This window comes from Paramormyrops kingsleyae, chromosome 12 (genome assembly GCF_048594095.1).
Source record: "Paramormyrops kingsleyae isolate MSU_618 chromosome 12, PKINGS_0.4, whole genome shotgun sequence".
Taxonomy (NCBI): Eukaryota; Metazoa; Chordata; class Actinopteri; order Osteoglossiformes; family Mormyridae; genus Paramormyrops; species Paramormyrops kingsleyae.
In genome coordinates, this window is record NC_132808.1 from 5976304 (window position 1) to 6048392 (window position 72089).

The 72089-nt window shown below is 43.0% G+C and overlaps 3 protein-coding genes across 3 annotated transcripts; 2 read left to right on the forward strand and 1 right to left on the reverse strand.

Annotated features, from left to right (window-relative positions):
* Window positions 1-11938: 11938 nt before the first annotated feature.
* On the reverse strand, window positions 11939-21251 carry noto (notochord homeobox). The gene is made up of 4 exons (XM_023799930.1): window positions 21199-21251; window positions 12689-13054; window positions 12389-12570; window positions 11939-12173 (listed from the first exon to the last, which is right to left on the reverse strand). The coding sequence occupies exons 2-4, from the start codon at window positions 13044-13046 to the stop codon at window positions 11976-11978; spliced, it is 738 nt and encodes a 245-aa protein (XP_023655698.1). The 5' UTR covers window positions 13047-13054; window positions 21199-21251; the 3' UTR covers window positions 11939-11975.
* A 1804-nt stretch (window positions 21252-23055) lies between these two features.
* On the forward strand, window positions 23056-32551 carry smyd5 (SMYD family member 5). The gene is made up of 13 exons (XM_023799949.1): window positions 23056-23170; window positions 24263-24371; window positions 24474-24613; window positions 25309-25430; window positions 26160-26229; window positions 26481-26585; window positions 26842-26904; window positions 27164-27234; window positions 27350-27456; window positions 27993-28049; window positions 28997-29091; window positions 29487-29557; window positions 31365-32551. Exons 1-13 carry the CDS (start codon window positions 23078-23080, stop codon window positions 31507-31509), a joined length of 1248 nt encoding a protein of 415 aa, XP_023655717.1. The 5' UTR covers window positions 23056-23077; the 3' UTR covers window positions 31510-32551.
* A 14274-nt stretch (window positions 32552-46825) lies between these two features.
* cdc25b (cell division cycle 25B) lies at window positions 46826-54801 on the forward strand. The gene is made up of 15 exons (XM_023799935.2): window positions 46826-47491; window positions 47799-47881; window positions 48060-48111; window positions 49424-49465; window positions 49779-49815; window positions 50069-50170; window positions 50948-51067; window positions 51217-51351; window positions 51451-51534; window positions 51842-52012; window positions 52142-52240; window positions 52540-52602; window positions 52830-52928; window positions 53354-53599; window positions 53940-54801. The coding sequence occupies exons 1-15, from the start codon at window positions 47277-47279 to the stop codon at window positions 54078-54080; spliced, it is 1689 nt and encodes a 562-aa protein (XP_023655703.1). The 5' UTR covers window positions 46826-47276; the 3' UTR covers window positions 54081-54801.
* Window positions 54802-72089: the final 17288 nt, after the last annotated feature.

Consider the following 72089-nt stretch of genomic DNA (forward strand, 5'->3'; position numbering starts at 1 on the left):
GCTCCTTAAAATGACTAACAGGAGCAGCGAACAAACTATATAACGGCCATACCTGAAAATCAACAAGTTTACAAGCATTGGGCCACTGACTCTTTCACCCCTATTAATAGCAATTTCTACATCAGAACAGCTCCACAGCTCCGACACCACATTGCTTTTTTGCATTTGCATCCATCTTTTCTTGCCTTTTCTACCACCTGACATATACAGGTAAACTGAATTATTTTGGTACAGCCAGGGAAGTGAATTAACCTCAAAAAAGGCTAATAGGTAGTTGTGCTTTTAACATGTGGTTTTAAACTTAATGCGAGCGAAAATATGATTTTAGACATAATTTGCCCTGATAATATTGTATATTATTATGTGTATTATATTACATATCATTTTTGTACTCATTTCGTATTACATATCCTGGTTTGATATGCTGCGGTGTGTTGGCGCCCTGTACTCATTGGTTCCCGGCATAGGCTCCAGCCCCCCCCCAGCGACCCCAGTCGGGATTAAATGGTTACAATAATGGATGGATGGCTGGATGGATGGATAGTTTGATATGAATAGTCGGTAACACTTCAGGGCACAAGTAACTTAGTTACTATTCAACTACAAATCATGAACAAATATAGTATAGAATAATTAGTGATGAAAGAACATGTGGCAGTACTTAACTAATGTACGGTAATTAGGATGATTAAAAAAATCTTGAATATAATTGGATTGGTCTAGGTTGGGGGTCCAGTATGACGTAATTTTATGGCTCCCAAAATCTCTAGCGGCGCCATGGTCGCTTTTATATGCATGTTCGTTGTTTTTGACATTACTTAAACTCTCCACACGATGTCGCCATAGTTCCAGTAAAACTTAAATAGAATTTAATTTATGGTAATAGAAATACAAGTAGCTATTAATTCTCTGAGTCAGTCGTTTTCTGACAAATTATAGGCGTAAACCATATGTAAATTAGCTACATATAGGCTTAACGATGTGGTGTTATCGGTGTAGCAATTACACAAAGAAATGTACAAATTGGTTAAATACAAGACATGCAGAATTTCTAGAGCTAGCTTATTACATAGTTATTTGTCCAGAACAACCTATATGGCATTACAGTATTACAGCTAATAACAGTCCATCTGTGAGCTATATTACATTTATGTCAAAGGGCATCAAAAACTGCCACAAAATCAAGCACACGGTGTCTACCTCTCATCTGCAGCCCATGCGACGCTCTATTATAAACAGGTAAGTGATGTTTGGGCAACGTACACAACCAGAACAGCTTCACGTAAAAGTCTAGTCTGCTACGCAAGTAAAAGAAAGCAAAACGAAACTTAAGAGAACATAACTTCACGCTTAACTCTTGCCTCCTGACTTTTTCTTTAATTTGTATACTGCGTTTTCACAATATTACATTCGTCTCAAAGCGCCTTACAGCCCCCGGGGATCAGGGAAGATGCGACAGTGGCAAGGAAAAACTCCCTAGAAGGAAGAGAGGAAACCTTGTAAGGAAACATATATATATATATAATACGTATTCTGTATATAAAATACAGAATACGTAGGCTATAATAAGATTTGGTTTCTATACTTGTCATGGAAAACTGTCCTTTCAATGCACAGAGTTTGTCACTGAATCCTCGAATTTCTGTGTACTGTAATTTGTATATCAAATTATTTTTAAAAGGCATTAGCGTCATTAGCGAAAATGTGATTTATGTAGTCCAGGGTGTTTCGTATTTTTCTTGTTGCAGAGCTGTAGGTGAAAGGGAATCCAGCATTAAACAGGCAAGTGGAAAACGGTGTGTAATTGGGGTTTACTCTTCAAAGCTACAGAGAAAGTAAGAACAGTCAACAAACATGGAGATTAAGGACTTCACAAAGCAGACTTTGTTCCTTAGCCAGGTAACTTAAGCCAAATGTAAGGATTGACCATCAGAAATGTCACTTACCTCCCCTCAGGAGCACCATAAAGCGGGGGGTGGGGGGGTGGGGGGGGGAAGTTAGGATGATTCCTGGGGCTCTAAAAAAATTTGGAACATCACTGGGTTGGTGGCACCAATAACATGTTTTCATGGGTCTACAAAATCTCTAGCGACGCTCCTGCTTCCCCTCTGACTGGACAATTTTCATGATCTGGCATGAGCATCTACATCTGTCAGTGTCCGGGGTGTAAGCAGCATATCGGTGCTGAGGTGTACTGCTATGGCTCTGTGGGCCTTCACACGCTTCCTGTTTGCACAGCTAAGAATGACCGAACACCTGGGGGAATGTGTGCAAACAGAAAGTGGGGCTAGGTGCCTGAGATGACAGCTGGCCCAATGGCCCCCTGGGCACCTCACTTCATGGGAGCCTATCCCTGACTCCTCAGGACCTGTTCAGATGGGCGTTCAGGGGAAGGGGATGAGCAGGAATCGGTCCTGTATCTCCCCTCTTAGGGCACACAACCACAGCCTGTGCAGCTGTGGCCAAACTTGCTGACCTTTGATGGAGCGCCGTTAACGCGAAAGATGCTGCACTGCTTCCAGTCTCTGCTCTGAAGCTGTCCATAGTTTACGCTATAAAATGTAAGCTGCCATTTGAAGCTAAAAGGGTTTCTCTTTTAAGAATTAATGTTCATGCCCTCCTCTGACACCCCTGAGAGCCATAAAAATTCAATATTGGAAAGTGAACGAGGCACTCGCTTTTTATTGGGCAATAAGTGGTGATTAATAGGTTCATAATCCATTTCAATTGCAGTCCGAGGCATTTCTAGGTTCTGAAAACATTCAGGGCATATCCCATAATATCTAGGGCTTTTCTCTGACCCTCATACTGGAGTCCGAGATAGATCTACAAATCCCATATCGAAGCATTTTGAAAAGAATATTTACAGTCTATACCACTTACAAGTACCATATCAATAAAGAAATTGTAAACATTAGTCTCTCCTTGTCTCTCTCTCTCTAGCTCACTCACACACATACGATTGCATTCATATCTGTGCAGGGATTCCCCATTCATTTTTATGGGCATAACCCTTTTCCCACTTATGACAACCATAAGTAACCAAACAAAATATTTTTTTGGCATTTTTACTTTTTTGATTGCATTCACAGAGATTTATAAAATTGATTTTCCGCTTGTGGTAACCAAAAAAAATGTCCCCACAATGTCAAGTTAACAGGGTTTTATCACATTGTGGGGATATTTTTTCCCCCACAATGTAATATATACATGGCCACACACACACACACACATGCACAGTCGGGCATATCTATCTCTATGTGGACCGCTCATTGATTTCTATAGGAAAAATGCTAATGCTAACTATGATAACTTTAACTCCCACCCAGCCCTAACCATAACCATAAGTAACCAAACAAAATACAAGAGTTTTTGCATTTTTAGTTTTTTCGTAGGAGTCACCGATTTTTCTAAAACAGAGTTTTCCCTTATGAGGACCAGGAAACCGGTCCCCATGAGGAGAAAAAAACAGATATTTATTACATTATGGGGACATTGTGTCCATAAGGATACCCGCTCACACACGCACACACACACACACGCACACACACACACAGACACGCACACACACACAGACACGCACACACACACACACAGACACGCACACACACAGACACGCACACACACACACAGACATGCACGCACACACACGCACACACAGACACACGCACACACACAGACATGCACACACGCACACACACACACAGACACGCACACACAGACACGCTCACACACACAGACACGCACACACACACAGACACGCACACACACACAGACACGCACACACACAGACACGCACACACACACACAGACACGCACACACACAGACACGCACACACAGACACGCTCACACACACACAGACACGCACACACACACGCACACACACGCACACACACACACAGACACGCACACACACAGACACGCACACACAGACACGCTCACACACACACAGACACGCACACACACACGCACACACACAGACACGCACACACAGACACGCTCACACACACAGACACGCACACACACACACGCACACACACAGACACGCACACACACACACGCACACACACAGACACGCACACACACACACAGACACGCACACACACACGCACACACACGCACACACACACACAGACACGCACACACACACACACACACACACAGACACGCACACACACATTACCCTTTGCCACTGATCCTCCTGCCGGCTGTAGCTCTGCTTCACAATGTTCACTTTTACTTCCCTCCAGTAAATTGATGTATTAAAGCATCAAAATAACATACTCTGTCTCCTGTCACATGTATAAGCTGTATGATTAACTTTTGGACATTTCACCTTTCATGTATATCTATTTGTAATTTCACATTTCAACTGTGATCAACTAAATCATGAAAGTTATCGCAAAAACTGCTTTATTGTGGTTGAAATGATTTTACTGTAAAAGTTCTATTTTTCTGATCTTCTAACCCTAATCCTATTAATGTGAATTACAAAAGCAGCTTGTGATCGGCAGAGCCTGAGGAACTTTAAAAACCACCGTAAAACACTAACGCAACACACACCTCTGAGCTCCGGCAGCATATATCAACATGTTTAAAAATCAATGTTCATCAATCCAGGCTAATTTTACCCGTTTTTGCTTACTAAAATTGGACTTATATAGACACAAGCAATACCTTGTAATTCAAAATTGAGTGTTTTTAATAGAAGGGAGATATTATATCTGTGCTTGTAAATTATCGACATTTAGCCAGGAAAGAAAGTGAAGAAAACGAGAGAAGGCATGATATAAAATTATATTACTAGGATGGAGAAACATAGTTTTTGTTTAATAGCTGACAAGGCAGGCTCGTTCTTTGGCTGTCATATTGGTTGTGTTGCCTGAGCTCCTTGGCATCAAATAGGACTGTGTGTGCAGTAAAACTCTAGATATCTACGGTTCCGCTCTGCAGCAGTTAAACAAGATCTTCTATCACTGGATGACACAAAATTAACTTTCTGAGACAAAATATTTGGCTAAATATACTACTGAAAAGTACTGGGGCTCATGCCCTTAACGGTAGGCCCTAGTGACGCCACTGGCTGCAGTCATCTGCTGTTACTAATGTAGCTTAAGCAATAGCATCTGATACTTTAATATTTGCGTGAATACTACTACTACTACTACTACTACTTCATTATTATTATTATTATTAGTAGTAGTAGTAGTAGTAGTAGTAGTAGTATTGTTGTTGTTTTGTTGTTGTTAATAATAATAATAACAACAATAATATGCTTAATAAAAACAATAATGAATGAGTGAATTCAGCATATTTGGTGGTACATTATTGGAAGCGTGAAGAGTGGCCCTTTTGATTAATGTGAATATAAAGTAGCCTACAAGTAACAATGTGTGTGAAGTGCAACCCCCCCGCCACCCAAACATAAAGAACAAATTGCATTTAACCACGCAATTTAAATGGAGCATCAGATGTGTGCCGGTGTTTCCGACGAGCAGAATTTATTCAAAATGTTGCGGCAAATTCTTTATAATCTACTCAAAAATCACCATATCGACAGATACGTATGACACGGAAAAATGTATATCAAATAACACTTATAATTAACTGAACTAGATAGCCTATTGGTTTGTCTCGTGTAAAAGAAAAGCCTTAAAATACAGATGTTCAGCCCGTTTCAGCAATTCTACGACATGCTCAGTATGCGGCTACAAAATGAAACTCAAATATTTCATACATTCTATTTACTTAAAGCATGTGAATGATTTCGTAGGCTACTTAAGACATAATGCAGTTTACTGGGCTATGAGTAATTGCTGTGGTACACCAATTAATTACGAATATCCTTTGTTTCATAACCATTAGTTTTCATTTTTCATCCGCTTCACAAAAACTAACCAGAAAGTACAAAGAAAATAAAATCATCGTGCGGACTGAGACATAGGTGAGGATGCAGTTTTATGGGTAACGTTCGGGTGACATTCATAAATAAACTAATTGACTATTTTGTTTCTCGGGACGTAAGTGTGTTCAGCTAATCCTTTTCGCTTAAAAACCTGGAAGTTTTCACCCCATCAGAATGACATGGTGAAAGTAGCACTTTCCTGTTTTCACGCCAGCCGTGTGAGAATGAGGGACTTCTCACCATCACATCGCGAAGTTTAAATCCTTTTCTCTCATCACGTCAACGGAGTGATTTTGACGTCGGGCTGGCATATTTTGGGTTAGTTTACTAAGGTATTTGCACCATTTCCTTTGTGATTTGTGAATGTATGAGACGGCAGATGTGACTTGTTGTGGAGAAGTAAACAGCGAACAGTTCCTCCACTTGAAAATCCCCCTTAAAACTTCTGTTTACAGATGGCACTTGACTCGTATGGGTCCTTCAAATAAACTATCAGGTCCCTTTTGAATTCCCGAGGCAACAGGAACCGTCCTATTTCCTGAAAAACGCGTTAAAACGAATTGATTGGAATTCTCCATTACCATTGAGGGGCTATTCCACACGGTGGCCTCTGTGAGACTCGTTTTACTCATCGTGTCCTGGCGTCAGAAGTCATTGTATTTCATATTAAACCTTTTGCAAAGGGACAAAGGAGTTCCACCACTTCAAACGATTCTAATGGATGTTAATGACTATTAGATGAACTGCGGGCCCATGGACCACAAACAAAATGCACCAGGGGAATTTTACAATAGCCCACCCTAAAAAATCCCAAGACAAAATGACCCACATTTTCCCTAGTGGATTGCCCAACAGCTACCGTTGGACCACATGCAGTTTTTAAACATGTTAGCCCCATGTGAATTCTCACACCTAACCCCCAATTTCCATTTGATACGAGGCAGAATTTACGCTCTTTTTTCCCCAAAAGTTGAAGAAGATAGTAGCGGATGTGTCTTCTGTAGACTGGGGTTTAAAGTTTAAAATTGTATTGCCCCCTGTAACAGCAGGCAAGATGACGTGAAAACTACTAAATCTATTTAAAATATGATTGCCTCGATTGTTAAATAGTTCGTCGAATTGTTCCTGACGAACGTTAGTTGGGTTTTTTTTAATGAGCGGTTGCGTTTACACTAGAAAGAAGAAAACTTGTATAACTGTATTTAAAATGTTCTTAAAGTACAATAAGTGGTAAGTGGTTGTGATATATAATTAATTCAGAACATTTATCGCACCCAAGTATGCAATCCATGGTGATCAATCGATCCCTTGACTTTGTAAATCCTGATATGCGACACATCGGGAAAGGTGTGAGATTACAAAGAAGTAACATGAAGGGTGCCCCCCCAAATGAAGAAAAAGTAAAAATGGAAAAAACTGCAAATGAATTTGAACTAGCCTATTGCATCCAAATTCAGATGTGTATCGTGATATGATTGTACGCACTATATATTATATTAATATAGTGAGTATAGTATACTTATCTCAAATCCATTCCTAATATCGCCTTTGAACGGTAACTTTTTCACCCTGCCGATATGAGTTCATTAATATTAATGAGGGTAATTATGCCCCCCCCCCCAAAAAAAAAATAAAAATACGACGTGATATCCGCACAGAATGAGAGAACTCAAACATGCAATATTACTAAACAAACCTCAACGTTCTTTTACACTGCGGCAGTTAGTTGTATTTGGCTGAAATAGTGACAGTGTCATAATCATGCCCCAGAGAAGCTGGCTTAGTCCTCCAGGATTCCCCGTTCTGTACCTATCCCTTCCAGATACAGCTGGAGCCATCCCCTTATCCTGATGTGTCTGCAGACTGCACACCGGCTGCATTAGTGCCGGTGATCAAAGCCAGGCATTCCTGCGATGTGGCTGACTAATGAAGATGTAACGCTGGCCCAATGTGATTATGGTGCAGCCTAATTCATAGGCTGGGCTAAGCTGATGGAGACTCAGTATCTGCTCCCCTCTTACTAATTGGGGTGGACCTGGACGCACCCCCTGTGTTCCCAGTCTCTTCCCACAAACCTGCAGGGTACATGGCTCCACTCTACAATGGGATTATGGCTGGCCGGGGGAAAAGCCAGGCTGATCACATCAGAGTCGCCCTCTCAAGGGGGTTTGCTGCATCCCTTGTGCTAAAACCCAAAGCCTCTGTTTTAATTACCTGGCTAAACAATAGTGGAGACAGGCAAACATTTGGCTGTTTCCCTCTTCTTGAAAAATGAGTGATTTTGATACCATTCCAATGTATTTCAGACTTTCCCTATTCAGGGTCTCTGGGCATCTGGAGCCTGTCCTGGGGGCTACAGGAGCAAGGAAGGGAACAGCCCAGGACGGGGCACCAGCCTATAGCAGGGCACACTCACACTCACACACGCACACACCATTTACTCACACATGCACACTAACAACTGGGCGATTTGGTAACTCCAGTTAACCTTAACATGTTTTTGGACTGTGGGGGGAAACCGGCGTATCCAGAGGAAACCCCATGATGACACGTGGAGAACATGCAAACTCCACACACATGGAACCATGGTGGAGACCCAAACCCATCAGCACTAACCACAGCACCACCATGCAACCTCATAGATTTTATTTGCTTACTATAGTTTATGGTTGTTTTGGCCATGCATGCATGCAGCCTCTTTCAGGAACATACCATGTGGTATTCGCCCAGCCATTCCTTTTAAGATCAAATAAACATATAAATATGTTTTTGAGGTCAAAAGCTCCCATTTTACTTGGTGTCTGATTCCATGTCCCTGTCTCTGTCCTTAGTTGTACTTTATAACACAATAATTATAACGGGATTATTGTAATCCACCTTTTCAAATAGAAAATAATTATCCTCGAAACTCAATGAATGATGTAACTATGATTGCTACAGCATCGGATCCTCCTCAAAACAGGCAGAAACCAATTATGTGGTGAGGTGATGAAAAGTTAATCTTTTTCCTGTTAATTGATGGAAGCCGTGATGTTATTGAGACTCTGCTGGGTTCTCTGCTGGGTTCTCTGCCGGGTTCTCTGCTGGACCCCTGGCAGATTCCCCTGCTGACCGCAGCCCTGGGGCTCTCTGCCGTCGCTGTTCCCACTGCTGAGGAGGTTCACAGGCGGGATGCTCCTCCCTTCGCTTCTCCTACTGATATCAGATGGTCTCGCATGTTCTTAGTCCTTGAATCTCCCCCCGCCAATCCTCCCGCCCCCCCATTCAGCCCCCGTCTGCCAAGCCCCCAGGTGGCACATTGTTGCTGGAAAAGGACATTAGCTTTTAATATGTCAGCAGAGATCCCTGCCTTTCCTGCACAGAGATCAGATCAGCACTGAACCCGGAGTGGGCAGAGACACACGGATGGCCACTGTAACCACATTATACGCTGCTGCTCGGCCAGACATCTTTGGCTAAGAGTATCCCAGATAATCCATGGTAGCCCAGAGCAACACTGCCACCAGTGGTCTAAGCCAGTGGCTTTTGGTGGAGGGATATATCATGCTGTTTGACCAGTGATCATCCTTTTAACTTCAAACGCTATACAAGTGCAGGTGATTGTTTCAGATATCTCGTTGTCTTTTATTCCACAGACATAGCACATCTGCTGCCTCAGGCTGCCGCACTTTCTTTAGTTGTGCTATGTCCTGCGCTCATGATCGGAAGGTCATTCATTAGCAGAGTGATTGTACTGTTGGGCCCTTGAGCACGGCCATTAGCCTCAGCTTCTCCTGGGACTGGCTGGCCGGCCCTGCATTCTCAACTGCACGTCACTTCGGACTGAAGCATTTGCTCAAGAAATAAATGTTAATGTAAATGGTTTCAGCCTGTGCATGTCCCTGCTTTAAACAGCGTTTCATTTAGGCACCTGGATAGAAGGGTAACAGAAATCTGGGTATGTGGATAGTCAATTATAAAATAAATGAATCTCTGCCTGTTCAAGAGTTTCTAGAACCTTTCATAAAGTGATCCCATAAAGTAATTTGATACATAAAGTGATTCCATAAAGTGATTTGATAAAGTGATTACATAAAGTGATTACATAAAGGTATATCTATAAACTACCACATTTGTATCTAAGGTTTGTGGGACTCTTGCAAAAAGAGTGTCAGCCATTTTAGTTGTGTAGTTGAAATAAAAGCAATAACGAATTTTAGTTTTCACATCATAACAAGGAGTTTGTTGTATGGGAAGCACTAAAACAAATAGCCAGAAAAATGCTGGTAATAAAATAAACTGCAACACTGAAACAATAGGCCTAACTATAAGTAGAAAGACTGAGTGAGCATTTCTTACAAATTCAACTGAAACATAAAAATCTTAATAGAACAGTTTGCATTAAGATCACGAGTTAATTGTTTGTTAAATATTTGTCTGTGACTTTTAAGGTAGTTTGTCGAATAAAAGACAAACAGAAAAATAAAAAATGTATTGATGGATAATTACATTGCAATAATACTGCAGATTGCAGAAACGTGACTTACCTTCCGGTATCGATTTTATTATCCCCCGAAAGTATCGCAACCATGAAAGACTATTCTCTCTCGGATAAGAAATGAGACCACTGTTCGGGTTAATGAGGCGAATCAGGGACTAAATCGGATTAGTACTGCTGTGTTGAGGCGCATGTGATTGTTTTCCGAATTTTTGTTACCGTTTCTTTCTTCAAAAAGAACGTTTAAGTGGATTTATTGTCAAATAACACATTATAATCGTATGGTGGAAGATATTAAAACTGAATGATAGATCTTCCTTTGGGATTGTACGTATACATATTTTATTCTATCTCGATTCATTTAAGTCAAGTCAAATCTAGGCAAAACAGTCAACTTCCCAAGCATTGTCGTCTACTGTAATCAGGAAATAGATTACCGTAACATTGAAGTAGAAACTAAGTCTGAAGCCTTTGACACAAGGCCAAGTTGTTCGTTAATTATTACATCAGCTAATTGATAGCATAGTCCTGAAACAACCAGTCTCAGCTTTTTCATTTACTTTCAGTAATCACTAAAATCTCACCCGTGATGATTTGGTGATGATTTCGGTTAACTAAAAATTTGTCTTCGTTTTGTTTTAGTAGGTACTGTAACTGGAATCATCAAAATAAAATAGCTGATAGGAATGGATGGATGGTTAATGTGGAAAAATAACGAATAATGAAGAAAAAGTATACTAATCATATTTAAAAAAACTACCATTTTTCTAAAATTATGTCATTATGCAAGTCGTGGTAATGTCTTGCTTTAGTAGAAAATTCTCTTAAGCTACAGTGGCATTTGTCCGACACAGTTGAAAAGAGCTACCATTTTTTCTCATTTATATTATAACCTGGATAGGCAAAAAGTTCACGTTCCTTTTTTGACCTGCTTACGTTGATTACAGACAAAATGCTTTTAACGAATACATAGGGCCTAACTTTGGCTTTTTGTTTAAATAAAACCTATCTTCTGTAAATTACGGGACACGTGACATATTATTAAAGGCGAAATATTTTTTCATTGTTGTTCACAGTACCATGGCATTTTAATCAGAGACATTTTTCGTTATGTCCCGATGGAATATTTTAATTGCAAAAACTGCGAAGAATTTTTAGGCTAATTGGGATAATTCATTATAATGAACGTCATTCATTATAAATGCTGGTTTATTTAACATGAGACAGAAAGAATCAGTACCAATCACTATAATTAACAATCCTCATCCAAATTATTGGATGTTTGGTCACATGAATTATAGGCCCACTGTCAATAACAATGCGCTACGTGACGTTGTAATAAACAGGTATTATTCCACTGGTGAAATTCTATCGCCCCCACTTTGAACGCAAAAGTATATTTGGCTGCACAATTAATTGACGTTTTCAATAAAATTACAACGACAGAAATATTTAATTTGGTGAAAAATATATATTTATTTTTAAATATGAATACAAATAGAAATAGGTTACTATACAATAATTATGTACGATAGTCTATATACAGTTGCTCGTATTCAGTTAGGGGAGATTAAAGGTCTATATGGGCTGCTTCATAGATCAGATCCCTCAATGTCCACGTCAGATTCCTCGGAAAATCTGACTTCCTCTTCTTCACCCTCTTCCTCACGATTTTGGGAGTTCTTGCTACTCTGCGGGGCCGCCAGACCCAGCTTGGCAAGTTTCGCATGCTGCTGATCCAAACTCTGCTTCCGGAACTTGATGCGTCTGTTTTGAAACCAAACTTTAACCTGCAATGGAAACAAATGGTATAAACATCCGACGTATAAACGGGTTCATCTTTTCCAATTAAAGGTTGTTTAATTGGAATCAGAAACGTTCATGCAATTTAGAAATATTTATAGGTAAAGCCATTTCACACATCTATATTTATGTATCCATAGGGAACGTTAACGATAACTAAGAGATTCTAGGTGTTTGCCAAACATAATATCAAGATGTTTACCTGAGCCTCGGTAAGCTGCAGCGACGAAGCTAGAACGAATCTTTCCGATCCCACCATGTACTGCTGACGGGCGAACTCCTTCTCCAGACGGGAGAGCTGCTCGTTGGTAAAGCTGGTGCGCATCCTTTTCGACTTCCCTCCTCTGTGCTTAAGGGGCTGCAGGCTGTTCTTCGATGGAGTTTCTGAGGAGAGAATAGAAAATCATCCAGCTTATACAAATGATGATAGTAAGTGAACAATAATGGGGCAGTATTCCCAGTGAAGTAAAAAGAGACAAAATAATCAAGATAACATGTATACCTTGGGGGTAAAGACCTCCGCGAAAAGCTTGGTATTGGAATGGCGAGCAGTAAGCAGGATAGCCGGGCTGAGAGTGCACGATGTGTGGCGTGTAGACGTAGTGTGCCAGCGGTGAACACATCTGTCCTGAAAGCGCCAAAGGAGAAGCAGCAGACGGATGTCCTCCGCTGCGCAACGGGTTCGTCTGTTCATTTGCGGGTTGCACGGGCTTCCCAAGGATAGCGTCGATGGTGAAGGATTTCCCGCTGCTTGGCTTGATGGGCGCAGCGCACTGTCTGCTGGCGCAGTCTGGGTAGAGGGCGCCGTAGGGGCGCCAGCTGTAGCCATAACTTCCAAAGGAGCTGGTGGAGATTTCCATGTCTTCTACTGTAGAAGAACCAATGCGTCACAAAAGTCTTCAGAAAGAGGCGTATTATCTGAAGGATTTCAGGTGTTCCCCCACTGCAAGGAAACTGAGACTAGTTCTCTGCCAAGACCGGTGCCCCATTTTATACTCAGACTCAGTTCAGAGGTGTCAAACCACCCCCGCTGCGCCTTTGTCTTCCTAAGTAGCCGATGAGGAAAACGACCGGCCCAACAAGGGATCCAATTAATTGATTGACTAGTGACACGCTGGGCTTGTCAATGTTCTAATGGCCCTTTCCATGACAAGTTACTAGAGGAAGCTAAGACGCAGAAAGGCTATAGGGGCAGAGGGAGAGGTTTGTACCAATTCTTGAAAGGCTCTTAACTCCAAAAGCAATCATTACCGCTGAGGGAACCTTGATGTTGCGCAATTATGTAATATCGTGCCCTAAATCTCAAAGCAAGCCGGCAGATTCTATTCAAACAGCGGAACAAATAAACTCACTATGGAATGATACACTAAAAGCGAACTAATAATATGGGTCTATTTTAAGTAGACAAAAACTAGATATAAATTTCAAAAGTACAACAAATACACAAAACATTTAATATGAGGGATTTTTTTCACTTGTTAGGCTACTAACGGAATAACACATTTTTGTTGTATTTCATCATTATATTAGCCTAAAAGTGACAAAGACTATAGTAGGCTACTTTTTTAGACAGGGTCATATAAAACCTGTCCGTCCATCAATCGATTTTTACAACCGCTTATACAACACAGAGAAGTGCAGAATTAAACTCGAAATGTAATGTAGGTGTAACTATACACGCATATATGGATTCGTTTCACAGTTGTCAATACATCCATAAATTTTCTATACTCGCTTGTCCTATGTTTATTATTATTATTAAATTGAAATAATCCTTAAACTGCACGCTAAATTCCGTGGCGGTGTATTAGGACGCATGGGGGTATACTAAAGTCAACAGGCTCGTCAGCCGCTCCTCCTCTCACTGATGACTTTGAAAGTAGAGCCTTGTTGACAGTGTTTCTTTAACGTCTGCGGTGTTGGCAGAAAACGGAGAAAACGAAGACTCGTCCAGGCGTCAAATCCGACGGCCTGCTCTTGATGAGAGAGGGGCATTACTGATTTTATTAACTGCTAACAAGCGTATTGTTACACTGAGCTCAAGCGCAGGAACCAATTAATTGAAAAAGTTTTGTATTAACAAGTAACATGGAATGCTCTTTCGCTGCATATTTGAGTGGTGGGGAGTCTCATGACGTACATTATAGTCTGTATTGTACAGAACAATAGAAAATGAGACTTGAGTCTTGCAGTGCGTAAAGATCAATATTGCGATAAGTGGCCTAAACAATATGCGTTATGTTACGAGCCTAATATGCAATCACATAAATAGGCTAATGGCATCAACGAATATTTATCTGTAAACCGTGTTGAGTATATACAGAAGGCCTGTATAAATAGCCTGTAATCATAAGTGATTTTCCATGATTAGATCGTAATTAGTCTCGAAGCGGAAAAGATGAAACGGGCAGCGGTGTTTTTAAAGGACTCACTTTGCTTACTGACAGTGCGTGGGGGTGACGCGTCCTTGCTTTCAATCGAGATTATGGCCAGCTTTGCAAACTTTGCCAACCTCATTTCCATCATTTGCAAGTGGTGTTTGAAAAAGAGCCAGGCTAGGTCTTTAAATGACTGTTAAAACACGTTCAAACAGCCTCGGGAACAGCGATTCTCTTTTGACTCTCGAACTTTTCTAATTATGGGCCTTTCCTTGACACCAGAATGCTTAATGGACAGGACAAACACAGCGGTCTGAGTGTCCAAACAAAGACGGGACTTCTGAGTACGACCACCCGTATCTCACTCCCATTCACCCCTCCCGTCCTGAAGTTTGCTAGCGGATTTCTCACAACTGGAAAGAAGACGAAGGCAACTAGTTACCTACTGCAAGAGGTTAACACCGTAAAGAGACGTGCTGCTGTCTCCGCCCCTTGGTCTACACAGATTGTGAATAGCTGCTATATAGAAGTGTTAACATAATATTTTCTGTCTGGACATCAGAAAACTATACTTTGAAAATCATGTTAGTATTGAAATCAGTATTACTTAGATTCGTCTTCGGTCGATTGTCACGATTTCCGTTTATCATATATTGACACATTTCTGTTTGACTAAGTGAAACTTCAGCTGAGAGGTGATACTTTAGGAAAGATTCAAATAATTGTCACATAATTAAGGACAACAACAGTACTTTCTTTTACAGCTTGGGTCTTTAATGGGTTTGCATAAAAAAAATTCCTGCAGGGTGAGTTGGACGATCGGGAGCTGTAGTGAGAGAGCATGCAGGTGGAGGGAGAGGATAACGGCCACAATAGAGGCGAGTAGAATGGGCTTCATTCGGTGAGAGACGCTGCTCAGCAGTCTGCCTCAAATACACAAACTCATACGATGGTCCTGGTTATTGCTGCATGCACTAACACGGCATTAAATGCTCTAAATGCTCTTCCCTCTATCTCCTTAGCAATTTTAAGAATTTAACTGTTTTATCCTATCCACTTGTTTTAGTTCATTATATGTTTCATCCCGCAGGGTAATTATACAAAATTTAAAATAGGTTGTTACAAAATTAATTAACCTGGGTAAACACTACATGTTTGGTTAATCCTATGTGTACTAATAGTAATAAATTAAATCCAGTAAATAAGAAATGAATATTAAACTAATTTCTGTTGCTTGTATTTTGTCTGTAAATAAGGTGAAACACCTTCCTTATTTTGGGGAGCAGAACTCAGAGTTCATTAATGTGACAATATTTAAGACTTGCTGACAAATACCTCCTTTGGCCTAGCCTGGCGACCAGCACCGAAAGCATGTATATCATAAATATTTGGGTCATTTCATGGAGTCACATGATCCCCACAGATGAACAAGGAGGCATGGTGACCTTACCAGTCCATCGAGTATGTGGTTTCACTGTGGCCTCGTGTCCTGCTGGTGTGATGAGGCTCACACCGGTAAACCAGGGACCCAAAAACATATGTAGGAATGACATACAATCCTGAGCAGGATTTGTGGCTAGAAGACGATAATCTCTTAAAACTATTATGCTTAATATGTCAATAAAAATATTTAAAAGTAAGAGTTTGACCCTAGGTTTAGGTGTCTGACTAACCCCAGAGTACTGTAAATCAATAAATCAATGTTCTCAATTATCCATCCATCCATCCATCCATCCATCCATCCATCCATCAATCAAGCTCCCATAACAGCTTATGGAATACATGGTCATTATGACATCCTCACATGTTAATGATTGAAATTACTTTCCAAACTGAAACTCCCTGTGCATTTGTGGGTGGTGGTGGGGGGGGGGGGGGGGGGTTCCTCCAGGTTCTCAGGTCCCCTCCGCCACAATCCAAAGCCTGCTGAGGTCAGCTGCAGTAATGCAGCTTTCAGTAGGTGTAAGTATGTGTGTGAAGGTTGTGTGCGCCCTGAGATGGGTTGGCACCCCAACCTGAGTTATTTCCCGCCTTGCACTCGTAGCTGCTGGGATAGGCTCTGGATTCCCATAACCCTGCACAGGAAAAACAGGTGTGGGTGACCAGTACCTCTGCAATACCAGTGTGATTGATTGTCATGTTATGGCTGCATAATTGTGATCCATATGAAAGGACTGTCTTCACCTGATCCTCTGTTTTATCAGGTCTCTCAGACTTTTCTTTTCTTATTAATAGCAACATGCCACTAATGAGGGGCTCAGCTGATGGCTTTGAACACCACACCCTGTTTAGGCTTGTGGATTCTTTGGTCCCCATTACCTGGTTGCCATGGCAATCATCAGCGGGACAATGAGAACTGATAGGCCTTTCCAGTCACTTTGACTAAGAAATAGGGCATCTAAAAGCACATTTATTTAGTGTCTGGCCCAAATACACTCCTGAATGTTTTGTGCAAATGTATTTTATGGAAATGGGGGCATAACTGGGGGAGATTTTGAGAGGACGTGTGACCGTACCCATGCCTTGGTCTCCACTTGTTTGGGCATGTCTCTCCATAGTTAAGTATGTAGCTCAAGTGGTAAAATCATATCACTATCCATTACTTCTTTACTATGTGGTAATCTGTCCATCTACTTATACAAAATGTTTACTTAAGGTTACGTTCCTTTTATGAAAAGTCCAGTTCACCCATTGTTAATTCAGAATGAGACACTGGGTCTAACAGACTGCAGGTCACCAGAAACTCTAGAAGTATTAAGATGGTGACTGGCAAATCCCTTTGGATAGTAACACTGCATTCTGTGCATACTGCGTTTGCACCTGGGCATGCTTCAGTAGCTCATCATAGTTTCACTTATACCTCGTTGGCTCCTCGATAGCTGTATTGCTTGTAATGTGCCATTTGCCTCACTTGTATGTTGCTTTGGACAAAATCATCTGCAAAATAAAACTAATGTAAATGTACTGTAAATATATTGGTGCAGATCATGTGTGTGCCCTGTGAGGGACTTGACATCATGCCCAGGATCATCTGCTTCCCCATACCTCCTGGAATAGGCTCAGGTTTTCCCATGATAAGGAGTTATGGCTGATGGACCGGTGGATGGGCTGTAAAGTATGACATTATGTCTTATTATAATGAGTGTGAAAATAATTTATAGAACATGTTTTTTTTGTCTTTTACTGCAGAGGCTAAATTCACCTCACGGGGCATGTTGGCGATTGATGGAGATGTGGAACGGCCTTCATCATGCTCTTAAAGTGAGAAGTTATTTTTAAAAACTGATTGCGGTTTTCATTCATTTCCTAGTTTATCTTAAAAGGCATCCAGTAGCATAAGTGTTAAGAACATGAACTTCCAGTTTTAAAGGAGATGAATGGACCCAGTTTTTTGCCCTTGATAAATGTGATCAACCATTTTCTGTAAAATATTTGGCATCAATCAGTCAAGCACAATGTAACCCAGAAGTAGGGAAAAGTTTATATCTTGAATGGTGTGCTTTATCAGATGGTCATTAAACAATCAGTAAGACTCTTTAATGTATCATTACAGAGTTGGGGGGGGGGGGGTTGTGGTGGTATCTACCCTGGTGGGCTGTATATGGTGCTGTGAATGGCTACTGTTTGAGGTGTGTGAGATACAATGGGGCACTGGGGGGTGCTGGGGTCACAATGAAGCAGGGTCATTACCAAGTTAATGAGGGATTACTCTCCGCTTGGGAAGTGCTCACGCCTGCTCACTGCCAGTGGGCCTTGCGTATTGGGGCTGTCTGGCACAAGCCAATAGCCCCTTGCATTTAACAAGAGAGAAAAAAGAAGAGCACACAGTCCAGTATCGCAGAACTGAGCCAGAGTGCCGTGCAGTGGATGGGCCGCAATGGAAAAAGGCAAGAAAACGTCTGGAAGTATTAATAGATTTACTGGCTGGGCAAGTCAACAAAACACATGAAACAATATAGATTTCACTGGTGTAGCTGGTATTTAACATACACATCTCTCTGCCCCCATGAAACCGTTTACATGTACTGGTACAGCAGCTGGATTTGACTATTTGGGTGAAAGTCTAGTCCCTTAATTTCTACACTTTCTATTTCCCAAATATCTACATGTAGGGTCCCCAGCTCATGTTTTTATCGTACATCAGATTCTGAAATGGCCCTAGTGACCATGTTTATGGTGACATGCTGACACTCTTGCTGTCACTCTGCCTTTTTCCTGTTCTACGTTCAGCCCCTTTAAAAAGTCTTTCAGTTGCTGAATGCAGAGTGACCTGTGGAGGGTGTGGGTCTCCTCACTTGAGGAGGGGACTTGATGGCCCTGCGCTCCCCGTCGCGCAGGTGGCCGAGCCGCCAACCCCCACACCCCCTTTAATGGAGGTGACATGTACAGAGCTGACCTTTAACACGCCGGCCTGTATTTGCTGTTCCTGGCGGCACCTTTGGCTCATCAACGCATCAAGGGGGGGGGGGTGACAGGATAACGAGGTATGACCGCCTTTTTTTCTCCTAAGGATCCGATTTATCGCTTCTTTTCTTATCTAGTAAGATCAGTGTTAGGTCCAGTGTATATACATATATCTACATGCCACACACACAGACAATCCATGTCCTTGGAGCATAAACTTGGACTTGATCTTCCAACTACTTAGGACAGGATTATTTAAAGACATAACTACCAAAGATTAGTAATACCTAGAACATGCAGATAGATGTGGAACACCACTGAACATTCATGTCCACATATTGCCACAATATTCAAATATTTCAGAAGTATTAGATAAAACAGATATGCCCTTTTTACAATGAAAGCAATGCTGACTCAGAACTTATGCTCTTCGGGATTCTTTTTGATTTAGCAAAAGATTGGCGATATAGTCTATATCCACACATATTCTTAACAAATATAAACAAAGCTACTGACAAGATACTGGTCTTGTGTCATATGGGACATTTCATCATAAAACAGTCAGCAAACACAATTATGCCTGTTTGATTAGAGGTGAGTTTTGTTTCCAAGCTAACCACAATGTTCCCACGTTTGGTAGCCTGCACCTGATGTAATCCAACTTATTCTCTGTGAACATCAGCCTCTTTTTATGCTTTTACATGAATGAAGACTGTGTTGTGCTTTGTGATCTGTGTCAATTTAAACATTCAAATACTCTTTTTATGTAAGATGTCCCTAGCCCGTCAGGAGGTATAGCACGACCCTAGCCCATCGGCAAGTATAGCACGTCCCTAGCCCGTCAGGAGGTATAGCACGTCCCTAGCCCGTCAGGAGGTATAGCACGTCCCTAGCCCGTCAGGAGGTATAGCACGTCCCTAGCCCATCGGCAAGTATAGCACGTCCCTAGCCCGTCAGGAGGTATAGCACGTCCCTAGCCCGTCAGGAGGTATAGCACGTCCCTAGCCCGTCAGGAGGTATAGCACGCCCCCAGCTCATCGGAAAGGGGTATAGCACATTACTGTTCAGTCAATCAATTATAGCATATATGTTACAGAGCAGGGGTTTGTACATTCTGTCACTAAGCAGGGCTACGGACCTGTGGGGAGGAACTGTCTCTGTGCCCTGAATTTCTTGCTTTAACAGTCTTATATCTCACCCCTGAAGGTAGTGGCCGAAAGATCGGGTTTGCAGGATGTATCAGGTAGAGTTTTTCTATATTGGACATTAATTTAATTTTCATTATAAATGTGTGACCAGTGCAGTTTTTAACTGTAGAGATTTATATGTTTGCACTATGTTTACTTGGCTGTCTTGGTTTTGGACTTTGTTTGTATCTGTGCGCTTTACACTCCTTGCTACTGTATGCACATGGATTTCCCCCTTTATCAGTAAAGTTTATCTTATCTCTCTTAATAGTGCCAAATTCATAGTTAAAATAATTCAATTAAGGCATAGGAAGGACCATACTCTGTTAGGGTTGCAGATAATAAACAGTTCCTAAGAATACTCCCGGCAAAAAGTAGATCTGAAGACAATGGAATCACTGTAAAACAAGGCAAAAATAAGGTAGTTCAAATATTTCAGTGCGATACCATATAAACGATTATTTAAAAAAGCTAGATTATCACACCATGGTGTATTATGTTTGAGTAGCACAGACATTATAATAACAGTGTTCTGTACACTTTTATATATAGAGAGAATTGGCACCTCTTCTTCCAAGCCACCATGTACTTGTTTAATATGTGAATGATATACAATTACATTCGAATCGGCTATAACATCCCTAAAGTATTAGTGTTTTTCCATGTTTGAAATTGACCTTGCATGCTGCTATAAATTTATATGCAAACATTTTCAATGTCTGATTAGGTGTCATGAAGTGGGCTGGGGATCCCTGTGAATTGTACCCTTAGTAAATGACTTCAGAGCAAATTAGTTAAACAACCTCCAAAGGGGATAATCTAGAAGGTCCAGCATGGCGTTGTACCAGAGAAAGTGGACAATATGGCACAGTGAGCCCCAGGAGCACAAGGGGGTGGCCAGTAAAGAATCAAAGGTGGTCTCCACGGCAACAGCCCAAACAAAGCCAAGAAATTCTAAAGGTACAACGCCAGACACAGTAAGGGAGGGGGATCCTACCCCCAGCTTACATCTGCGCCAGTCTTTTAGTGCCCATTAAACAGACCTGTCTTGGTATGCAGAGACAGACAAGGATTTGTGCGCTATGCTCCGTTGTCCTTTGGCGTTTACCACTGTCTCTGGGCTGTAGCGACACCTACTGGTAACAAATACGAGATCTTGAAATCCCGCGAACTTAGTGCCTTTAATATCTATCAATCAAAATAGTGTAATTATTAAATACAAAATAATATTTGTAACAATGTTTAAAAGGCATTTCGCAGCTCTATGTGGAGTGGCAATAAAGATTTTTCTTATAGGACTATATAAAATCTAAAGGCAGTTGTTAACCCCACCATCTCTACGAACTAAATCAGTTTGATCTTTAAAGGTTATTAATCTAGATCAGTGGTTCCCAACCTTTTTTAACTCACGGCCCACACAGCCAAACACATATGTTTCCGCGGCCCACTGCAAAAGAATTTAAACGATCCCGCTTTTTGTGTCGGGTTAACTAAGTACTCGGAAGCAAGGCTGTTAATTGTCTTTATTGAATAAACTGGTAATTTATTTAATTATATATCAAATTATGATTTATTTGATTTTGACTAGACATTTTTTATTATATTAACAATATTACAATTTCTATTAATAATAATTGGCGGCCCCCCTGCAATACCGTCGCGGCCCACTAGGGGGCCGCGGCCCACAGGTTGAAAACCACTGATCTAGATCATCCAAATATACTCTTTAATGGTTTAGATGGGCATATTATATGACGGTAATGGTGCTGTGGGGAGGGGGGGGTGTTTGGACAGTTCCAAGGGCCCGTAAGTGACAGAAGCCCTACAAATTCTGGAACATAATGGCATTTTTTATTTTTTGGGGGGGGACCTGTAGCGACACCCTTGATGCAGTGGGTTGCTTTAACATCACAACTTTAGTGCTGGGAGGTCCAAAGGTCACCCCTGCTCTCAGTGTATTCTGTGCTCCCCCTGTTTTCTCTGAATTTTCTCCTACAGTCCGAAAACATTGGACCAGGCAAACCATACGCTCTGTACATGTTTTATGTGACATGTGCAATGCAATGATCTAGCAGGCCGTGCTTCTGGGGAAATTTCCAGGAGCCCTGTACCACTCTGCTTGGGTGGCAGCTGGAGGGTGTCTGCATCTATTGCTGTATTTCCATCTATTCCATTGTCTTTATTACTAATGTAGTAAATTGCCATCCTGGGGGGCAAAACAGCTGATAAACTAAGAATAATGCATTCAGATTATGTTTTTGCAAATCACAAAAGTGTAATTCTTATAGACTGATTAACATCAAGGCAAGGCAGCAATGGAAGAGTAGCAGGGAAAGAATGAATCCAACGACAATTAAGTTTTTACTGAGCAGTGTCTAACTAGTTTGGCAGTCAAAATGTAATGAAACGTAAACCTGGTTTCTATAAACCATATAAACGTTTTTTTGTCCAGTTAGGGACATTGCACTGTTTTTCTATTAACTCTTTTTTCTCTTTCTTTCTGTCTATATCAGTATTAGACCATGCTTTAGCAACTGGGTCAGCATTAAAGACCACTTTGAGTAACGAAATCTATCACAATCAGGGATCTCAAAACCTAACTATGTGAGGTTTCACTGCACGTTATATGTAGTTCGCTATTCTCAACCCAAAAGAGTAATTACTATACTCAAATGACTTTAATTAAGTTTACTTCAGTCTCTTCACACAAGATCATTGATGAAATTATGTGTAATATACTAATAGGACATTTAGCTTTTTTGAAATAATGTCAAGTCCATCCATTGATTAAAACATATTAGAACTACAACAAAACACCCAAAGTACACTATGCATCGATGAAGCTTCACCGCGCACGCGTACAATTTCCTTTTTTTCCGTCAAATACCAACGTCATTGGGTCAAAGGGTGAGCTCAGCAATAATGGCTGCCCCCATAAATGACATGTTTTCTTTCTGCGTTGAGCCTAGCAGAGTTTGCAGTTATGTGGAGGTTCGGCCAGTGGACAAAATTAAGGTGAGGGACAAGTAAGCACATATGTCTGAGGAGATCTGAAGGGTAAAATAATTCAGTAAAGTAACATTTGGTGCGGATGGTGAGCTGTCTGTGCGAGCATGCTGTCATTGTGCGGCACTGTGACATGATCTGCGTGGATTTGCTAAGCTGTGGACTCATTCGGTGACTTCTCGACTAAGCAAACTTGAGCTCCAAAGTGTGATAAATACCGCAGCTACAATAATATAAAAGAAGGCATGTTGTTGATGGATTGATTCTATATTTTCCAAGGAATGAGTACTTATTTAGCGCAGGTAAATTCATATTGTAGGCGGTAGCTATCCAAATACACAATCACCCAAAAGCTGTACGAAGATTATTCAAAAACAGGTTATTAAAGTGTTTGGATAATGTGGATCATTCAAATGTACAGCAAGCTAAAGAACAGAATTACAACAGGAGTTTTCAGAATGATTTAAAATATAAATTTAAACTGTTCATGTGACATGTCGCAGCTCTAATCGTTCAGAAGAGCCATTTGAAGTGTTTCTACAGATCAGCAAGTCATGGATTTGGCATTATTGCATTAGATTAAAAAGGCAGCGCTACTATCCCTATAAAAATGACCATTCGAAAGTAACGTGTAACTGATCAGTAAATGACCCTCCTGAAAGCGAATCAGAAATTTATACATATTGGAATTTGCTCTGGAAAAATAGGAAATGAGTTCAGGACTTAATCTCATTTGGCTAATTGATGTTTTTTGGGTTTCTTAAGTAAGCCAGAAGTGTTTTGTTTAGATGCGTTATTAATAAGGACACATGAATATGAGCAGGATAGTGGCTCATTGTGTGGATTGTTGCGTCACAATTCCTCTCACACTTTCCAGAAACACACTTAGGTGAATTGGTGACTAAAAAATGTTCTGTAGTTTATGGATGCTTACCATAAGCTGGTATCCCATCCAGAGTGTACCTACCTAACTCTGTGTTGCCTGGGATGGTTCCAGACCACCGTTGTGACATTATCCAGGATCAGCAGTTGGATGATGGATAGATGGCATTTGAATGTGATACTCCAGAAGGACTGAAATATTTAATTGTTGTCATCCAGGGAAAAGGTCTGTTTGCCAAAAAGAGCATCCGGAAAGGAGAAACCATCTTTGTAGAGCGCCCCCTGGTGTGCGCACAATTTCTCTGGAATGCCCAGTACAATTACCGAGGTGAGTGGATTTAATTCTGTGGCTATTGCAAATTTCTTTCAGTGGGTTGGAAATATTCTTTCCTGCTCTCTGTGTTCATTTTCACTGGCTTGTCTTTGGTAGCCTGTGAGTTCTGCCTGCGGTCTCTGGAAACTGCCGAGGAGAATGCCAGGCGTCTGAGTGGCATCCCCAGCCTCCTGCTGCCCCACCCAGAGCAGTGCCTGGTGCAGCCTGAGCGGCACCTGCCGTGTCCTCAGTGCCAGGTGCGTTCTGGGCCTCCACACTCCAGGCAACGCTCTGTTGGGGGCCTTTACTATGCACTGTCAGGGCCTGCATGCGCTCCTGCCCAGCGCGCTTCCCTGCTGTCGGGGGCCTGCATGCGCTCCTGTCCAGCGCGCTTCCAGCGACACGCTATCGGGGGCCTGCATGCGCTCCTGCCCAGCGCGCTTCCAGCGACACGCTATCGGGGGCCTGCATGCGCTCCTGCCCAGCGCGCTTCCAGTGACACGCTATCGGGGGCCTGCATGCGCTCCTGCCCAGCGCGCTTCCCTGCTATAGGTGGCCTGCATGCATTCCTGGTGATGCGCTTTCAGGTCCCTTCACACAGCTGCATTTTTCACTGCACTTTACAGTGTTTCATTATTACTTATTTTTGTACCTCAAGGTGTTTGAAAGTGGATATTTTATTGCATTTTCAGTGTCTTTTATTTCTCTTTTTTTACTGCTGACTCAGAGTACTGTGTGTGTACTAATGGCAGTCTGTAATCTCTTGATAATGTGTATTTTTGCATGAAATTTTTAAAATGGCGCTTGTGGTGGTATGAGTGTCATATGTTTTAATTATTCAGCAGCAGTTAGAGCAGGAATGTGGAAACCTTACATACAGTAAAGGCTAAATGCCCCAGTTCAAGCTGTGCTCCATGTCCTTGTTTAATGTGCCCCCCCCCCCCCCCCCAAGGTGATGTACTGTAGCGGCGAGTGTCGGCAGGCAGCTCTGGAGCAGTATCACCAGGTTCTATGCACAGGCCCGTCCAGAGAAGACCCAGAGCACCCTCTGAACAAGCTACAGGAGGCATGGAGGTGGGCTCTGACCACTGAGCATTACCGACGGTCCCCGAGTTACGATGGTCCGACTTACGATTTTTCGATCTTACGATGTCAATTCCAATACGCTAAAAATGATTTACGGGCAGGGGGAGTCAAGCATAGCAGCGTATGAGGTACGATAGTTTGGGATGCTGCGATGTACGTATCGCCTGCTTTGTGCGGTGCCTCACTTTCGCCAGACTCACTGAATTAAGTTGTACCAGCATTAGAGCGCGTATTTTTTTTCCTGTGTATTACGCGTATTGTACTGTATTAAAATGGATTTTCGCCTTACGATTTTTTTCACCTTACGATAGGCTTGTCGGAATGTAACCCCATCGTAACCCGAGGAGAGGCTGTATTATAGTAACTTCCTCACAGGCTTTGTTTTCTCTCCTGGAAATACTGCACGTGATTCATTCCGTTTTTCTAAAGCTTTATATTGTATGTATTAATTGGTTTTGAATTATTGCTTCTTGGGGGTCATTCTGTGACTCCTTTGTGTAAGAGGTCTGTATCAGATGTTCAGAGGTAAATATGAAGGGCTTCTAGGTTGATTATTGTTGGTCTGTATCTCTCTCTTTTAATAGTATATATTTTTCTATGCTTGGTGGGCTTGTGGCAGATGTTCGTACCTTTTAGACATTTAGTGTATCATTTAACCAGAGTAGCTTAACATGGGTGCCCCGCATGCGTCTGACTGTGCCCCTCTCTGTCCTGTAGGGGCATCCATTACCCCCCAGAGACCTGCAGCATCATGCTGATGGCCAGAATGGTGGCCTCTGTAAAGCAGGTGCGGTATCACGTCGTCAGTCCGTCTTTCTTTTTGACACGTTCCCTTGTTCCCTTTCATGCTTTACTCTGACTCTGCTCCCTCCTCCACAGTTCTTCCTCTAAACATCTATCATAGGTGCCATAACGCATTTGGTAAAATGTTCATCTGGTTGCAGCTAGAATTTGTTCCGTCTTTCCTCCAGACTTGTTCTTCTTGCGTGGTCTTTTCTGTTATTGCTTACGGATGCCTCCCATCTCTGTTGCCCGCAGGCGCGAGATAAAGCCCATTGGCTCAATCTCTTCTCGCAGTTCTGCAGTCGCACTGCGAATGAAGAGGAGGAAATAGCCCACAAGCTGCTGGGGGAGAAGTTTCAGGTGAGCGCCCCCTGCTGCTTGAGAGCGGAGTTGCAAGTCCCCATATTTCAATTTACTGCCCAGTTACTGGGGCAGCTTGGCTACTGGTAACAAAGTAATGATCAGATATGTTTGCCTTAACATTGTTATTAAAATATAGCGGCTGTGGTTTCTGTCATCTGTCTCGGTGTGAGAACTGCTGGTACATTGTTGCTGTGGTCCTGCTTGGTCCTGTTCATCCCAGAAATATTTAGCGATGATCTCTGTGGTCCACCAGGGGCAGTTAGGGCTACTGCGGAACCTCTTCGCTACAGCCTTGTATGACGACAACCTGAGCCGGGTGAGTGTCTGCATCTGTCCATCAGCCACGTTCTTCCAGAAGTGAGGTGTTGATTGATTACACCAGGAAGCTCCTTGTTTGCTTGGATACATTAGTAATTTGACAGAAGGAATGTCTAAAATGAACTTCTGGATGTGTAGCGGTTTATAAACTCTAGATGCAATTTCAAACCTTTTGTTGTTTTAACTTGCTCTCTCACATTCAGTATAGAGACCCATTTTTTTCAGGAAACCATTTTTATTCCTTTTTTTTCTCACAGTGGTTTACTCCTGAGGGCTTCCGGTCCCTCTTTTCCCTTGTGGGGACCAACGGACAAGGCATCGGCACCAGGTTCGAGCCAGCAGGCCTGCCATCCATTTTCACCTTACCGCTGTCCCCTGTAAATCTGTGCCGTGTGTTGCAGCCCTGCCCTGTACCTTCTCACCTGAGTCTCCATCTGTTCCAGCTCCCTCAGTCAGTGGGTCCATGGCTGTGATGCACAGGACCTACCTGCCCAGCAGAGGGAGCAGTTGGACGCCTTCATTGACCAGTTGTACAAGGACATTGAGAAAGGTCGCTGTGTACAATACCACATTTTGCATGTCTAAGCGCAGATGCAAACATGGTCTTTTATTCACACATACATGACCAAATAATGACGCATCCAAAGTCGCTGTGGAAGGCATGTAAACACATTAGACCAGTGTTTATAAGCCTGTTTCTCAGGGACCCCCTTAGACAGTCCATGTTTTTGCTCCTGTTCAACCCTTTCTGTGAGCTGGAAGGGAGCAAAAACGTGGACTGTCTGGGAGGGAGCAAAAACGTGGACTGTCTGGGAGGGAGCAAAAACGTGGACTGTCTGGGAGGGAGCAAAAACGTGGACTGTCCCAGGCTCCCTGAGGACCGGGTTGAGAAACACTGCATTTATGGAAGCCAGACGCCCGGTTTGGGCTTACAGTGTGATGTCCATAATGATGCTGAAAGATGGAGCCTGATGGTATAAGCCAGTGCTCCAGATTGTCCTGCTTCTCCATGTAGTATCAGAGGCGCAGTGTTTCATGGTCCTGGCAGATTATCGGTGGAGATGATGACCATCTTTACCTTCACAGAAACTGGGGACTTCCTGAACTGCGAGGGATCTGGTCTCTATCTGCTCCAGAGCTCCTGTGAGTATCATGACATGCATTTTCTGCCCCATTTCTGCTGTGTTAGGATGTCAAAGATGCTCAAAGGGGATGTTTGACTGCACCAGTCTGAAAACTTGTGAGGCTGGAGCATCAGTCTATCCATTTTAATTAAACAAATGGCCTTTGTGTTAGTGTTTGATTATGAAAAATTTGGCATGTCAATCACACATCCTCCAGAGCTCAGAAAGAGCTCCCCCTTTTAACACCCTTGAGATATAGCATCTTTTCTGCATTGTGGATAGCAAAAAAACTGATGATCCAGAGCATTTTCTTGTAAGCTATTATTTTCTTACCAGTACAACTGCGTGGCCCCATTACAGCTTGTTGGGAAACTCCAAATACTTTTTCATGGGAGGTGTGGCGTTCATCTGACAAAACAAAGGAGCCAATCTCTGAAAAGTCCCCCAAAATTTAATGATTTTATGATCATGAATTAATTTGTTCATTTTAGAATGGAATGACCTTATTGTGGTATTGCTGTGTTCAGTTTCAGTATGATCAGTAAACTTAAGTGTCAACCTTTGACATGTCAACTACATTCATTCGTTCAATCATTCATTCATTTTATTCAAATCCAGTTGTCTAGCTACCTCTAGGGCAGGGGTGGGCAATCTTATCTGCAAAGGGCCGGTTTCTGGGATAACCTGTAGGTCAGCTGTTTAAACCCAGGTGTGAGGACTCTTCAGCCAATCAGTCCTCTAATTAGTGACCTAATTAAGGAGTTGCAGTGAAAACCTGCATACACACTGGCCCTTTGCAGATAAGATTGCCCACCCCTGCTCTAGGGTATAATCTTCAAGTCCCTGAGGAGAGAATGTGAGCTTTAACGCAGCAGTGTTGATTACTGGGGCACTGCATTATTCTGAATGTCTGGGTTGCACAAATTGCATCATCTTCATTTGGAAGTTCTGTTCCCTGTTGTCTAGGTAACCACAGTTGCCTGCCCAACGCTGAGGCCTCTTTTCCTGAGAACAACTTCTTTCTTCACCTCACAGCTCTGTGTGACATCAGACCTGGTGAGGTGAGGACTGGGGACTCATGGGATTATGAAATGCCAGGGGATCATCTACTGCAGGCCTTAGAGCTGATGTAATTAAGGATTGAGTGACTCAGTGGCTGTGTAGCTGAGACTTCAGTGAGTGGCTTTGTGTCTGGACATCCACTTTGACTTCTCAAGATGCACATCTGTTTCCTTGCCCTCAAATCATATAGGAAAAAATGAATTTATAACCAAAAAACTGGTGTAGAAGAAGAACGCCAGTTCTGGTTGGTAGTAGTTGTAATTGACAAAGTTTTTAAGCTGTAGTGTTTTATAAGTCTTATTGCTGATGAATTGGTGCATTGAAGGTTGACCTGGCACAGGATGGGATGTTCATGGGATGTTCATGGATCCTTCCATATGTCTCCTCATTCCAGGAGATCTGCATTAGCTACCTGGACTGCTGTCAGCGAGAAAGGAGCCGGCACAGCCGTCTGAAGATCCTGAGGTGAGGCTCGTGGCTGCCGGCGTCACCCCATATCCGCGAGGTTTACAGCCGGTTTCTTTAGCGCCCATTCAGCCAGATTTCCTGTCGCCATGGTCCCCATATTTTGTGTGGGACCTCCATATGGCCTTTATGGTCCAAATCAAAAGTGTACAGCCATAGCTACATGTCTGAGGAGGAAAATGCCTCATTCTGCTGGTGTCAAGCTAGGGGCCAGGGTACCATTATCTATTCTTCCAAACAGTGCTGGAGATTAAAATGCCTCCTGAAATCTCAGAATGTTCGTAACTACCGTGATCAAGGGGCAAGAATTGCTCCCAAAATTTCGAGAAAAATAAACTAACAAATATTTTTTTACCAGTTTAGGCCAATATGCTAATCATACATTCTTTTTTATTTATTAATTTGATTAATTTGATTTTCTTCTTTAAGACACTCATACAAACAGAGCTGCTGTTCACACTACATACGTACATAATCTTATGTAACATATAACTGTAACTACATACTAATATGTAACATTGTTCCGATAGCAGGCAGAGGCCAGTTGTATTTTTTAATAAAGGCGTTCATCCAAAACCAAGCGGACCCCTGCTGGGGGCATGGCTATGGATCACCTGCCTACCCATGGCTTTCCCACCCGCCATCAACAACTTTCACAGTTGCCTACGGCTGGGCAGTATATCGAATTATCACGGTATATCACGACATTTAGATAATGAGATATAGGATGATAGCGTTTATATCGATATACCTTTTATTATATTATATTAAAGTGAGAGCTTTGGTCATGACGTTGCACAAACTCAGAACATTCACAACTAAAATCAGACTGTTCAGTGTCTCACGGGGTAGCTGATGTAGGTGAAGAATAATTGGTACTTGATTCATTTCCTTTTAAAACATTGCAGAAGGGCTCACATGTTAAAAAACTATCATAGTTTTTATTTTGCTGAAGGGAGCTGTTTGCATTTACATTTGTTTTATTTTTAATAAACAATTTCTAAAGAGGATGTTTTAAAAAACTAGTTCATTTGAAAGATGGTGAATTTTTAACTTTCTCAATAAACTAATTCATTATGCATTTATACAAAGGCTATTAAGCGCTAAATAAAAGCCTAAATAGTTAGAACTGTCTCTTGCTTTCTCTCACACATATAGATGGTATTCTGTACACATACGGATGATTGCACACGTCTCTTTGGAACAGCTATAGTATTCTTAATATTTGCTCATGTTGTCACAAGGGGGTGATCACTGTATGCATTTTAGTTTGGGCTTATCTCACATTAAAAACTTTATGCATTAATTACTGCTTTTAAAAGGTGCTCCCAAATTTTGTGGATGCCCCCAATTTTTGACTTTGGTGGCAAAAGTTGCCCCTCGAATATATATATATTTTATCTCCTGCGCTGCTTCCAAATACCTTGTAAGAACAGGATTTCCCTGATTTCCCAAGAACGTTGTGACGCTGCTTTAGTATAACTGCAGCCTTTTGCTTATGCTTCAGCGAAATGTGAATATGTTGCCGCAGACTTCAAAGTTTGAGTGACTTCCTGAGGTCCAGGAATTTATTATTATTATTATTATTTTTTTAATTTTTTAAATATTGATTCAAATTTTGATTTGACAGGAAGAGGAAGTTGGCATGGTCAGTGTGATGTCGTCATAAAACTGTAACTGTCCTCTTTAAGAAACAACAGAACATAAGAGTGACATGTATAGTATGACATGCAGAATTGCTGGATGTCTGGTTATTTGGCCAGATGTTGGACAGATGTTTCACCTCCTCTCCTTGCTTTCTTGTCAGGGAGAATTATCTGTTCACATGCTCCTGTCCGAAATGTGTGGCCCAGATGGATGAGCCTGACGTGACCTCTGAGGAAGAGGAGGAAGATGAAGCAGAGGGTGATGTGGAGGGTGATGATCTGGAAGATGAGATGACAGATGTATGACGGGAGGGTCTGCCCCCCCCACCCACCCAGTCTTAGCAGGTCCTTCTTCATGTCCTCCTTCATGGTGCTTTGTAAGGGTCTACATGGTGAAGTTACCCTCCTCCCCCAGTTATAGACCTGTGACCCCTATATTAGACACGATACCCCTCATTCTAGGTCAGATCTGCCCCACTACACCACTCCATCTTCCTTGCTCGAGCAGCAAGTCCATCTCTTCTGGGGTTCAATTTTACAGCACATTTGGAACCTTCCCCTCATTGTCTCTGACCACCAGGGTCAAATCCTTTCCTCAGCTGTCTTTCTCTCCCCTCTTCCGTTCACGTATTCTGTCACACAACATATCCAGTGAAGAAGAGCTCCAAGGATTCAGTCCATCTCCAAGGCTTTGCTCTGTGGGCTGCACAGTGGTACAGTAGCAGTAATGCAACGATTTGGTGACATGACCATCTTCTGATCTGGGCTTCTACTAAGCTCTACAAGCTTCTACTCAAAAGCATGACCTGCTTTGGCACAAATACAGTCTCAAATTATCCTCAAGATATAACGGAGGAGGCTGACAATGTCTTAAAATGATCTGGTCAGAAACCAGCTGGATGCATCCAGACCTGCGTCGCAACAGAGCAAAACTAGGCTCTTGATAGAACAAACTATGACACCTCTGTATGTTACATTCAACCTTACAGCAATCCTGTAAAGCTACAAGAACCTGATTTACGGTTTTTATTCCTCTTTGATGTTGTATATGGCATGCCAATTGGTGGCATTAAAATACAGGAATCATTGTTTTAGTTCTGAAGGCAGATATGACCTCTGGTCTCTCTGAGGGCTGCTAATACTTCCAACCACAAGATGGCAGTGTGGCTGAAGAAGGCTTATATCAGGTGCCATCAGTCTATGTTGTGGAGACTGGGGTTTTCAGGTTCTGGCCTGTGCAATAATTTAAGGAACACCAGTATATATTGTTGGTAACAATCTGTGGCTGACATTTTTATCTCTGCAGCTATCAGTGTAACTCAAACCTTTCATAAAGATTTATGCTCAACTCCGTCTGATGTATTGTTTGTGGGATAAAGAATCAGACTGTTGAAAAAATAACCTAAGCCAGAGAGTTGCTAAATTTGGGGAAACATTTCAGGATGCTTGAGTGTGTAGCCATGCAGCCTGACGTCTACACAGGATAGGGGTAATTATGTTTGTGTATACATTTACATATATATATAAAATATATATATATTACATATATATATATATTATACACACAAACACAATATCACCTTCCATAAAGTACTTCTATTATTGTAGTTAAATCTCTCTTCCCTTCAATTAGGCTCAAGCATCAGCTCTCACAGTAAGTCTCAGATTATGGAAGAACTCAACAGCAGGATCATCAGAATGTGTTACCAGTTTGTCAGGAGAGCCCCAGTCTTCATCAGCTTGGCACTTTGCCAAACTAGCTGATTGCTGGAAAGTTATATCTGAGAGTTTGTGGTGAGGGACATTAGGTTTAGAATAATTCAATATATTAGACAGATGGTTCATATAAACTCAGAACTATTAGGTATTTATAATTAAATGCAAATTGATGTTACATATATTAAAGGCTTTTTAAAATTAAATATTAACAAGCCATTTGCAGCATAATCTCTATTCAACATAACATTGTGGGAGTTTGAAACTTACAAGTCAGCAGAATTTAGATATACTTGTTGTCAATTTGTCACTTTTGCCAACTGAGGATAAAGCTGTAAGCCTCCAGAGAAATGTATTGCTGAGAAATCCTGCATTTGTGGTGCAATGAGGTTTAACCTGCTGTGACAGAGTCATGTGCAGCTCCATTCAATCAGAGAACCAAAGTCAGGAAGCAAACCTTAACATGCTGTATTCTTTTGGGACAGCAGGGGGCAGCAGATAGTGCAGAGGGTAAGTACAGGCCCATGAACACAGTCATGTGCCTGAAGGTCAGGCATCTCCACTATGGTTTGCTTTCTTGTGTTCCAGGAAGGTGGATAGCCCAGTGCCACTGTCTCATCCATAGACCTGTAAATAGATATGGAAATGATCTCACCCAGTTTAAGTCTAGCTTACTCATTTGTGTTTTGCTGGAGTCTAAGAAACTTAATTAAAAGTTGTCACTTATACCAAGGAATAGGTTAGAGGCAAAAGGGACTCGTTTGGTCATTCAAAATTGCGCCAGATTTAATCTTTTAGCAAATGTATACATTATTACTTTGAGGCATAAGAGGTAGGAAAGTAAATAGTGATATTTATTATGCTTTTTTCTTATCGCACCAGTATGCGGGACGTGAAGAGCTCAGGCAAGGGCTCTACAGGTTATGTGGCCAGCTGTACCTGCTCGCCAGCAAAGGTCAACTTTAATGTATGACATGTCGCTTTATTTAATATATATATCAAACTGAAAGTCTGTTGATCCTTAAAATATGATTAACAAATCTTTCGTAAGGATGTTCAGCTTTAATTAGGACCTTGCGATTATGCGCAATTTAAGAATCCCTGTTTCTCCATATCCATATGAAATTCATTTGATAACGACCGTTACTGCAAAACTGACCAAACTCTATTATGATACAGCAGAAAGGTTATAGTCACATTTTTTTTATATAACATTCTATATTTATGTGTTCTATAATTTCAGTTTGGCGAATTTTTTTGTATCATTTTGATGGTAATGCATTTTATATAACAAAAGTAACATGAAAGAAACGTTTGGTTGAGATGATTTATTGCTGTATGGGTCCCAGTCAGGCCAGTAACTTGTAGTATGTAATACATATTTAACCTCCTGAGACCCAAGGAAAAAAGTGTCCTTCAATTATAGGTTATTTGTCTCTGGAGGAAATAAGACATCTTACAATTTAGATTTTTTCAAATTTATTTTTATTTTTAATTTCACAGCATGTTCTCTTTAGTGTACAACAGGAATAAATACGTTTCCTTACATCAGTGAAAAGATAGATGCGAAAACAACATGTCCACTACAATGGACATAAATGAATGGGTGGGGTCTCAGGAGGATATTACCAAAGTATGCGCAGCTAAGGGAAATGTAGAAGTAGCTGTTAGTATTTCCATATAGCTGTCCCAGTGGGCTGGAAACAGCCTGTACAGTAACTTGCAGTTGATGGGGCATCTGAAACAGGCATCAAAACTGATTTGTTTTTCCAGGTCTTTTATTCATTCAGTCTTGTATGATGTACAATGATACACAACTGCAACATTTTTAAGCTAGTTGTCACATAGCAGTTGTCAGCCTGCTGATTGCTTCCCATTCTGACAGGCTGAGCAGACGGGAGCCCCCTGGTCGCCCCCCCTGTTCGCCCCCTGGTCGCCCCCCCCTGGTCGCCCCCTGGTCGTCGCCCCCTGGTCGCCCCCTGGGCCCTTAGTAGTTGCTTATTTCACTTATGTGTTGTGGCGTCCCAGCCTGTATATTCAATTACTAATCAAAATATGTATATGAATCTGATCAGTGAAACTCACTCAACCTACTTGATGCGTGTTGCTGAACCTTCCCAGAATTTTATAAATAAAACTTTTCAGAGCTGAGTTTTAACATAAGATACATACCAGAGGGAAATACAACATATAGTGCAACACTACACATAGGGTAAATGGAATATTTAGCAGAAAATTAATATAAATATATTAGTAGCATTTATAGAACAGTTTAACAAATGAAAATGATGTCCTCTTAATCACATGACCGGAGGTAGTTGGTAAAGAGGGGAAACTAAAAAGCATTTTATCATATTGCTACATCGTGCAAATATATACAAGATAATTTAACATAATTTAAACCTTTAACCTTATATAGTAGCTAACATACAAAAATACAAAATCAAAAGACATTCCTGGATGTGAGTGGCCAGTACTAACAGTGTGTTCTGCTCATAGGCTACATGCACACATGCAAACAGATCATTCATGAATCTAAGCGAAAATGCACCTCCGTACTATAATTCTCATGATTATCTATATACACACACACACTGCTCAAAAAAACTCTTTAATCAGAGTATGGCATCAAGTCAATTAAACTTCTGGGATTTTGATCTGGTCGGTTAAGTAGCAGAGGGGGTTGTTAATCTATTTCAGCTGCTTTGGTGTTAATGAAATTAACAACAGTTGCACTAGAGGGGCAACAATGAGACGACCCCCGAAACAGGAATGGTTTAACAGGTGGGGGCCACTGACATTTTTCCCTCCTCATCTTTTCTGACTGTTTTTTCACTAGTTTCGCATTTGGCTACAGTCAGTGTCACTACTGGTAGCATGAGGTGATACCTGGAGCCTACAGAGGTTGCACAGGGAGTCCAACTCCTCCAGGATGGTGCATCAATACGTGCCATTGCCAGAAGGTTCGCTGTGTCTCCCAGCACAGTCTCAAGAGCATGGAGGAGACTCCAGGAGACAGGCAGTTTCTCTAGGAGAGCTGGACATGGAGCCATGGAGAACATTATGCTGCCTGTAACATTGTTCAGCATGACCGGTATGGTGGGGGGTCAGTGATGGTCTGGGGAGGCATATCCATGGAGGGACACACAGACCTCTACAGGCTAGACAACAGCACCTTGACTGCCATTAGGTATCGGGATGAAATCCTTGGACCCACTGTCAGACCTTACGCTGGTGCAGTGGGTCGGTCGATGTTGTCAGGCATGCATACAAGCATGTGGGAGCCATACAAACTACTGAGTACGGTTTTGAGTTGCTGCAATGAAATTTCCACAAAATGAACTAGCCTGCCGCATCATTTTCACTTTGATTTTCAGCGTGTCTTTGAGTTCAGCCCTCTGTAGGATCATCATTTTCATTTGCATCCTACAATGTGGCATCCTTTTGTTTTAATAATAATAATAATAATTGATACTTTATTGTCCCCGTGGGAGAATAGTTTTTACGCCTCCCTCAACTTGCTCTTTGTAGAGTAAGTTGGCCATGAAGGGCAGCCACCCATAGCAGCGCCCAGGGAGCTGGGGGTTAAGGGCCTTGCTCAAGGCAGAAACGTGGTCCTCCTTGATGCACTGCTGGAAGGTAACGGAATCACAGGAGGCGTGGCCTCCTCGCTGCTGCTGGCTGCCTGATCCTGCTCTTCATTGCAGTGGTCCAGCTGCTAATTACTCTAGGGGGAATATTATGACATCATAACTGACTAACATGAATACGTGCAGTGCATCTGACCAAAAATGGAAACTTAGCTTGACTGACACGCACTGCAATGGCAGTGGTGGATCTGAGAGATCCTGGGCTCACCCATTCACCGTTCATGGTGAGCCCTATGGTACGATATAACGGTAGTGTCTGACAGATATGTGTGTGTATGGTTAGATCAATTGGAGGATCGGGTCATTTAAAAACTGATTTAAAAAATGTAATTGAGTCTGATGTGTGATTTTGCTGCCAAGTGAATTACTGGACTAGCCTATATGATTTTTGCTGGCCCACCAACACTATGATTTCTGGCTCTGCTATTGCCAAGCCCAAATAGTGCCTATAAACCTAACATTAGTGCATTATCAACGAGGTTTTATAACAGCTGAGGCCAAATTAATATCGAAGTCTTGATGTTTTGAATGGAGTTTAAATTATGTATATTTAACTGATGATATTAAACTATATTATAGGCTATTTCTGTTGGTTTAATTCATTTATTAAACATATTTATTATTTATTTCAAAATAATATAATATTTAAATTGAAATGCTCTATCACAGGCTGGAGCAGTAATGTAGTATGCTACTGTATTTTGGGATTACTGCCATATTTTGAATCCTTGATAACAAAATTATCTGTGGAGGTTGGGGGTGATGATCCTCCATGACAGAAACCAGAATAGTGTTGCTTTTGAAAATCCTGTATTCCGGGGTTTTACCCAATTCTGGTCCAGTCTGCAATACAGTTTGCAGATTTCCCTGCTTAAACACACCCACTAAACCTGGTAATTAGCTGATTAAGATGACTGAGCAGGGAAATCTGCGAACGGTGTTGCAGACTGACACTCTCGGACCGGAACTGGGGAACCCTGCCACGAACCTTTGTATAATATCTGGATGGTATGAAAAATAAGATAAATAAGCCTATTTTATGGTATCCTTTTAGTATCGATATTGAGGTACCATAGCTGGTATTAGTATCAGATTTTGGTATCGATCCATCTCTATTGGACATTGGTCATGCACTTCCTCAGTAGTAATGGGTGCAATACTTTGTTTTGTCCAACAGATGTCAGTGTCACACTCAGTTTAATAAGCTTCAAATAAGTGAAACATATTTTTTCCAGAATAAAGTGATTAAAATGTGTAGTGCTTCAGAAACCTTCATTTTGCTATTTGTAGTGTGGGAGAAATAGTTTACCTCTTTTTTCTGTCGGTCTTTTATAAAACTACATGTGAAAATCACAAGATTTCTTAAAGCCACAAACATCTGTTTTGTTCTGAGAAGCCTGAGTTCAGCCAATATCCTTATAAAAGCTCCCATGTTAATTAGTATTGTGTTAGGATGAGGAGTAGAAGGCTACAGAAATGATGAGCATCATGATCATTTCAAAATAGGAGTCTCACCACTATGAGGAAAGTAGATTATATAACATGAAGTGCGTACGAGAGCAACAAAGAGTTCCTCCCCATGGCTTCTGCAGAATGTTTCATGGGGGGGGTTCTAGTAATCTTAACAGCAATGGCTGGGCAAATACCACATGGGCTGTTCCAGAAAGAGGCTGCATGCATGTATGGCCAAAACAAAGCATGGAGGTGCTGTGGATAGTGCTGTTGTCTCACATCCCTGGACCCAGGGTTTGAGTGTCCGCCATAACTCTGTGTGTGTGTGTGTGTGTGTGTGTGTGTGTGTGTGTGTGTGTGTGTGTGTGTGTGTGTGTGTGTGTCCTGCGGTGGGTTGGTGCCCCATGCTGGGTTGTTCCCTGCCTCTCCGTGACCCTGAGCAGGACAAGTGGATACAGGAAATGGATGGATAAATAAAGTATAGAACATACAAATGTTTCAATTTAAGTGTGTTGGAACCTCACAGTGTATTTTCCAGAAAGGACATTCAGCTTGAAGGACCACAGATTTCCAGAAGGTGGCACCAAAACAACCACATCAGGGCAAATAAGAGGGTCTCACACCAGCCAGCCAGCGCATGTAACCTCAATTCAAGTGTAAATGCAGGGGTAAATGAAAGCAACTTGTATTATACAAAAATGATACATACAATCTACATATATGTCTGAAATATCATTTGTAGAATATCAGGGATTTATTAAATCGGCAAAGCCTTAGATGCCCAGGTGTTTATTTCACAAGTATTTCCCAATGTCTGAATTAACTTACAAAAGTAGTTTGAAATTATATAAAATACAACACAGATAATAAGGTGAAATGCAGAATTATATGAGCCATTTTGAAATGCATTATTAAGTATAAGCCCTCTGATAGGCTGGAATCCCATCTTATATCCCATGCATCCGGGATCCAGACCGACTACACTTCTGTACTGTAGAAGAAGTTAGGAGATGCATGAGATGTATGGATTACCATTACCCATTTTCCAGCAAAATATTAATTTGGCATTTCCTTTTATTAGAATAAAACCCCAATTTCTATGAGGGCATGCTGTACAACTGAGAAATAGGAAAACCGATCAACTGCCCGGAGACAGCCATACACATTTTATGTGAAATTCCCTAAGTCCCAGCAATTGATGATCAGTCTTATCACTGCCGTCATGTGTGTCTGTCCGTGATTCCTCACCATGTGTGTGTAACGTGATTCCTCACCGTGTGTGTGTAACGGAGGGGGCGTGGCCTCAGACAGGCTGGAGACGCATGACAAAGGCCAAAGGCACACATAAATTAACTGAGTGCTGCCTTTACTTAAACAATGATCTGGGCATCTGTTCAGTGCAGTGAAGTCAGTTTAAACTTTAAAGGTAGAGGAGCTACTGCCCCCCCATCCCTCACTCCACAACCAGTATCTGCTAGTAGTAGCTGCATGTAACTCATGAGTTACATCATTGAGGGATGCATGAGAAGAGAATGTAGGGAGGGTCATGCTATACAACGCTGTACATAATGTCCCTCTGTGTTCTCTATGTTGCAGTTCTTGTTATTGAATTGTCTTATTAGGTTCTGTTTTGTTATGCGGCTCCTGCTCCTGTATTACTTATGCTGGTAACTGTGCACTGTTTGGAAACTCAGCCCAGCCAGCCTTCTGCCTAACTGACTTCTTGATAGCTGTATGTTTGTAATGTTTGTATGTTGCTTTGGACTAAAGCATCTGCTAAAAAAAAAAAAATGTAAATTAGGTTCTAGGAAGTAAGGAGGAGCAGGGTCTCATTATGCTCTTTCAGAGGTATTCTGGGGGCCTGGTCCTCAAGAGTTACTGACCCATCACCCCAGCTGCAGAACAATCTTCCCTTTTTCCACTTCTAAGTCCTATGCGATCGTGTAATTGTTAAAGATTGGGTTTGCTCGGTATAAGGTTAACCACGAGTCAGGACCAGAACCTGTGGTGGTTGAGATGGATCTATGCTTTGGCTCCCTTAAGGAGTTGAATTCTTGTCCATTTAACTATGGGATTAATACTCCTGAAGAATGTACGTATCGACAAATAAGGGGAAATGTAAGCAGCCTTATAAGTATGTAGAATACCTGCTGGAATCTACCATTACAAGGATCAAAAGGCAGGAATGTTTGATTCAAAGAACCTTGAGTACCAATGTGAAAGCTGTGTTAATTGAAGTCAACATGAAACAATTACCTGTTATGCAAATAAGCCTAACTGTGACAACTCCCAAAGCAATCAACTGACATTGTCTTTTCCTTTCTTTCGAGGAACACACAGAGGTCACCACTTAACTCTGCATAAACTGGAATGCTTGTTATATTATACATATAATTGAACATAATTAGGTACTACTTAGTCTTGATGCTTCTCTCTGGTTATAAAAAATGCCATTTTGGAAGGGTCATTGTCTTTGTTGGACAGTCACTGCAAAAATGAAGACAAAGGAGCATTCTACTGATGTGAGAAACAAAGTCATTGAAATGCACAATGCAGGAAAAATATGGAAGATTTTGAATGTCCCGTTAAGTGCTGTTGGATCCATCATCAGAAAGCGGAAGGTTCATCACAGCACCAGACCCTTACCAGAAAACATGTCCCTCAAAACTAATCAGAGCAAGACTACGACTGGTGAGAGAAGACTACTAAAAATCCACCCGTCGCTCTCAGAAGTCTGCAGTGCTCTTTGGCTGAGGGACGGTGCATGGGTCCACAATATCAAGAACTCTCCATAAAATAGGCCTCTATGCGAGGGGAGCAAGAAGCCGTTCCTTAAGAACATCCACATAAGAGCATGTATGGCATTCCCTATAAAGTATGAGAAAGACCCAGTTAAGATGTGGGAGTAGGTTTTATGGTCAGGTGAGACTAAAATAGAACTTTTTGCCAGACTTCAAAGAGGTATGTGTGGTATTAAACTAACACTGACAGGCCTGTAGAAACACCATACCTACAGTGAAATATGGGGGTGGCACCATTATGTTGTAGGGATGCTTTTCATATGCTGGGACTGGGAATCTTGTCAGATTTGAAGGGACAATGGATGGACACAAATACCACAGAATATTGCAGGAGAACTTGTTCCAGTCTGCTATGAACCTATGGCTTGGGAGAAGATTCATCTTTCACCATGACAATGGCCCTAAGCATGAGGCCAAAGCGACACTGGAATGGCTCAAAAACAGAAAGGTGAATGTGCTGGAATGGCTGAGTCACAGCCCTGATCTTAACCCTATTGAGCATCTGTGGCACTATTAGAAAGCTGCTGCCCAGAGGTGCTGTCCCACCAACCTAGAGGACCTCTGTAAATTCTGCAGAACTTGTACATATTTACCACAAAAGAATTAAGGCTGTTATTGCAGCAAAATGGTTCTCAAATCTCAATAAAGTATTAATGTGTAGGGGTGGAATACTTATGCAAACACTAAATTCTGAATTTCAGTTAAATATCTACAGAAAATCTTTTTTTTTTTATTTTGGAAATGTACTGTTACACCATATGAGTTCACAATAAAATACTGAATGGACAAATATGTGTACAAATCTTTTGTCATGCAGAATATTATGACTTTCAAGGGGTTTGGCAAGTCACTGTAAATATGGGGTATGGGATTAATGCTTCAGCCACTTACCTACATTTATATATAAGGAGAAGGCAAAGGACACCAAAAAATAGAGTGATCTGTGCACCTCTTAAGAACACGAATCTCTTTTAATATGTGTGATACTTGAGGCATGAAAAGAAGTGGTGCTGTTATAGCCAGTCAATGAAAGTATTATTTGCCTAGGTTCTGGTAATCAGTTTGTGTCAATGTTTCAGGACATTGATCTATTTTTATGTAACATGCTTTAAGAATGTCGGGGTAATTTTTTTATTTCTGTGGCAGGTTGATCTTGGTATGTCACAATGAGAACTTACAGGCAGGCAAATGCTACTTTTACTTTTCAGTTAAGCATTTATATCTCCGATTGTGCCTAGCTAAAAGTGCATTCCACTTCTTATGTTCCTCTGCAATCTGTGAATTATAAGATGCCCTATTAAATGTGTATTTCAAGAAATATATTCATCACCTGTACAAATATTATGATGCTAGTCCTTAACCACATTGCAACATTGTGATACCTTTTTAAACCAAAGTTACTCTTGCAGCTTGGTTGCAAATGTTTACTTTCTGTACTTCCTCTTCCTTCACATTTTATAATATCCTTGCGAGAAATGTTTTCCATTGTTTTCCATTTCTTGCACTTCTCTTTGGAGTTTACACAAATATACCTTTTGTTGTATACTTGCTTTGGTACTGTGTAATGACAATAAAGCTGAGTTGAATTTACCAAAAGCTTACCAGTAATGTATCATAAACTTTACCCATTTTTCTATTTATAAATACATCACTCAATTCTGAGTTATTTTCGGAATCTTTTTGTGTATGGATGTGTTGAAATAATGCTGCAGTGTTGGTATTATCTCACACTGCATTTGCGACAAAAGTTCGAGTTCACAGCTGGATTGTAATCATAGTGGCGATATGAGGTGAATGTTTGGGTGGGGACTCAATAGGGGACCAGAGGAATATGACTGATATGAATTTGTACGTGGTGGGGTCCACTATGGATGGAGCAGGACATTACAAGATAGCAGACTATGATACATTTACAACAATTAACATCTGTGAGTGTACCTGCTAATAGCTTTGTTTGGAATCTCAATGGTCTCTATAGACCTGCAGGATGGTGCAGTCTCGCTTGAGAAACAGCAGTAAGCTAATCAAGGGAGGAGACGCTGGGGTTCTCTCTCCTGCTGGGAGGCCGGGACCTGGGTTGGGTCTGTGTTCTGGCATGCTTTCCGGGAGACATGGAAATGGGCTAATATGGAAATGCTAGAGACAAACGGTTCCCATTTTTCTCGCTTGGTTCCCAAGGTGTCTGGCCTTCAGAGATGGAAAGCAGACAGATTGTCAGAGTCGAAGAAGACCAAGTAGAAATCAACAGATTAAAAGATCAGCTAGACTCCCAGCCAGACTGGTTGAGTCAGATGGCTGAAATACTGACAGTTGTGCCTGTTAATAGAAGTACAGTATACGTATAACTTAAAGCCTTTCTTCTGTAATGCATAAAGAACAGCAAAGAAGAATTAATGATTCCACCAGGGCTATGGGGTTGTTTTTTCCTTACATCTCCACAGTTCAGTAAATAAATATTCCATTTCTAACATCGAGAAAAACACATTTTGGCAGCCGACGACTGCAACCCACAAGACGTATGCCTGCAAGTGCCTGAATAGTGTTTGAGTAAATCTTTGTTCCGGTTTCACATTGTGAATTTTTGTCATTCTGCTTGAGGATTTATAAAAAATTCTGTTAGAAATATATATTGAGAAACATTAAGGGTAAGGATCTGCTCCAACTTGCTTTTTATGACTTCCATATCCAGGAATTTTAAATCACTGGAATAATTGGTACATTGTGCCATCATAATGAAATCTCATTCAGCATAATAAGAAGCCCCTTAAAAAGTCTAGCCAAGTTGATTTGTTGTTATGCTTCTTGTTTCTGTGGCTTTCCTTCTGCAGTTCAAAACATTCAGTTAAATGACTCAGTATATCTAAATTGCTCAAAGTATGTGTTTGTGTTGGCTGTGTGTGCTCTGTGATCAACTAGAATCCCATTTGGGGTGATCTGTGCATCCTGGGATAAACTCCAGGCCCTATGGGACTGCGCTGGATACGGAGCAGAGAAGATGGTTGGATACACGGAATAATCAATGGATGTTAAATATGTCAGCCAGCAACCCAACTAAATAAACTTCTGGATGACAATTTGAATTGTGACAGACATGATCACTAAAAGACCACAGAGGACACTACCATTGGCACCAAACCAAAGAAACAACTCCAGCTGCTGACTGAAAATATCATGTACAAGGCCAAACACCCAAATACCCCACAGTGCTGTCGTGTCCCCAGGAGTCTGTCACTGGGGGCTTAAGGATAAGAATTCTCTACAAAACAAGATATCTTCAGGGCTCAAGGGCAGGAACACAAAGATGGATATCAGTGGCCCTTGGGGTGATGATTTCCCATGGTCATGGCAGAGAAGGCTGACTAATGTGCAGAGCCAATAACTGAGAAGATTGGCTGCCTAGTGGGAGGAACCTACAAGTCACACATGGAGGTGAAAGTCAATAGATTTCCACCTTCTTCAGCTGAGGATCTATGCACTTGAGGTGTGAAGAATGCGCCAGTTAACAGCAGTCATTATACTAAAGAGCAAAGTTGACTCTAATGGTAATAAAACAGGCTGATTCATCTTAATTATATCATGACCAAGGGAAGCAGATTAGGAGCTGGACAAATGAATTATTAAGTCCACGTGCAGAAAGTGTTCTAGACTCTGCAACATTATTAAATGTTTCAGGCCAGCCTCACTAGTTTTTACACTGTAGTTAGAATCAGGATCTTTATTGTTATTGTAAAAGTGCAACAAAATTGGATGCAGTCCCTTTCAGTGCAAAATGATCTTAAAAGGCAAATAAAAATTTTTATTAAAAAGCTACATCTCTAAATACAGTGTAAACATTATATATATATATATATATATATATCCACAGTGCATTATGCTGTAACTGTGGCAGTTGCGAGAAGTTGCACTGTCGTCCATATTGCACATGGAGATGAGGTAATGTATATGTAGACAGACATACATTGCAGTGGAGGCGCATATTATGCAGAGTGACAAGAGTTGCACAGTGAGAGATCATTCATTTCAGTTCATTGTCTATAACAGTGATGGCCCTGGGATATGTGCTGTTTTTCATGAGCCTTGATTGCTCTGTGCCACCTGCCTGAGGACATCAGTTCAAACAGGTGGAGTGCTGGATGTGAAGCGTCCTTCAGGGTGCTGCCGGTTTAATGGTGGAATTTAAGATTTAAGGCAGCAGATGACACGATGCTGTGCTTTAAAATGCTGGGTGGCCATTTGAATGTGTGGGTTTTTGCATGCTATGTAACACGTTTTTTTTTTACCACTTCAGCCCTTTCATGTGTTTTTAATGACATGACAAACACTTGGCTGCTAATGTGCTACGGTTAAATTACTCTTCTGGTATACTTTGCACTTACTGTATCCTTTTATAAAGATCCTGTAGAGCACCCAGTAAAACAATGTATACTCATGAATCCGTTTAGATGAAAATATATACTTCAGAGATAAGGTTACTAGACAGTAACCTGGATAATTGCTGCAGGCCTGCTTACTTGCAACAGATGACCTGAATCACTGAACTGACTCCTGTGTTAAGACATACCCTGCTGGCTAGGCAGATGGTAAGCGATCTTTAAAAAGACGGTCACTCACATCTAGGCCATCGTATTGTATTACTTTGCCCATTGTTTTAAAACATTTCCCTCATTACTGCGGAATAATGCTTCCATGGCACAAAAAAAAGAGCTTAGACAGTGTTTAATCAGATTTCGAAAACGATCAAATTTGTAACGAATAAACTACATATTTCCAAATCAGTTCATAAAAAAAATACAATTACTACTGGTTTATTTTCAAAGACATTTACAGGAAAAAAACGCCAATGAGACCTCACTCTCGTAAAACACGTTCACATGTTAAACATAGATGTAACTTTAATTTCACATTTTTTAACTTTCAACAGTACACAGGCAGAAAATACCGGACTCGAAATAATAATGTATCCTTTATGTTTTTTCCTCGCTGGTAGGAAAACAGTCCCTTCCCGCTCTTTTCTAAGCTAAATACAAATAGTTTTCTGGGTAGGAATGCAGTCCCCGAATCACCCGCAGGATCTGAAGCCCCGGGAGTGGGAGGAGGGTGCAGCCTAGCATTTCGTTAAAATGTCACAATGGCCTTGTGCTCTTTTCTAAAACCCAGATTGTCTTCATATAGTGCGCGAAGTGATCTTTGGTCTTTTACTTTCTACCCCCTTTTATGTCGGTGTACTAATTACAGTAGAAAACGTAACAGCAATATGCGTTGTTTAATAGAAAAATATAAAGGACTATTCAACATCTCAGTATAAAATAAAGCTAAAATATGATTTTTTGCAAATGACCTTGTTAGACTGCACATTTTTTTCGCGGCTGCATAATAAGAAAATGACAAAAACCGTTTGACTACCGCACCACCTATATTACTTTAAACTACGACCTGAAAAGGTTTACCAAAACGACAGTATGGATTTGTTATTTACTGGTTACTATTGTTCTTTTAGGTATACTTACTTGTCATTTACTTCAATTTTAAAACTCCCTCTCCTTTTTCAGTCTTTGTTGCGATTGTAATATGGGGGAGTTCAAAATTAATACGTATGCATATTATATTTGCAAGTTAAAATGTATTTAATAAAATATGCAGGCAAAATATTTAAATAAATATGTTGTGTATTTTTCACAGCTATATTTATTTATTTATAATGCGTCATTTTATTAGTTCGATTAATCAACATATGTACACTAGTACAATTCCATATGGTACATTCCATTTTGACTCGCAGCGTCTCTTTCTACAGCTTGATTGGCTAAGTTGTTTATGTGGGTGTTTCCTAAACTGTTCCGCGGGAAAAAAAGGTATTTCGCTTTTACGGAATTCTAAATTCAAAATATGTCATTGGTCAACATCCTTAAGCATCACGCTGACGAGAACATTTTCATTGGCTCACAGGCAATCCCGTTACTAATATGAGAGCCCCTCCCATAGAAACGCTTTTGATTGGATAGAGATATGGCTAAAGCGCAATTTAACGCCACCGATTGGTTATACAGATTGCCGCTTACTTACTTTGTGTTTTTGAAGATAAATAGAAAACGGAGGGCTGCATATATTTATATAGCAAGCTATATCGTCTAAGCCGGAAGAGGATTAGGGACGATGGTGGCGCGGGAGAGCTGTTTTGTTTGAGTTTGTTTCTTGTAGCCAGCATCATAACATGCTGGCTAACATACTTATACACTAATATATTACTCCTTGTAGTTTACTTCTCGGTCACGAATGGTGCCAGTTATTGTAGCTGTTTTTCAAGTCTCGAGCTCAATGTGATCAGCTAGCATTCGCTAACAGCTCCTGTTTGCTTCATCAACAAAGGCAGCTAATCGACCGGATACAGTTGCTCATTTTCCATCTATTCGGCGTCTTGGCTAAGTTCTGATATTTGTTTTTCGGTGAGCTGAAAATGGAGCTACAGCTGATCCACGGAGATGAGAGTCCTGTTACCAAAAACCCTGGTCGCAGCGGGAAAAATTGCAGAAGTAGACAGTCTTGTTCGCTCCTGGAAATAAAACCGAAAACCTCCCGGGGCAGCATGGATTCCTCTGCAGAGCATTTGACCGTGCTTTCCCCTGTGACTGACTTGGCCCTCAATATGACGCATCTCGCCGTTCTCGGAAGGTATTCAGACATGGAGCCTCGCCTGGGACTAGTGCTGTGGATTAGTGTTATCTGTACTGTGTAGTCGCATTGCAAAGTAGCGTGCAGGTTATAACTAGTTTACCTGGTTGAAACAACCGATAATTGTGAAAACCTGCTTTTTAACTGTAGTTGGGAGCATACCCTTCTTTTGCAGTTTACTTGACAGCACATTTGTACTATTACAGGGAAATCTCAAAATCCTCTCAGCTGTGAATATTCTTTTTCCAGACTGATGGGTCTGGAAAACAATTTAATGTGTATTTGTCTTTAACGTCTAACGTTGCAGCCAATGTGATACTCCAAAAAGAAGGAGAATCATGCCCATTACGAAAATCCCCTCGTTTGCCTCCGACACGTCCTCGGATGCAGGTACAGTCAATTCAAGTCTAGATTTTCAGATTAAGAAATGAAAATGTAACATTTACTGAAACATCGTCCGTGATGTGCAATGTGTATAAACCAAGGGTACTCATGGTAAGCAGTCATGGTGGAACCTCAGCTTCTGCAGGGTGGGGATCATGAGGAGTAATGTTTGTTCTCTTTGCAGGACTTGGAATGGACTTCTTCAGCCCGGTGGACCCAGACGACATTGGGGAAGTGTATGTGATATTTTCTTTGGCTACTCCCTGTGGTGATTTGCGAAGTCTTTTAAAGCTTGTATTGGGTGTCTGTTCCTGAGCTTGCACATGTAACATTGCTTATGTGAGGATTAACTCTTCAGACCTTGTGTTCGTTAAACAGATGTCTGTCTTGGTGGCTCACACAATGAGCTTTCAGGGGGTGCTTGCATAGGCAGCAGGTGCAGTAGCTAAGCTTTTAGAATCTGTGATCAAATAGTTTTGTTGCATTTGAAAGTCATTGGAAAATTTTGCATCTAATAGTAGCTGTCCCACTTAAAATTATGAAAGACCTGTTGAATTTTATATTCAGCTGTCAATTTTAAGTTGGGGTCTGAATGGTATGCTCTGAGGTCATGATTACGATTTTAATTTTAATTCTTTTGGAGGTTATATTGTGCTCCGCAAGTGTTTCCTCCCTGTCATCATTGTGGATGAAATTTTTGTAGGATGGTGTGTTTATGTTCGTAAAATTAATCACAAAAAAAAATTAACAATTTTAACAGAGCACAACAAACCCCCCCCCCCCCCCAAACTTTTTCATGAGTTTTGTGACTGACAGTGTGGCAGTTTGTCTGTACCAGACAAGCATTGTCTTTGAAGTTTTCGGCCTTTGCTGGCTGGCTGGTTGGTTGTGGACCCCTTACCTTTTCACTGCACTCTCCTTTTTGAAAACCCCTTTTGAATTGCTAGCTGTTCGCACACAAGAAGCACTGGGGCTCTTGAGGTACTTTTGATCGCTGGAGGCTGCCTGGGTGGCTGAACTCTTAATAGCCCCCTTTTGAGGGAATTCAAAAGACCATCTGCCCACAGTTCCACATTTGTGAGCTCCCCCTGCATCCCCCAGCTGCCGCCACCTTTGTTAGAGCCGCAGCTGAGACCAAAAGGTCGCACGTTTGGATCACGAGCGGGGCAGCTCCCCCCTGTGCCCTTGAAGCGATTACTTAACCTCATCAGTTGCTAAATGGCCTGAGCTATTGGGCTTTGATGACAATATATGGATTGTGATGATAATGTACTCTTACTTTTTTTTTTTTTATTGGAATCTTCCTGTTACATTTGTTCATTCTGTTTTTGTCCTTTGGATTTTGAATAGGACCAAATGAACAGGTTGTGTCTATAGAAATGCTTTTTGAATTGTGCAGATTATCTGTCTGGTTTAGTGAAGCCCGTTCAATATCACTCTTCATCCTTGGCCTACAGCTGTCTTGTTCTGTATGATAGAAATAGACATTTTCCATGTCCTTCCATTCCAAAGTTATTTGCTGATTGATTCTGCTCTTTGTTTTCACAGCTTTGAAAAACCTCTCATGGATAATGATTCTGCTGCTAATACGTAAGTGTTCTGAAATTTGTTTGAATAGTCTGTCTGCTCCCATTGTTTGGCAGTTCAGTTGGTCCTGGACATACCTCTCATTTGAGGATAAGACTTCCCTAGGATGTCTGTAGCTTTCCAGCTTATTGTCCTATTTTGAACGGTCCCTGTGCAAAGCAAGTTTCTTAGGCTGGTTCTATTGGACGGAACCCTTCCTCATAGCAGGGGTCATTGCACTTCACACTTATTATTCTGTTAATCCATTATGCTAATTTTATTTTAAAACAATGACTTAATACATGAGGCTGATTACTGTCCTCTTTCTTCACTTCAGCAACAAGATGCCAATCCGAAGAATCAACTCACTTCCAGTACGTGTATAACAATTCTGTTTTAATCAGTGCAGTTTCAGTTCAATAGGCTTATTGTTTGTAGGACTATATTCAATCTCAATGTCTGAAGATGTTTATGGATTTAACTTTCAGTTCATCTGGTCTTTGATCACTGATTTCTAAGTAACTAGGCTGATATGTGTATTAAAAGCCTCTGCATGTCTGTCTCCCTGTTCCTGCCTGGAGGTTCCTTTCCAAACCTGTGATCACTGGTTCTCTCTTCCATATACAGATGTTAACATTCAGTCCCATTGCAAAAGGAAAAGACCCAGAGCACTGTAGTCATCAGACCGTGGCCATTGCTGGGCAAAGCAACAAGGAGAATGTACCTGATGTAAGTCCATTTCTCATGGGTCTTCTGTTCCCTGTTTATGTCCTAAACACAGCTTGCACATTTTTATACTGTGACCTGCCAGTTTTGAGCTCAACTTTGTAATTCAATAATTGTCATCATATTGCAAGGAGTCTGTAATTTCCTTTCATCGCACTGGTTTTTCCAGTGGCGTGTACATCATGAGAATTGGCAGCTCCATCGCACTGGTTTTTCCAGTGGCGTGTACATCATGAGAATTGGCAGCTCCATCTTCCTGGTTGTCCTGTTCTTTTACCTTCATCTTTTTTTGAGACATATTCTTTTACGACGCAGTTCTCATTTTACCAAAATGGGACTAATTTGGTCATTTACTTTCCCAATGAAAGTTCAGGCTTGATTTTGCGCAAGAATCCTTTCTTTCCCTTGCAGTCCGTGGTATTTCTCACCAACACCAAATCTTCTTAAGCATCTGTACTCTTCCTCTCCTATAGACATTTCAGGTTTTAATACCAAAGCGTTACCCATTTATTTTTGTGTATTTATGGGTGGAATCACACTTCCACAGTGTGTCGGTTCGTCGCCATCCTTAAATAACCAAATGACACGCTGTTGTCAATGATCATAGTTTGCTGTGACTGTTGTGCGAGTCTGTTTTGCTGGTTGGTGTCATTAGGTGCCTTGTCTGTTCCCCCATCTGGCTGCCTACAAAGTCTTTACCCCTGTTACGGGCCGGTATAGATGCTTGTCTCTGTTACCCAGAAGCTGGTTTACATGACCTTCCATTCCTTTTCCTCCCAGGAGGTCTTTGAGTTCAAGAAACCTACCCAGCCTGTATCCCGCTGCTATTCACGGCCCCTACCTGGTGCCAGAGGCCGGGAAATGTTCTCCCGCCGTCCCAACTCTGCTCCAGCACTCATGGTATGTGTGGCCTCTTAGCTGGTCATGCACTGGAGTTGTGCTGGAACTTCATGGCCCATTAAGAAAACTGTTTATTAACTGCTGCAGAAATGAGACTCTTCATGCCCGATGGCTTTGTGTATCTCACCTGGCATTCTCTTCCACTCCAGCTGTCCCCTGAGCCTACAAGGCAGCTGTACCCACCGGATGATTGCAGTCCTGTGATGCTCCGCCATTCCTCTCTCACCTGTTCCTTCAATGATGATGACGATGGCTTCCTTGAGATCCTGGACAGTGACCCGGTGGTAAGTCTTAAAGTGCATATATACACGTAATCACTCTTGTTCCTGGTCTGGTGGGTCATCTCATGTTCCTAGTGATGAATGCATCTCCTCGTTCTCCAGAGTGACTCGGACATGCCCTTGGGGATGGCCAGCCTGCTCACCGCTCCCCTGGTGGCTGGAGAAGCAATGGACAATTTTGCATCGGTAAGAATCAAGTTTGTCTGCCTGCTGACAATGATGACTGTAGATGATCCTAAAAGGAAATTCTGATCTACCAAACTGGGTAGCCAGTAAACTTTTATACTGTTTTATATAGATTATAATTCTTAAGTCTTTTGAGGACTACAAGTCAAATTGATATTAAGGTGTAACTTGGTCGGCATTTGTTTATTTCTACATTGACAGTCCCCAGGTTAATCTGCTTTGAGGCTGTTAACTCCTGGCAGTAATGACCCTCTTATCTGTTCATAACTAATTTTCTTTTTCCCCTTTTCCCCCTCTGCCTGTCCAGCCCATGTCCTGTCGTCCTCGTGGCTTATTCCGCTCGCCCTCGCTCCCGTCGAGCACACGCCCTGTCCTGAAGCGAGCAGATCGCCCCGGTGATGACATTGCACCTGTTAGGGTGAAAAGGCGGCGCAGTATGGCGGGGTCACCCCGGACCTCTGAGGAGGAAGAGCAGCTGGTCTGTACCAATGCCGGCTGATGTCTGTCACTTGTGTAAACTGCTTCTGTGAACCTTGAAGGGGAGGAAGCAGTTATATTCCAGTGGTGTTTGCTTTCTGCTTAAGTTGGACTCTCCGTCTCCTTACAGGCTTGTCGGGTGGTTCAGAGGTCAAAGTCCTTGAGCCAGGTTGAGATAGAGAAATTGCTGGATGACGATGCCCATGAGCTGATAGGAGATTTCAGTAAGGTATGCTGGATCCTGAGGAGCTCTGAGGCCGCCCTCTCCGCGCCTCTGTCCTTCTGGGGAATGCTAACACACATACCTTTATGTAAATCGCTGTGTTATTGGGCTGACTGAAAAATCCCCCCCATGTCCTGAAATCCAATTTATAAGATCCTTTGTTGGCTGCCTTAGGCCATTCCAAGCTAATTGCAGGGTATCCATACACCATTTATTCGATTTTAATCCCTCGCATGTTCCTACTCGCTAATCCACCTAGCGCTGTTTTGTCCCTTTCACAAACCCTCCTGTGCCTTTCTCTGCAGCGATTTGTCCTGCCAACTGTGGAAGGAAAACACCAAGACCTGAAATACATCACAGTGGAAATGGTGAGAGCGCCTCTCGACATCTGCTCACAAGTCCAGCACTCCTCAATGACCTAGACTGCAGCCCCCGCTAAGGGGACGGTTCCCCGTAAATGGGATGATCAAGGGAGCCAATGCTGTGACCTAATGCTTAGTCTTGAGGGGCAAAAACCTCAAGGGGTCCTTCAAGCTGTTTGTAAAGTGGGGACAGTCCCAGGCTCTCTCACCTCTAAATATCCCTCATTCCTCAGATGGCGACCGCACTGGATGGGCAGTTTGACCATGTCGTGGAGCGCCTCATTGTCATCGACTGCCGCTATCCATATGAGTTTGAGGGCGGGCACATCAAGGTACAGCCGTACTGTCCTAGCCTATCAGATTTTAAGGATATGAACTCTACAACTGCACTTGTGACTGTTTATAAACTGGAATTCTTCGAGCACATTGAATCAAAGGCACTACTTTGGGATGAACATTATGGAGATGAGGTCTCCACCCATTTTAGGGCATCCAGGGGCATGTATTGGCTGATTTTGATCTCCCCCCCCATAATTTGCATCCATCATCCTTTTTGAGGTGCAAATGTGTAACTTGCTGATTTTAGGTTTAGGTTCAAGTCTCAAATCCTAATTTGATTTTTGCTTCCTAAATCTAGGTATCTTCCTCAAGTGACCTGCTTAGAGTTTTTGATTTGGATGCAGGGCAGTCAGATTCTGTAACTTCTCATCTGCTTGTTGTTGATTTGTTGTTTTGACCTCTGATGTCCCTCTCCCAGGGAGCCATAAACCTGCACCAGGAGGAGGAGCTGGATGAGTTCTTCTTGAAGCAGCCCATTACCCCTTCCTGCCTGGACAAGCGCGTGCTGCTGATCTTCCACTGCGAATTCTCCTCTGAGCGAGGGCCGCGCATGTGCCGATACTTACGGGAACGCGACCGTCTGCTCAACCCCTATCCCAGCCTGCATTACCCTGAGCTCTATGTGCTCAAGGGTGGCTACAAGGAGTTCTACAAGGAATTTCAGGTCTGCTTTCTCGTTGTTGGCAAGTTAATGCTGCCTGTCGCTTATCCTGATCAGGGAGGGGTGGGTGGGTGAGGGGGGTTGCTGGAGCCTATTCAGGGAACATGGATAACAAGCCTCGGGTATGACTGGGACGAGATGCCAGATACCCAAGACTCTTTCTCTTCAGTCTGTTGACTAGCACCGACACTGGCCTACAAAAATTTTTCTGAACATTTGAGCGCTTGTAGCAGAATTTTGATTTGTCTTGGTTCTCACTTTTGCTCATTAACCTGAAGACACAAGTACAGCTTTTTGTTCTGTTAAGTAGTTTCACTGATGCCCTCTGATCTCCATGTTGCAGGCCCAGTGCGAGCCTCAGGCTTACAGACCCATGATTCACGAAGACTTCAAGGAGGACCTGCGGCGCTTTCGCCTGAAGAGCCGTACCTGGGCCGGGGAGCGCAGCAAGCGCGACCTGTACAGCAGGCTGAAGAAGCTGTGAGTCTCTGCCCACTGCAGCCCGGGTCGTGCCCCGACCTCATCGGATCTACCTGTATTTATTCTGCTGGAATCCCTGCCCCCCACTTTGTGGACTCGCCACCCCAGTATCGGCGTGAATTGGTCAGAGCACAATGGGTCACTGCCAACATGACTTTAACTGTTCCCCTCATTGCTAACCTGTAAGTGCTGACTATACTAATGTCAAGTGTTCAGGTTTAGACTATTAAATAGAGACCTGGTTCTTGCTTTTGGTTGAAGCACTTAATTTTCAGATGGTGTTTTATATAAAGATGGTGGAAGATGACTGTTTGGTCCTGCCCTGATATCTGAGAATTTTCAAGGGAAGCTGTGTTTGTGAGTTGTGCGAGTTGAACCGCAAGTTGAATTGTAGGTTTATATCTTTAATGTGTTTGGGAATGTTCCTGTCTCTCAGAATTAGACTGACTGTTTCAGATCAGGCCCGAATGGTTTCATTTGGAAGTTTTAAATTTTTTAAAATTTTATTTTTTAAAATTGTAATCAAGACTTTATGGGCGTCTCCCTGTATGTTAACGACCAAACTTCAGGATGCACATTGCAGCTCGGATCAGTCTGATCTAAGATACCATGTCTGTTGCTCCTGAAGTTGTCATATGATGTTCTGCCGTTACAGTCCATGAGTTTTAAGTGTCACTGCCACCCAATTGTTTTATATATATATATATAAACTTGAATTTTACCTATGCTGTGTTGTCCTTGTTTCTTTCTGCTTTAATACCACTCCCTCGCTGAGGAAGACTGTTTTTTATAATACTGGATGGGGCAGTTGGTTGTGCGTGTTTTTTTTTTTTTTTTTTTTTTTTTTTTTTGGGGCGGGTGTGGCAACCGGTCTATTACCACCACCACCACCCCCACATTAATACCTGGGTGGAGGACCCTTGGCGTTGGTTGGTAACACAGTCTATAGCAGTTAGGAAGCATTTTGTTATGAAAGTGCATCAATATTGGTATATGTGTGAATTTGTCAGTAAACTGAACATTTTATGCCCTTTAAGTTGTGGATAAAAAGCCCTGGATCGTTGCTTTGAGATCTGATAAGTGGCTTGCATAGTACAATTTATCGAACCTTATCAGTCTGCATAGAGCAGAAGTTAAACTGACACCAAGTGGTGCCTCCACAAAGTGCCTTGCTCTGGATTTGTGGTCATAGTTGAACATTTATTGCTTTTCAGTCCAGTCTCCCTTGTCACAGTTGCTTCCTAGACATCTGCCAGTCTTGCATTCCAGGCACCACCCACACACCCCCTCAGGCATGTGGATGCTGGTCAGGTTTACACGCCACAACAGCTATGGCTTTAACTTATTCTTGCAGTTGTTGCAAAAGCATGGAACTGATCAATATGGAACTTGGAGGCCTATTGCCAAAAGATCCAAGTAAACCATCTGTTGCTGCCAACTTTATTTGCATCTGGATGGGGGTGTGCTGCTTGTGCCTGTTTCTGTTAAAGGGGGCTGCATTTATGCACCCCTATGGGCAATTGCAGTGTAACGTGCTCTCCGCCCTGCCATCGCCAATGATTTACGCCGACCTCAGACTCTCCAAGCCCCTCATTCCTACTAACTGCCGTGCACGACAGACCGGCTTTAACATGAAACTGCAAACCCTCTAAAGTTACAGATGTAAGCTGACCAATTTGACTACTAAATAAGCCTGTTTTGATCATTTGCTATTTATAAATACAGTAGGCCTAATTTAAGATGGTGTTGTGTTTTGGTTTGTTTGACAGGAACAATGTATATTAATAACACTGCATTTTTGCATTTTTTTAGCATACATTTTTTTCTGTTCTCCCTTCTCAACACACAGATAAAATCATTACAAAAATCAATCAATAAAAGAAAAATTAACACTGATCTCCTTGATGTATTATATACAACTGAAAAACACACATTTATGAAAAATCACAATACAAATCAATGCCAATTAAAACAGAAAACTATGGTCCTCTTCTAGTGTACATTAGTTTGATTACTTGGCAAATTCTTTGAGAGGAGGAAAAAAAGTAGCACTGTTCTGGTATAGTGTCACAGTCTTGTGGAGCTGTAACTGAAAAAGAATTTTGACCAAAATTGAGCAGAGAGAAATGCATGTCATAAATGGGTCAGATTGTGCAGGAAACAGAGTGGAGAAGCAGAAGTTGATGATGGCGGTTTCGTTTTGACTTGCTGGGTGTGTTCCCTTTATCTTTAGGGCTCCGGTTCCTGTCCTCTGAAGGTGTTTTCAGCAAATGATCTGTCACACCTAGTCTGCAGATCAAAAATAATTCAGTGGTGGCACAGTGTGGTTGATGCAACTGCAAGCTATGATTCTAACAGCCCTGTCATCTATTTTAACCCCTGACGTAACATTCCATGACAGATTTCCGCTTCACTTGGCAGGAACAGGACAAAATACTTCTGAGTGCTGCTTTTTAGCCTTTCGTCCAGTTTTTCAGAGCTCATGCCCTAATAGTTTGTGACAACACTGAAATTAACCTTGGGAATTTTTGAATTCTAATGTTCCTTAATGTAAGACAGGTTCCTGTCAGAGACCACAACTCAAACATACATCCTCTGACTAAAGGACATAAGTTCTTTGAAGTGGTTGACTGATAAGACATTTGTGGGGCTTGTGTGGCCGATAGACTGTGTAACAATGGCTTTTATGTCACTGCAGATGTTCCTGTCTGTCCCCTCTAAGACAGCTGTCCCTCCTTGTTCACCCATACCCCCATCTCCTTTTCCTGTCTCAAAACATGTGACTCAGTCTATCTCCCAGTCTGACTCTCTCTCTCTCTCTTTTTTTTTTTTTTTACCCGTTTCTCCTTTTGTTTCTCTCTCCTACAGATTAAACCCTGCTTACGATCCTCTATATATATGCTTTGTACTAACTCTCTCACTGAGGTTTGATTGAATCGACCGATCATTGCTGTTATGGTATGTCACTTACATTTTGAAAGTTTTCCGCAAAGAGGGTGCCTAAGCCGTAACATGCATCTTCCTCCAGTAACAGGAACAACCTCACTGGCTTCCAGTTTAGTCAGCGGCTCTGCTTTCCTGTCCGCCCCTTCAGCAGCCAGCCCTTTGGTGACACGTACAGAGCTCAGTGCGCCACAGAAGCTGTTTACCTTTAAATTTCAGTCCTTCCTGTTTGCCTCATAATAGCTCCTTTGTATCATCATTCCAAAAGCATTGGGCCCATGCATATTTATAGACAAATGAATGTCTGAATTTTGGCACACTTTGCCTCTTGAAGGCCGTTTTGGCTCATTGTTAAAGCCTTTCTGCTCACATGTGAAAGAAAGCTGCTGGAGTTGCTTCAAGTCACCTTTTATGCGTAGGTCTGTATTTTTGCATTACAACTCATCCCAAGGAAGTTCTGTCAGGTTGATTTAGATGGAGTAAAGCACCTGTGTATTGGTTCAAAGTTTTATTTCTCATGTACACAGTTATACTCAGTACAATGACTGAAAACGCACCCAGAGTTGCAGTTGGAACAGTGTTTGGTGAGATATATTATGTTTATATGTATGTATGTATGTATGCATGCATGTGTGTATAATGTATCTATGTATTTGCTATATATTTACATTCTACATAAGTTTTATTAGATAATTCCTAACAATTCCTTATTTAATTTCTTTATATTACTTTAATTGTATGAAGTAGCGATAAGGTTTGCAGTTAACATTTGACTGTGCAAAATGTGGACAATCAAAACCGGTAGAAACTAATAATATAATAATAATAATAATTAATAATAATAATAACTACAGAAATTGTAATGTGCCTTCATATTGTACATCTAACATTCAATATTTTTTCGTTGTGATGCTACAAATACAAAGAGTATGGCGTAGTATAAGCATGTGTCAAATGACACTTCAGAAGTCATTCTGAGTCTTGCACACAGAAGATGACATCGGCACATAAAGGATGTCGACTGTTAACCACAGCTTCCTATTTACTTACATATCCTTCCTCCACGCTAAGTAGTTTAAATGTTTTTCATCTCCTGATTTATCATTACTTTATGGACACTTTGCATGTAATATTTCTTAAACTGCTTAGCGGTAGCTCTAACATTTCTTTGTAGGAATGGGATATTAATGGGATATTAATTTGTAAAATGGTGCGGAAACAGTTCAGTTGTCAGTGTACATCAACACCGTGTCTCAGGATATGTACACAAGCACAAGAACCTGGTGACCTTCAAGTCAAGTCACAGTCCTGAAGGTGTGAAGCAACTCATGTTTTGTGATTAATCATTTAAATAGACAGAAAGTGGTACATGGTTAGTGGTAAATACTGCATGTTTTCATTTTCTTGTTTAAATTATGCTGGTGAGCCTTTGAAAAAATGGAAAGGGAATGAGTCACTTGATCCTAGCAACTGAAAGGTACGGTGGCCTTCCTGATAGGACATGAACTTTATCCATTTCTGTGAGAGTAATACCCTTTTCAGTCAGTGCTATGGGATCGTGAATAACCACAGAGCACCAGGACCTTGCTGATATTTTCAGGTTTTGGTTTAATAGGTGTTCTTATCTCAAAGATATTTATCACACTAATATGTGTATTATACAGTCACTGAACTGGTTTTAGGTATAGATATTATAAATGTAGCACCTCTTCAGACGTGTTGCCTCATTCACACCAAACTGGTGGACCTGCACCTTGGTGAAACCGGAAACCGTGCATTTAACGTGATTAGCGCCATCTAGTGGATCTCACTTCATGTTGCAGAGGTTTGTTTCGCGGGACTAGACCAATTCCCATGTGCCCTCCTGTGCAAAAAAATAAAAAAACAAACAAATGGCCCAAACGCACATTGAACGACATTAAGCTTTGCCCCTGTTTTTTGCTCAGGATGCATGTGGAATAAAAAAAAAGACATAGTGAGGCATTTTGTTAAGGATATTTTCATCTTGCTGATGCATTTTTAGTCTTTAAAGAGGCAATTGGCTGACTGCATGGATGAGCATGTTCACTTGAGATGAGACTAAAGGCAGCTTTAATTATGTGTTTGCATATAGAGAGGTGATTGGTTGGATGTCTGTGGTGAATTGAGGCACAACATGTTTTCCATAATGAATGAGGGTAACTGACAGACATGGAAACAAATTGGGGAAAATGTAACATAAATACATATATACAGTTGCAAAGAAAGGATTTAATTTAGAATAACCTGACTCAAAATATTGTTACATTTAAATGAGCTACAAAGGCACTGAATTTTATAATGGATGTCCAATTTCACAGCTGAATTTATTTACCAATGCAAATACACTGCCTGGCCAAAAAAAAAAGTCGCCACCTGGATTTAACTAAGCAAATAGGTACGAGCCTCCTATTGGATAATTACTGCATGGGCGATTATCTTTCAGCTGGCAACAAGTTATATAACCCCAACTGGTGCAATGAGTTGCTTCTCATTTCTTAAACAACCATGTCGAAAGACACATCTCGTGGTCGTGGGAAAGATGTTAGTCTGTTTGAGAAGGGTCAAATCATTGGCATGCATCAAGCAGAGAAAACATCTAAGGAGATTGCAGAAACTGTCCAACGCATTATTAAAAACTGGAAGGATAGTGGGGACCCATCGTCTTCGAGGAAGAAATGTGGCCGGAAAAAAATCCTGAATGATCGTGATCAGCGATCACTTAAACGTTGAAATCAAATCAAATCGAAGAAAAACAACAGTAGAAGTCAGGGCTATGTTTAATAGTGAAAGTAAGAGCATTTACACACGCACAATGTGAAGGGAACTCAAGGGATTGGGACTGAACAGCTGTGTAGCCGTAAGAAAACCACTAATCAGTGAGGCAAACCGGAAAAAAAGGCTTCAATTTGCTAGGGAGCATAAAGATTGGACTCTGGAGCAATGGAAGAAGGTCATGTGGTCTGATGAGTCCAGATTTACCCTGTTCCAGAGTGATGGGTGCATCAGGGTAAGAAGAGAGGCAGATGAAGTGATGCACCCTCATGCCTACTGTACAAGCCTGTGGGGGCAGTGCTATGATCTGGGGTTGCTGCAGTTGGTCAGGTCTAGGTTCAGCAACAGTATGTGCTCCAAGAATGAGGTCAGCTGACTACCTGAATATACTGAATGACCAGGTTATTCCATCAGTGGATTCTTTCTTCCCTGCTGGCACGGGCATATTCCAAGATGACAATCCCAGGATTCATCGGGCTCAAATTGTGAAAGAGTGGTTCAGGGAGCATGAGACATCATTTTCACACATGGATTGGCCAGCACAGAGTCCAGACCTTAACGCCATTGAGAATCTTTGGGATGTGCTGGAGAAGGCTTTGCGCCGGGGTCAGACTCTACCATCATCAATGCAAGATCTTGGTGAAAAATTAATGCAACACTGGATGGAAATAAACCTTGTGACATTGCAGAAGCTTATTGAAACAATGCCACAGCGAATGCGTGCCGTAAACAAAGCTAAAGGCGGTCCAACGAGATATTAGAGTGTGTGACCTGTTTTTTTTGGTGGCGACTTTTTTTTTGGACGGGCAGTGTATGTCACATTGCACATATTGTTACGATCCGCTCCGTTCGATCCCGATGTGTGCCACGCCCCCTCATTATCCACGTGTGCTTTCCCAATCGTGCCCAGCTGTTCCTTGTTATTTCGACTTGTCTTCTGTATTTAGTCCATGTCTGAGTCAGTCTTCCCCAGATCCGTCATTAATGTTTAATGGTGTCTTGGTCCCGTCCTGTCCGAAATAAACCCTTTTGCTTTCATTTTCGGCTTGCCTCGCTTGCTTCCCGGCTCGCTCGATCACCCAGCCTGACAGAATGACGGATCTCTTCAACGTGCCTCCGCGGATCGAGGACCAACGCCTCGATCTGCTCCAGGAGGTAATTTACTGGCTGTCCCAACCAGAGATCCAGGAGGATCCTGTGGCACGGGACTTAGCCAGCCGGAGCGGGACCCTCCTGGAGGAGGTCACCCCGCTCACGGAAGCGCACGTTTTCGCAGACGTACGCGACAACCTCCGGCAGGTGTACGAGCGGATAACGGAGAGGCGGCTCCAGCCGCTCACCCTCTCCGCGACAGCTTCGACTCGACCTACCAAGCCAAGCCGGAGGAGGCGCAAGGGGAGAAAGCAGGCAGAAGAACCGGCGATCTTTCTGAGGGCTTGCTCTCTCTCCGCTGCCGTCACCCCAAGCGTCATCACCGCTTCCAGTTTGCCGGTACCCCTCGCCAGCCCCGCCGATGAGATGCCGCCACCCTTGGCGGCTTATGACTTTCGGGCAGCACGCCTGTTTAATAGGGGGGCCAGGGCCGTTTGGGACGCCATTCCCCGGATCCCCAAGGCCCTAAAAGGGGCAGCGCCTGCACTCCCGGCGCCAACCCTGGCGCCTGTTATGGACCTGCCTGCTCCGCACCTGCCCGCGCCTGCTGTAGCTGCTGCTGCCGTCGCCGCTCTGCCCGCGGCACCGCCTGCTGCTGCTGCCGCTGCGATGCCCGCGGCACCGCCTGCTGCTGCTGATGCAGCTGCTGCCGCTTGGCCAGCGGCACTGCCTGTCTCGCCTGTCCTGCCTGACCCGCCTGTCCTGCCTGTATCGCCGGCTCCTGTCCTGCCTGTCTCGCCGGTCCTGCCGGCGCCTGACCCTCCTGAGGTGGCCACGGTTACGTCCGAAGCCCGTCTGCCCGCCGCTTCTCTGCCTGAGCCAGCCGCCGGCCCCTTCTTCGGGACGCGCCTGGCCCTTAAAGGGGCAAGGTCCATTAGGGACGCTGTCCCGCTAGTTCTGCGATTTCGGACGCGGGCAAAGCCCCCCGTGGTTCCTGAGGCTGCAGCGCCCCCCGAGGTTCCTGAGGCGCCTGCAGCTCCCCCCGAGGTTCCTGTGTTGCCTGCTCCAGCTGTACTACCCCCCACTGGTCGCACGCCCGAGGCGCCTGCCGAGGTGCCCCCTGCTGGCCATGTGAGGGCGGTGCCCGCCAAGGCGCCCCCGGCTGGCTGCACGCCTGAGGTGCCTGCGGAGGTGCCCCCTGCTGGCTGCGTGACGGAGGCGCACGCCGAGGCACCCCCTGCTGGACTCACGCCCCAGGTGTCTGCTGAAGCGCCCCCTGCAGCTGCTGGCCGCACGCTCGAGGACGCCGCTGCGTCCGCAGCGCCCCCTGCGGCTGCTGCCCGCACGCCCACGGCGCCCTCTGCTGCTGAGGGCCACACGCCCGCTCTGCCCGCGGCCCTGCCCGAGGCCGCCTTTCCTGTCCTGCCCGCGGCCCCGCCTGAGGCCGCTGTTCCTGTCCAGCCTGCGGCCCTGCCTGAGGTCGCCGCTCTGCCCGCGGCCCTGCCTGAAGCCGCCGGTCTGCCCGTCCTGCCCTGCTCGCCTGACCTGCCCGTCCTGCCCTGCTCGCCTGACCTGCCCGTCCTGCCCTGCTCGCCTGACCTGCCCGTCCTGCCCTGCTCGCCTGACCTGCCCGTCCTGCCCTGCTCACCAGCAGCCACGCCCGCAGCTTCCCCTGCTGATGCTGCCGCGCTGCTTACGGCGGCCCCTGCGGACCGCTCGCCGGCCCTGCCTGTCTCACCGGTCCAGCCCGGCTCGCCTGTCGGCACTGCAGCCACGCCCGCGACTGCCGTCGCCGCTCTGCCTGCAGCACAGCCTACAGCTGGCTGCTTGCCCGAGGTGCCCACGGAGGCGCTCCCTGCTGGCCGCGTGATGGCGGCGGCCCCTGCTGGCCGCGTGATGGCGGCGGCCCCTGCTGGCCGCGTGATGGCGGCGGCCCCTGCTGGCCGCGTGATGACGGCGGCCCCTGCTGGCCGCGTGATGGCGGCGCCCCCTGTTGGCCACGTGATGGTGGTGCCTGTGGCTGCGTCTGCGGTTCCGGTGCTGCCTCCGCCTGCACCCACGCCCGCCGAGGTGCCTGCTCTGCCTGCGGCACCTCCTGCTGGCCACACACCCAAGCCCGTCTCGCCTGACCTGCCTGTCCTGTCCGGCCAGCCCTGCTCGCCGGTCCTGCCCGTCTCGCCTGTCCTGTCCGGCCAGCCCTGCACGCCCGCAGCGCCCCTGGCTGACCACTCTCCTGTCCTGCCCGTCTCGCCTGTCCAGCCGGCCCCGCCCTGCTCGTCTGTCCAGCCGGCCGCACCCGCGGCTCCACCCGCTGCTACGGCCATGCCCGCGGCCCCGCCTGAGGCCGCCGCTCTGCCCGCGGCCCCGCCTGAGGCCGCCGCTCTGCCCGCGGCCCCGCCTGAGGCCGCCGCTCTGCCCGCGGCCCCGCCTGAGGCCGCCGCTCTTCCCGCGGCCCCGCCTGAGGCCGCCGCTCTGCCCGCGGCCCCACCTGAGACCGCGGCTCTGGCTGCCCCGCCTGCGACCACGCCCGCGGCTCCGGCTGCCCTGCCTGTTGCCTCTTTAGAGGCCTTGACTTCTGTCCGCCCGGCACAGACCTCCCTCTTGTCTCCCTTACCTCAGCGAGGCCGACAGACCCCGGGACCCCGCCTGTCCGTTTCCCGTAAGGGACGGGGACACAGGCGTCGGGTCCTGGTCCCACCTGCCCTAACCCCTGGCTCGCCCGTGCGCCCCCTGGCCGTGGCTCGGTGGCTGCCTGCGGGTCCAGCGGCTCCGGCCCGGCTGCCGCCTCCGGGCCCCCCCGCTTCGGCTGGTCGTCGGTTGGCGCCTTCCCTGGCTCCGGCTGCGCCTCCGCCTGCTGCGGCTTCCCCCTCCTGCCTGCCTGCACCAGTGTTCCCTCCTGCTCCTTCCTTGTTTCCTTTGTTGGTCCCTACGTCTGTCTCCTTGTCCCCTGTGTGGTCCCCTCCTGCTCCGGCCTCCCTTCCGCCTGTGGCCCCTGCGGCTGCCTTCCCTCGCCCGCCGGGGTTCCCTCGAGCTCGCCCTGTTCTTCCTCCTCCCTTTGTTCCGTCTCCTCGTCCCTTTGTTCCTCCTGTCTCGGTTCCTCGTCCCTCTGTGTCTTCTCCGTCCCCTCCTGGTCCCTTTGTCCCTCCGGTTTTTGCTGCTCGTCCCTCTGTGCCTCCCGTGTTCACTCCCGGCCCTTTTGTTCCTCCATTTTCTGTCCCCTCTCTGTCTCCTTTCTTTGTCTGCCTGTCCGCGTTCCCTGTCCTCTGTCAGGTTTTGTCGTTTTTCTGGTCCTTGTTCCTGTTCTGTGTCTCTGTCCTGTTTCCGGTGTCTCGTTCATGTTTTGCTTTTGTCTTCCAGATCCTGTTCCCCGGTCTCGTCCGTCGCCTCCTCTCAGGCGCGCCCGGTGTGCGCGCCTTTGGGGGGGGGTTCTGTTACGATCCGCTCCGTTCGATCCCGATGTGTGCCACGCCCCCTCATTATCCACGTGTGCTTTCCCAATCGTGCCCAGCTGTTCCTTGTTATTTCGACTTGTCTTCTGTATTTAGTCCATGTCTGAGTCAGTCTTCCCCAGATCCGTCATTAATGTTTAATGGTGTCTTGGTCCCGTCCTGTCCGAAATAAACCCTTTTGCTTTCATTTTCGGCTTGCCTCGCTTGCTTCCCGGCTCGCTCGATCACCCAGCCTGACACATATACATTTCCTGATTCCACTGAAAGATAAGTGATTATTACTGAGCCAAAATTATGTCTCAGGTTAAAATGGGTGGGTAACAAATTCCTCCCTGGTAGTGCCTCATTCCAGGACTTCCTACAAGGTCCTGTCAGTTTTTTCCTGAGGTGATTTGAAGCACAACTGCAGTTTTAATTATTTACCCCATCTGCTCTACCCGGGAGTCTGAATGGAAGTGAGAGTATGCAATTAAAAGTATCATTGATAAGTACAAATGTCATGTTATTTAGAATGAAAGAATGCAGCATTTGAAGTGTCATAGAATAAATAATTTACAACCCTTTGGCCTACTGGAAAGGAAACCAAACCAGCTTTCCTGAGCTAGGCCTTGCCTGCAAATACTTTGCTGTAGCTGCTTTCTCTGTACCTAGTGAGAGCATCTTCAGTGTAGAAGGAAAAAAAATCAGGCCAGAATGCTGAAATCTAAATGATAAAACCTTTGAAGATCCTTTGCTGATTAAATGTAACACTGAACAATAACTCACAAGAGACTCACTGTGCATGTCACACACTGAAAGACCACACTACCCATCCACAGTAGTGATGCCTCCCTTCCAGATGCGCTGAAAAGATTCTACACATAGTTTGATGCCCTGAACGATATGCTTATGTGAAAAGCCATCCTTTCTCCTGAAGAACAGGTATTGTCCACAACTGACATGAGAAGAACTATGCTGAGAGTAAACCCATGAAAATTCAATGGACCAAACAACATACAGTACTTGGCTGTGTGCTTAGGGAATGTGCAAACCAGCTGGCATATATTTATGTTTAAGGGGATGTACACACACTTAACCCAGTTGCCTTGTACCATGCTGGAGCATGATTGTCCTCCTCCCTACACCCACATGTGGTTACTTTGCACTTAATATTCTGAGCCCGAGCACACATTCGTCATCATTTTATGTTGAGGAAAACAGAAGGAAAAATGCTATCACACAGCACTATGAAGTTCACGAATAATGTCCTTTTTTGTGGCTTATTTGCAGTTTGGGGCATGATTTCACATGGCCCTTTTATAGATTATTTAATTTTATTTAATAGATTTTGCGATTATGCAACAGAGCAATTTTGCTGCACGTATAAGAAGATAGCCCCGTATTTTACCAAATATCTATGAGTTTTCGTGTGTTGCATTCAGTTTTTCCTGGATACTCTTTTCAGCCTAGTTTTACAGAAAACACTGCAGCTCTTGCCATAGACCAAAGAAATCCCTTTACCTTTATTGATTGTTAAATGTTTGTCGTTATTAAATTTGTACAGCCTACTCAATCCATTCCTTCTCAGTTTAGTTCACGTAAACTGTACATGTGTGCATGCGTGTACCAGTCGCCTCACTAACATCATGCCTGTTTTCCGTGCTCGGACACAGTTAGTGATCACGCTACATGTGTACTATGCCCAGGCATAGTATGGAGTGATCACACTAGATAAACAAATTGGTTTTTGGGGATCAAACATCCTCAGGCACGTAAGGATCACCTAATTTGAGTACACCATAACATTTCCCAGAGTCTGGCAGTCATTCCCATGTGCTACAAGGTCACCCCCCACTAAACCCATGCCTAAGAAGTCTTGTGTCTCCTGCCTCAATGACTACCACCCTGTAGCACTCGCACCTGTCATCAAGAAGTGCTTCAATAGGCTAGCAATGGAGCACCTGAAAGTCAATCTTCCCAGTGGATGTGTTGGTACTATGGACTACCTGAAGAAGATCTCAGTTCTCCTTGTGAACTTTCCATCTCTTCTGTACCCATTTCAATTCTCTCAGTCTCTCCTCTAGTTACCGTCCTCAAAGCGATGACCTCACCGAAGGAACCAATCAAGAAGTCACCAAAACTCACTGACTGCTCTGTGCCTCCTTTCCCCATGACTGGGCCTATTACCTCTGCTGGGCTGAATACACACACAAATCGCTTGCCTAACAGCCTTTTTGGCTGAGCGTCTTCCAATGTGTCCTGGGCTACCAGCTATCACTGTTCTCATGGGACTCTCCCCTGAATCCCCCACATGCACTTGCAGACTAACAAGCAGCTTAATTGATACTCACCTGCCCCAGCATTCAGTGTGAGGTGTTTGTGGAATGTGAAATACTGAGCAGTTTATCTCCTGGCCTTGCAGTCCTCTCCTCCCCAGCTCCTGATTGCCTCTATCCTAGCCTCCCTCTGATTTCCCCGGGATCATTACCTTCTCTTCTCTGTATAGTGTAGGACTGCCTCCCCCAGCTTCCAACTCTTCTGCCTCTGTAACCTCAACACCGATTTCTGCCTTCCGATTCACTGCCTGTTCAATGGTTTCTCTCAATAAACCCCATGTCACTGTATCTGGGCCCCCAAGTTCCTGTTCTGCTACATATCTGCAGTGATAAAAACCTGTATAGCTGTAAATTTCTTTCTTTCCTTCTTTCCTTCCTTCTTTCTTTCTTTTTGCCCGGTCTGAATTTCCTGCCAAAAGCACCTGAAATGCCATGGGTTTACACCCCTACATGTTCTGCACTTGTCTGGCAATCCGGGAAAGAAACCATAACTGTCTGCTTTGTTCACTGTCTATGCCTCAGATGCCTCTTCCTCTCACGGGACCAAACAGGCATGGTGAGCATCCCATTTCTGTCAAAAAATGCTGCCTTGACGAATTATGCAACCGCAGTGCACTGCAATCAATGTGTGCTCCCCTATTGATAAACGCTACGTTATGGGTCTTCTAATTACACCCTGGGTGCATTCTATGAGTATGGGGAGTATATTTTGATAATATATTAAGATATCTTTATTTAGGTTTTCTCATTACACCAAGGGTAGCATATTTCTGTAGTCAAATATTCTTCATGAAATATTGTCACAGTACAAATTGACTTTATATAATTTTTTTACTCAACAGGTATTCTAAGAGTGTAGGAAGCATATTTTGATGACTTATTATGGTATATTATTTTAAGATTTCTCTTTGCATCAAGGGCAAGTAACTTTTCTATTCATAGCTTAAATTGAAAGTGGAATTTTTATGCTTCCAACTTTGAAGTTTGGGTAAGGCCCTTTTCTGTACCAGCATGACTGTGTCCCAGTGCACAAAGCAAGGACCGTAAAGACATGGTTGGTTGAGTTTGGTGTGGAAGAACTCAACTGGCCCACACTGAGCTCTAACCTCAACCCAATCAAACACCTTTGGTATGAACTAGAAGGGAGATTGTGAGCCAGGCCTTCACGTCCATTATCAGTGTCTGACCTCACAAATGCTCTTCTGGATGAATGGGGAAAAATTCCCACAGACACACTCCAAAATCTTTTAGTGGCAGCTGTTATAGCTGCAAAGGGAGGGGAGGGGGTAACTCCATATTGATGCCTAAGGATTTAGAATGTGATGTCATAAAAGTTCCTGTGAGTGTAATGGCCAGGTGTCCCAATACTTTTGTCCATATACAGTAATCAAGCTATATCGCGGATTTTCACCTATTGCTTTTAAAGCGTGTGGGAGGGGTACTTTAAGGTTTAAACTATATATATTTTTTTATTTCTTTCTATATCGCGGATATCCACCTATCGCTGATGGGTCTGGAACTTAATTTCCGCGATAGGTGAGTGGACATGCTTATGGGTATTTTACAGCCTAATTAAAAGATAGTATAGCTTAGGGTAGGCGATATGACCTAGGTGATATCACCCTATATGTGAATTATTATCACGGTATTTTTCACTTTTTGGACGGTGATGGTATTATACTTTTTAAGAGTAGCATGTCCCTTTATGTAAATTTAAAAAATATTTTGTAATATATTAAGTACACTTTAAGATGTGTATGGGCGGTTTTATTTCGAAAAGAGATAAAATATGACATAGGTAATGTTTTCTCATATTTGTTTTTAAATTGTCGGAGCAACAAGCTGCTTTAGCCGAAAACAGTGCATTTTACAGTTCATTTCAAATAAAACGCAGAGTTGCCAACTTCAGTCAGCTGGCTGGAGTGTTAAAAAAGGTAATCTTTGACGCACATGAAATCACCAATTATCTACGTCCATTTATCCAGCATTTTATAAAACACTGCGTTTTTAAAACTTTTCAGCTGTAGGATTTCAGGACAGAGCAGCTGCTCTCTTAGGAACATTACGGCTTTATGTAGATTCCCTGCTGTTATTAACACTAATGGCACATTAGCGCAAACAAAATGGTTGCACGCGCCGACGTACGTCTTGCTTGGAGTTAGAGTTTGACCTTAATTGATGTGAGAAACCGGCGGTTCTAGTGTGAACTAGGCAGTTGTGCTTTTTTCCCCGCACCTTGCATGAAGGTAGCGGCGCATATATATGCTGATTTGGCGAATATGTTTTATTTTTTAATTTGCTACTATATATACAGTCATGGCCGAAATTATTGGCACCCCTGCAATTTTTCCAGAAAATGCACAATTTCCCCCAGAAAATTGCAAGTGTTCTGGTATAGACATGTTTATTTCCTTTATGTGCTTTGGAACAACACAAAAAAACTGAGAAAAAAGCCAAATTTGACATAATTCCAAACAAAACTCAAAAACTGGGTTGGACAAAATTATAGGCACCCTGAACTTAATATTTGATTGCATGCCCTTTGGAAAAAATAACTGAAATCAATCGCTTCCTATAACCATCAACAAGCTTGTTAAACCTCTCAACTGGAATTTTCGACCACTCTTCTTTTGCAAACTGCTCAAGGTCTCTCAGATTTGAAGAGTACCTTCTCCCAACAGCAATTTTGAGATCTCTCCATAAGTGTTAAATTTGGATTTAGATCCGGACTCATAGCTGGCCACTTCAGAACTCTCCAGCGCTTTGTCTTCAACCATTTCTGGTTGCTTTTAGAGGTATGTTTGGGGTCATTGTCCTGCTGGAACACCCATGACCTCCATGATGTAGACCAAGCTTTCTGACACTGGGCCCTACATTGCGCCCCAAAATCTTTTGGTAGTCTTCAGATTTCATGATGCCTTGCACACAGTCAAGGCATCCAGTGCCAGAGGCAGCAAAACATCCCCAAAACACCTTAGAACCTCCACCATGTTTGACTGTAGGTACTGTGTTCTTTTCTTTGTAGGCCTCATTCCGTTTTCTGTTAACAGTAGAATGATGAGCTTTACCAAAAAGCTCTACCTTGGTCTCACCTGTCCACAAGACGTTCTCCCAGAAGGATTTTGGCTTTCTCCAGTCTGGCTTTTTCATGTTTCTGTGTCAGCAGTGGGGTCCTCCTGGGTCTCCTGCCATAGCGTTTCATTTAGTTCAGATGTCGACGGATAGTTCAAGCTGACACTGTTGCACCCTGAGTCTGCAGAACAGCTTGAATTTGTTTAGACGTTGATTGGGCTGTTTATCCACCATTCAGACTATCCTTCATTGCAGTCTTTTATCAATTTTTTTCTTCCATCCATGTCCAGGGAGATTAGCTACAATGTCATGTGTTGTGAACTTCTTGATTATGTTGTGCACAGTGAACAAAGGAACATGAAGATCTCTGGAGATGGACTTGGAGTCTTGAGATCATTGATATTCTTCCAGAATTTTTGTTCTCAAGTCCTCAGACAATTCTCTGCTCTTCTTTCTGTTCTCCATGCTTAGTGTGGCACATACAGACACACAACAGAAACTGGCTTCAGGTCTGATTGCTATATTGCCAGCACCTGTTTCTTGTCACAGGTGAGTTCAAACGAGCATCATATGCTTGACATAAAACGATTTACCCACAATTTTCAAAAGGTGCCATTTTTGGAGTTCTGTGTGAAATGATGTCAAATTTGGCTTTTTTCTCTGTTTTCTTGTGTTGATCCAATGCACATAAAGGAAATAAACATGTGAATACCAAAACATTTCTAATTGCAACAATTTTCTGGGAGAAATGGTGCATTTTCTGGAAGAATTCTAGGGGTGTCGATAATTTCGGCCATGACTGTGTGTGTGTGTGTATGTGTGTGTATAAACAGGTTATTTTATTTAATGTGTATAATTGCACAAAATCTATTTCGAATTTGTTATTTTGCTATTGCAACACTTCATTGGAGTGCGTTTAATAGAAAATTGACACAACACAGAGAAACCGGTTACATATACTATTTACCGAGAAGTACTAAGATTGCAAATGATGCTTTGAAGAAAAAATGCTTTATTTTTATAGATATGCTGTTGTATAATTAAAATGCTGAATTCTTGCGGTGTTAATGGTATAGTGTAAATCCATATCGTGGTGGACAGTCACACCGGTAATGACTATGACACCGGTGCAGCGCTCACCCCTAGTACAGCTTACATTTGGTACGTTCCAACAAAAAATATGCTCATATAATTCAGTATTCAAATTTCTGTTGCTATAGATCCATCATTTTGACATAATCTCTTCCCCATTATTTTTATGATAAAAACAACTCAAAAAATAAAAGATCTCCGAACATTTCTAAAAATATCATACTGTTTTTGCTTTCATGAAACCAGGGGCAAATGCTGCGAAAGGCATGATGGGTAATTACCCTGGGTGGCACTTTCTGAGGGGGCGCCAGCTTGGCTCAGATTTTTCCCAGGGTACCAACGAGAATGCCACTGTATGAAACCCACTGCATAATGAATTTTAGTGTAAGTTCATGACTAATTGACCTTTTTTGCACTGCAGTACAACATTTGAAGGATATAACATGATTCCTTTGCCATCTGTTTGAGTTTATTAAAACAGTCCCCTTAATGGTATGCTTAATGAACGCCTAACCATATTTTTTATGAAGTAGAGATATATGCCCTATTTAGATACCTCATGTTGCGTTTGCTGGATTTGAGCCACGTATTGCTGTCTTTTGGGACACTGGAGTAGGAGACAGAAAAGCTGGTAGTAGGGAGGACAAAGTGGTGAACAAGTGAAACAGGAAAAGAGACAGAGAGCCCATGACACAAACACTCAGAAGGGGACAAAGATGTAACCTGGATATCAAAAGCAGCGTTGAGACCTAAAACTTATACTAAGGGGTATAACAGAAGCAGTTTTGTGTTTTTCTTCCTTGTATGGATACAACTTGACTGTTCCCCAGGGCAAGATCCTGGGTCAAATATTCTAAAAAATACATTATTTGTCCACAAGAGGTCAGTGTTTGATCAAGCATTATGTAGATAATAAAATTGCATAAGTGTGGTGAAAAGACCAGAAGAATATTTCTCTCACTACACCTGTGTTGCTTTGTGGCTCTTTCCTAACTGAGGTTTAGTAAGAATTTTACACTTAGCTCTGCACATCAAAAGCTTGGTGTACATCCGGGGGAATGCCAGAAGCACCTTGGAGGTACAGTCACCAGTTCACATTCAGGAGGGTGAGGGGCGCAAGATGAAAACACGCTGATAATACTTGCGTCCATTATTAAAGGTGCAAAATTAACTGAAGCAAAAAGCTTAAAAGATACTGCAAGAAACGGAAGATTCCACAGTGAAAAAAACAGCCAACGCATGAGTGAGACAAAGGCG

Excerpts from the sequence above, each read along its gene's own strand:
- noto (XM_023799930.1), bottom strand. The coding sequence starts at position 13,046 with ATGGAAATCTCCACCAGCTCCTTTGGAAGTTATGGCTACAGCTGGCGC. Across the intron at positions 12,571-12,688 it reads CGGAGGTCTTTACCCCCAAG|AAACTCCATCGAAGAACAGC; the intron begins GTATACATGTTA and ends TTCTCTCCTCAG. Across the intron at positions 12,174-12,388 it reads TGCAGCTTACCGAGGCTCAG|GTTAAAGTTTGGTTTCAAAA; the intron begins GTAAACATCTTG and ends TTTCCATTGCAG.
- smyd5 (XM_023799949.1), top strand. The coding sequence starts at position 23,078 with ATGGCTGCCCCCATAAATGACATGTTTTCTTTCTGCGTTGAGCCTAGC. Across the intron at positions 23,171-24,262 it reads GGCCAGTGGACAAAATTAAG|GGAAAAGGTCTGTTTGCCAA; the intron begins GTGAGGGACAAG and ends GTTGTCATCCAG. Across the intron at positions 24,372-24,473 it reads TGCCCAGTACAATTACCGAG|CCTGTGAGTTCTGCCTGCGG; the intron begins GTGAGTGGATTT and ends TGTCTTTGGTAG.
- cdc25b (XM_023799935.2), top strand. The coding sequence starts at position 47,277 with ATGGAGCTACAGCTGATCCACGGAGATGAGAGTCCTGTTACCAAAAAC. Across the intron at positions 51,352-51,450 it reads TCCTGGACAGTGACCCGGTG|AGTGACTCGGACATGCCCTT; the intron begins GTAAGTCTTAAA and ends CTCGTTCTCCAG. Across the intron at positions 52,013-52,141 it reads CTGAGGAGGAAGAGCAGCTG|GCTTGTCGGGTGGTTCAGAG; the intron begins GTCTGTACCAAT and ends GTCTCCTTACAG.